Source organism: Mirounga leonina, unplaced genomic scaffold (assembly GCF_011800145.1).
Source record: "Mirounga leonina isolate KUSES-001 unplaced genomic scaffold, KU_Mleo_1.0 Mir_195, whole genome shotgun sequence".
NCBI classification, from domain to species: Eukaryota; Metazoa; Chordata; class Mammalia; order Carnivora; family Phocidae; genus Mirounga; species Mirounga leonina.
Genome location: NW_023270490.1, coordinates 11,383,654 through 11,448,024, shown reverse-complemented (window position 1 = coordinate 11,448,024; position 64,371 = coordinate 11,383,654). Strand labels below are relative to the sequence as shown.

Here is a 64,371-nt window from a genome sequence, read left to right as displayed (position 1 = left end):
GAGGGAGGGAGGGAGGAGGGAGGGAAGAGGAAGGGAGGGAAGGAAGGAGGGAGGGAGGAAAGGAAGAAAGGGAGGAAGGAGGGAGGGAGGAGGGAAGGAAGGGAGGGAGGGAGGGAGGGAGGGACGGAGGAGGGACGGAGGAGGGAGGGAGGAAGGAGGGAGGGAGGGAAAGAAGGAAGGAGGGAGGGAAGGAAGAAGAAAGGGAGGAAGGAGGAAGGAGGGAGAGAGGGAGGGAAGGAAGGGAGAGAGGGAAGGAAGGAAGGAGGGAAGGAGGGAGGGAGGGAAGGAGACTCAGTGCCGAGGCGGCTGGGGTGCGTGTGGAGAGGGCGGGGGACAGGCGCAGCTGTACCCCCAGCCTGTGTACACGGGTAATGAGAGCACTGGGTCCTCCCTGACAGGCACTGCAAGCTGGACTCAGGGGGTCGCACCCCAGCATCACCAGGGCACATGGCCGTGCACCCACACGTGACCCCCAAGAATGGAGCCCGGGGTGACCACAGGCTGGGCCCCTGCAGAGTAGGGGCAGCTGGGGTAGGCAGGGGTGCCCCCACATTTCACGGTGGCACAGCCCGGCCAGGGAGGGGAAAGATGTGCCCAAGGTCAACAGGCAGATGGATAACGGGTCCTGGGACACCCCACCTGAGGCCCCGTCCCCCGACTAGCCCCATAGCTGGGGAAGGAGAATGGGGTGGGAGGCTGGGCACAGGCCAGTTCTTTGCCCCCTCTCGCCAAGCCCCTCAGCTGGCTGCCACCACAGCCCCAGGGAGGGCCCAAGACCCAGCGTGGCCCTCGCCCGCTGGGGGCAGAGCCCGTGGTCACCGTTGTCCAGCAGAGCAGGCAAGGCTACACGTGTGCGCCCCTGTCCCCCCGCCTCTCCTCAGACAGCAATCCGGGGCCATGTGCACACAAGGACGCACCCCCTGCCGTGTGATCTGAGGCAGGGGACGGCCTACCAGGAGTGGCCACAGGAGCACCACTTTCTAGGGCAGGTGGAACCTTCTGGTGTGGCGCTATGCTGGGCTGACCGGACTGGGACTGGGCAGTGGCAGGGGCTGAGTGCCAAGGCACCTAGAGAGGGGGGCCGGGATCTAGGCTGGGGTGGAGCTGGAGACAAGTCACATGTCCAGTGTCCTTGTCACCAACCACCTGGCCGTCCTAAGAGGTCATCCTGTGCTCATAGCCCCAAACCTTGGGAGAAAGGGACTACACCCCACAAGTGCTCTGGGGAAACTGAGGAAATAGTCCAGGTTCTCTGGGTGGGGGCTCAGCAGGGTAAGGGGAGAGGGCAGGGATCCGGCCGTGAGCGCAGGGGGACCCGGCTAAGGCAGGAAATCTAGTCAGTGGTTTGCAGAGAAACATGTGGCTGGTGGGACCCCCCCCGACCCCTGCTCCCCCGGGCCTCACGACCTGCCCGAGGCCCTCAGATTAGCGCACAGCCCAGTGAGTCAGAGACGAGCCTGGGCACCTTTCCAGAAAGAGAAAATGGAAACACCAGCAGGGATGGAAATCCCGCTGGACTCCTTGGAAGAAGAAACTGAGGCATTTCCCAAAAGGCTGGTCCAGTAGAGGCTGGAAATTAGGAAGGAGGAGAGAGCCCAAGCCTCCCGAGGCACCAGCTGGGACCTGGGCCCCTGGGAGGGGCTGATTTATAGGCCCGGGGTCCCTGGAGTCAGAGGTCCAAGCTCCGCGGGGCCAGGAGAGGCCACAGCCTGACTCGCCCTGTGGCCAGCTCTGCTCTCAGCCCGGCCTCCCCGTTCTTCCCAGGCCCCCTCATAGCCTCCTTGCCAGGCCAGGACGAGGGAGGTACTTCCACCCTGGAGCACCTCACTGTCCCGACATGGCTCAGGGGACGCACGTGGGGTGACCTCCCCTGTGGCTTGCTGTCCGGCCGCGAGCAGGACTCGGGCTGCCTCTGAGGTCAGCGCTGGAGAGCAGGGACGGATGCGCGATGTCCGACGGGGGCCACGGGAGACCAGGGGGCCCCGGCGTTTGCCACCTCTGCCCTGGCAGGCGCTTCATCCCTGGACTGCTGTCCAGCTCGCAGCCGAGCAGGTGTCTGAGCACAGAGGACAGAGGCCCCCTCCCCAGACAGACAGCACCCTTGGCCTTCACTCCACGTGGGGACGCACGCTCCCGCTGGACTGTCTCCCGGCTTCTCCACGGAGAACCGGTCCCCCAGCTCAGCCCTCCCCACGCCATCCCTCTCCTACTGCCAGGACTCCGCCATTCCCAGGAGACCAGACGGCCCTGAAGGGCATGCCGTCCCGGCTGGAGCCAACACAGCGACCTGCTCGCACCCCAGCCCTGGGGCTCACCCTTGGCCGCCCACCCCCAGGGCTGGACATTTCTTCTATGGCCCAGGAGCCTTCTTCGGGGCCATAGAAACAAGCTCACAGACAAAAACCAATACAGTGAACCGTGAGCAGTGAAGGAGGGGACGACGGACCCCGGCCACGCGGTCTTAGCACCCTCATCTTCCCCGGGGCTCAGGGTGGCCCCAGAGCCGCTATGGGAAACCCCTTCCGAGGCCACCTGCCCCCACGGGGACGCCGTGCAGAACAGCTTCAGTCCCCGAGTGCAGCGCGGCTCTCAGGGGACGGTTCCGCAATGCAGAAGCCTGACAGCGGCCACCCCAGCCAGGGGTCACGGTCAGCATCCACGGCGATACGCTGTGCGGACAGCAGGGACCAGCATGGTGGGCTGAGAAGGGCGGCTCTCTTCTGTGGCCTCCCCCAAAGACCCATTACCCAGTCTGACGACAGGAGGGTCCTTCTCCCAAACGCCTGGCCAGTCCTCACAACCAGAGACAAAGACAGGCGGAGGCACTGTCCCAGCCACCGGATCCCAAGGAGAACCTGACGCTAGATGTCATGTGGGGTCCTGGATGGGGTCCTGGGACAGACACAGGCATGAGGAAGAACCGAGGAACCCGAATCAACTCTGGGCTTTTTCTGTAATAAGGTATCTATAGTGCTTCTTTTACTGCAACAAATGTTCGCACTAAGCACTAAGGTAAGATGTTAATTTAGAACCACCTGCTGAATCCCCTCTTCACATGCTCTGTTTAATGGACCTGGTATTCTAAAATTATTTTAATTAGTTGCCAATTTAAAAAATTAGGAGGTTGAGCCTGAAGACCTGAATTTCTGGCCTCTCCTGAAAGCCCAGGGGACTGTCAAGGATGAGGGCCAGCCACCTCTCAGCGGCTGCATTCCCAGGGTGTACTTCCCAAGCCACATGGCCCCTACCCCGTGGTTACGCTCCCGGTCAGTCACCCAGCTGCGGTCTGCCTGAGAGAGGGCAGGCTGGTGACAGAGCCAGGGTGGGAGCAAAGCGGCTGGGGGGTACACATCACACTCAGCACCAGCTCACCTCCCAGGGAACGCAACACCTGCTCATTCCAGAAGCCCCCCACTCAGAAGCAAGGATGCTCCCTCCTCTGCCCACTTTTAAAAATCACCACTCACAAATTTTCAGGTAGACTGCATTTCTTTAACAAAAAACATAATGTAGAGGGAGAAAAAAAAAAAAAGATGTACCGTGTAATTTCTCCTGATTTATTCCTCCTGTCCTGTGATCAGTGGGATCCTGTCTCCCAGTCTAAATCCAGGCTTGGCCTCTCCCGGCCGCTCCTCAGCCCCATAGGCACCCCCCCAGGCAATTGTCCCCCTGGCCGGCTGGCCCACAGGTCTCCTCGGGGGCAGAGCAAGGGCCAGCAGGCCGCTGGGGCCCCAGAGACAGGACTCACACCCAGGCTCGGCCCCCATCGCTCCGGTCCCAGAGGCAGCTGCAGACCTGACCTCGGGTGGGCAGGCAGAGGATGCCGGCCCGCAGACCCCACACTGAGACCCACGCGGCTCCAGCAGCTGGGAGTCCATGTGCTTGGGCCACCCGGGGCCACCCTGGACCCCCGTGAGTGCAGTTTAGGGAGCCTCTGAGATAGTGTCCCCAGTGAGTCTTACCTGAAGCCAAATCCACACAAACTGGGCAAACTGGAGGAAACCCCAGGGGTCCTGACCCACCAGACCAGGTCAGGTAAGGGGACAGGCAGGAGCCAGCACTGCCCACCCCCAGCCTCACATTAGCAGCAGGTCCTCTTGCCCTACGTCTGCCCCTGGGGTGCGTCCAGCTCTCATCGCCATGCCTGTCGACACACTGACCACTGCACAGATTGTCCCCTTAAAGCCCACTTCTTGCAGAGCCTGGGCAGTCCAGCCCCGGCTTGCAGGCAAGTCTAATAGCCCGGGGGCCGGCGGAAGGGACGCGCACTGCAGAGTTTGCTGAGGACCAGAGTTGTGCCCCGTGTGCGTGGGGCCACGGACATGGACGTGGGCTCGGCCTGGGGACGGCTGTCAAGAAGTTCTGGTGCGGCCTGGCGGGGCCGTGCCCAGAGCTGCTGCCAGCATGCTCTGCAGCCAGGCGTCCCCTCAAGATATAGTGGGGGACATGTGCTGGCCCAGTGCTCTGAGCGTCACCCGCTCCTTGGGGAGGCACGGGTGCTCGGGCCAAGCCCCCAGCATCAGAGGACCGGGAACCAGCTGCCGAGAGCAGCTGCTCAGCCTTTATTGGACTGCAGGCTTCACTGTCCCCCTGACCCCGGGGGCTGCCCAGCGCTGCTCTCGGGGTCACTCCGAGTGGTCTGCGACATCCACCCCACGAGCATGCTCTGGAGGTTGGAGAGCACGGGGCCCACCCCAAGCCCCCAGGCACTTGCCCACGTACCTCAGGCCCTGGAGCCAGGAGCATGAGCCTTAGCCGGTGACGGCACACACGTGCTGGTTAGAGCAGGGGGCCTGCCACACCCCACCCAAGACAGGGCAGGCCCAAGCCTAGCACCGACATGCCCTGAGGAGCGTGAGGGTAGAGGGCGCAGCCCCAGCAGGCACGGAGGAACAGGAAATGGCAGCCACCACCTGGCAGGAAAGACAGGGGCCCCAGCCCACACAGCTGCTGTCCAGCCACCAGGCAGGAAGGAATTACATGAGGGTGCCGCAGGGGGTCCAAACAGCAGGCAGGGGCAGGCAGGGAGGTTTCAGACAGAAACAGAAATCAAAGGGTAAAGAAGAGGATTTCATTCTTCATGGAGTTAACACTCAGGCTGTTATTTCTGACCTTTTGCTGTTGAGAAGACCAAGGGCCAGAGCCAGTGCAGGACAGAGAGGAGGCCAAGGCACTTTCTCCCTGAAGGGTACTAAGATGAAGATGGTGAGGGTGGTGATGGTGATGATGGTGGTGGTGATGGTGGTGGTGATGATGATGGTGATGATGGTGATGATTATGATAGTGATGATGATGATGGAGATGACGATGGTACTGGTTATGGTGGTGATGATGGTGGTGACAGTGGTGAGAGTGATGATGATGATGGTGATAAAGATGGTGAGGGTGGTGATGATGGTGAGGGTGGTGATGGTGATGGTGGTGGTGATGATGGTGGAGATGATGGTGATGATGGTGGAGATGATGGTGGTGGAGATGATGGTGATGGTGATGATGGTGATGGTGGTGATGATGGTGATGATGATGGTGATGATGGTGGAGATGATGGTGGTGGTGATGGTGGTGACGGTGGTGATGATGACGGTGGTGATGGTGATGGTGGTGATGATGATGGTGGTGGTGATGGTGATGGTGGTGATGATGGTGGTGGTGGTGATGGTGGTGGAGATGATGGTGATGGTGATGATGGTGATGGTGGTGATGATGGTGGTAATGGTGGTGATGGTGGTGATGGTGATAATGGTGATGATGATGGTGGTGGTGATGATGGTGATGATCATGGTGGTGGTGATGATGGTGATGATGGTGGTGATGATGGTGATGATGGTGGTGATGATGGTGATGATGATGGTGATGATGATGATGGTGATGATGGTGGAGATGATGGTGGTGGTGATGGTGGTGATGGTGATGATGGTAGTGATGGTGGTGATGGTGGTGATGATGACGGTGGTGACGGTGATGGTGCTGGACATGGTGTGGCACAGCAGCACTGTCTCATGGCTTCTCTCTCTGGTGGATTCTGAGTTTTACTCAGTCATGTACTGAGGCTTCACAACCATGCTTTCCATGGGGCACAATTGTGCCTCTATTTTACAGAAGACAAATGAGGCAACTGTCTCAGGCCTCACACTCAGGGAGTAGGCTTTGAAATCAGGGCCTGAAGACAAAGGGGGTCATCACCACACTGCCACTCAGTTGGGAAGGATACGTGTCTGATGAGGGAGCCATGACCCCACCTCTCTGCCCGAGACACAGGCCCCCTCTCTGGGTCTCAGGTACAGTCCCAGGAAGCTTAGTCTAACAGGGGGCCCACGGGGTCCCCTGACATTGCCTGTAACACCATCCTTAGACCTGATCATTACCTTTGGTGGATGGAGTGGACAGAGGTGATACCCAGCCACACATTAGAAAGAGGCCTTGAGGGGACAAGGCAGACCCCTTCTCTCCAGTCTGTATTGCGTTTGATACATAGGGACCTGGACTGGACCACTTTGGAGTCCTCCCAGTGCAGGGCCTTAAGACCAACCTGGATACCCCTAGGACAGAGAACATTCTCGGGCCATGGATGGGCAGGAGACCAGTCCTCCTGAAGGACAGGAGTGAAACGGCGACTGACTCAGAGGAGAGCAGGTGTCTCTTCTCCCCTTGGCACAAGGCCGTCAGCGAGTCTCAGAGGCAGGGGTGGGCGGCGGGGGGTAGGGAAGCGTCTCTCCAGCCCTGTGACACAAACCTGACGGGGAAGGAGGAACCTCTTTCCCAGACGTTCAGGGAGCTATGGCTCCCTGTAGCCATGCCCATGTTGGTACTGCCAGGACCCAGCTGGCATCTAGGAGTGTGCTGTGAGCCCGCATAGGTGGGCACAAGCTCAGTTCACCTGGAAGGGAGGGAGGGGACCACAGCCCCTTTCCTACAGGGTTGCCCACCTCCCCTGAGAGGACACTCAGCCCGTCAGGCTGCCTGGTGACTCCTCGTCTGTGTCTCCTTCCTGACACCTTTGTTATCAGGGGGTCAGAGGCCAATGGCCCCAAGGGCCCTGCTGATGAGGCCATGCTGCCCCACAGCTTTCTGAGGTCACAGCCCTATCCAGACCTTGGGAGGTCTCTGATAAGCTGACATGGAGGAGAAGAACCAGGCTGTGACGGGAGGGGGGGGGGCGGGGGTTGAGCTTTCCAGGCAGAGGGAACAGCAGGTGCAAAGGCCTTAGAGCAGGAACATGCTTGTCTTGTGGGGGCTTTCCCAAGGATGGTGCCAAGGATGTGGTTCTCCCACGTCTGGTGAAGAGGGGTCACCCAGCAAGACTAGGGGGCCCTTTGGGCTGTCAGAAGCTGGGGCAGGCAGCCAGAGCACCCCATCTACCCCAGCCAGGCAGCCTACAAAAGTCAGCTTCCCAGGAGGTGAATATGTGTCTCACTCCCACAGCCCAGAGAGCCTCATAAGTTTGAATATTTTTAGCTTGAAAATATTCCCATCAGAAGGTCCTCTAAGAGACATGCATCAGTGACAGATAGCCTTGTGCATCTCACCCACCCAGGAACTGTCCTGGGATCTGCCGATGGCTCCAGGGACACCCAGGGGGCATGCAGGGGGGATGGGCAGCTGCTGAGGCTGGGAAGGGTGGGCTAACCTCCGCTGGGATCAGAGGTAGGGACCTCAGAGATTCCTCCCCAAGCTATGGTCACCCCCACTTCACACACCGAAGTCTGGAAGCAATGGCCAGTGGCATGCAGGTGACACCAGGTCCAGCGATGCCCAGGTGATGTCCAGCGGCAGCCTGGTCCTGTGCCTTGGTCCCTAATCATCAGGCCACAAGGCCACAAGGCCTGGAGGGGGCCAACCGAGTGAGCCAGTGGGCCTTGACCCCGGTCATGCAGCCACACAAGAAGACATTTATTGAGCATGCGCCAGACTCTGAGCACACGGTCACCAACAGGAGGCAAGTCTCCACTCTCCTCCTGAGGCTTACATGGGGGCCAGGCCAGTCTCCCCTTGTGTGCCATCTCCAGAGAAGCAGGGGTGAGTACCCACCAAGGGACAGATTCTCTCAACGAGGCCCTTCTCAGCCTGCTGCACCACCACATTCGGACACTTTCCCTCCCCGACCCGTGCTTGACCTGGATGTGGGCTGGCCAGCCATGCACAGCCCACATGGCAACATTACAGATCCTTCCCATCTGCGAGCATCTTCCAAGCAGGAGGGGCAGAAGGGCAGCACAGCGAGTCCGGTACCCACGGCCTGCTCTGGGAGCGGGTAGCGTGCACCAGCAAAGCGCTCTGCAGGCTGGGAGGAGCGGGGGTTCCAGCCACAGCCTGGGGCAGCCCACAGCTGAGCCCCACTGTCCAGGGAGTGTGGGGGCTTCCACCCCAGCAGACCCTGCACTGTCTACCCACGGAGCCCCACAGGCTGACAGCCAGCCCGGGGTCCTGGAGCCCCCAGCCCAGGAGAGCAGATCCCGCTGGGCTGCTAGCCAGGACGCCCCTCCTATGCCCGGTCCAGTGCAATGCTCCCCCCAGCCCACCCTTTGCACCCAAGACATCCCCCAGGCCAGGGGATGGTGGCCCAACCCCCCACGCTCACCAGCCTTGGAGCTCTGACTTGGGGGTGCTTAGCCAGAGCCGGGACCCGGGGTTGCACTGATTGCCTCTCTGAGCCTCTCAGCGTGGACACAGCTGTCCTGAGAGCCCATGGATGCTGCCCCAGGGCCCAGCCCCTGCCACACAGCCCACCTACTGACGGCTCACAGACCCCGGGGGCGCATCCGAATGGTGCTGGGGCCACACAGGGTCCAAGAGAAGATTCCGGGCCTGGGGCCGGCAGCCGACGGGTAGGCGGCTCCCTCCACTGCTGCAGGCCATTCCCACCCAGACTTGGGGGTACCCCTGCTTCCCAGCGGAGGGCACCCAACGCCACGTAACCCACCAGCTGCTCGGCGAGTGGGGTCCCCGGGTTTGCATGGGTGTCGTGACGCTCCCCCACAGCTGTGCACGCACACACTCATACAGACACCCCTGCATACACACGGGCATGTACACACGGGCCCATACGCTCACGCCCGCACGAACAAGGCCTTGGGGCGCCCCCTGGTGGCAAAGCCCTACAGCAGACGCCAGCCCCACAGGGAAAGTTCCCACCACCACAGGGACGCCTACTCTCCGACAGTAGGTTTGGATGAGGTACTGGGGGGTGGGGGGGCTGAACTGACCTGCATCCAGACATCGTTTGCATGGATAAAACAGTATTTTCCCCCTAAAATACTCTTAAATCGTGTTAATATGTGATTCTGGAATGACTTTATTTTCCCAAGAATGTTTCTGCAGAGTGGGGACGCTTCACAAACCTCAGGGTCTGGGCCTCGATGCAGGAGGTGGGCTGGCGTCCACGCCAGGCCAGGACCATGCTCGTCGGCTGTCACCATGTCCCTGATGACACCCCTTCCTGCCTCCGCCTCCGAGGCCCAGACTGGCTGAGCACTCCTGCATCTCCTGCTTGCTGGGCGTTTTTCTCTAAACCAACGCACATTTTCACTCGGACGAGTGCATTTCTCACTATCAATGTTTGTGTGTTTCGTTTTTCATCTCTCTGCCTTTGGCCCAGGACGCTCACACACAGCACAAGCCCCCAGACACAGCCACCAATCTATCTCTTCCACACCCTTAAATAAATGTAATTTTTTTGTAAGATTTTATTTATTTATTTGACAGAGAGACACAGTAAGAGAGGGAACACAAGCAGGGGGAGGAGGAGAGGGAGAAGCAGGCTCCCCACTGAGCAGGGAGCCCGACGTGGGGCTCGATCCCAGGACCCTGGAATCATGACCTGAGCCTAAGGCAGACATTTAATGACTGAACCACCCAGGCGCCCCAAATAAATGTATTTTTAAAGGAAACTTGATATCACGGCTGCAAGAGATAGACCAGCATCACCTGCCTCCAATACAGGGGGACCCAAAACTAAATCCGTGGAACCCAGCAGGTCAGGGAGCCTTCCCTGAATCTGGCCACCTGGCCCGTGGCCCCAGGGTGGAGCCATAGGGTGGCATGGGGTCCAGCACCAGCAAGGGACGCTAAGCCCCCTGCCCCGCTCCTGCCGCCGTCCCCCAGGGCAGACCTCGAAGCTGAGAGACCCCAGCCTACCTTTGCCAGCCCTGTCTGGGCCTCGCTGGGTTGTCCCAGTAACTTCATCCTCCTGAAGGTCCGGAGGCAGCCACCCCGCTCTGTGCCCCACCTGCAGACAACACCAGGGGCCCCTGCCTGCCAAGCCCACCTGTCTGGGTCTCTGCGGGGGGCTGTGCTCTGGGCCGCATGTACACCAGCAGCTCTGGGGTGCCCAGGCCTGGGCCCTGCTCCCCCCCATGAGCACAGACATTCAGAGCTGCTCCCTGGTTCCCAGAAAACTCCTAGGGACAGTCCAGAGGTCTCTTCCTGGGGTGGGGCACCCGAGGCTCACATCCTCTCCCCTCTGTGTCTGGCTCGGGGGCCTGGAGTCACTGCCCACCAGGAGAGCGATCCTCCCTGCCTGTGTCTCCAAGGGACGGGGGTCACCCTGGCCTGCGGATGGGTCTCCCTGGTTCTTGGGGGCCCCTCAGTGGGAAGATGGGGGCAGAGGACTCATGGCCGGGGTCAAGGTGGCGGTCTCACACGGGGCTGCACCCATACACTCAGAGCTTGAAGGAGCAGATTCCTGCCCCGGCTCTGCCCCAACGACCTGACACTTGGCAGCGGGGACGTCTGCCGCTTCCCGGGTGTCAGCGCTCTGATGGAGGTCCCCGATCGCACTTTGAGAAGACACAAGGTTGGGGGAGACCCACCCAGCTCTGTGTGTCCAGGATCCCCACCCCATCCTAGCAGCCCCCAGGGGCCTTGCTGCTCCCCTCACCCAGGCCCGCACCCCTGCAGAGCCTGCTGCCAGAGCAGTGACCCAGGTGGCAGGGCCTGGGGCTGGGGCAGCTTGCAGATCCTTCCTGGATATCAGGGAGAAGAGGGGGTCAGGACGATGGAGGGGAGGGGAGGGAAGGAGGGAGGGAAGGAAGGGAGGCGGAGGGAGGCGGGGAAAGGCGAGGGAGGGGCTACGGAGACTGTCGTTGTCCCAGGAGGCAGCAGAGTTGAGGTTGTCCCCAGTCGGGGGGCAGGGCACCCGCAAGGTCCCGCAAGGTCCACTGTAGCGGCTCCTGAGGACGAGGACCAAGGACATGCCAGAGCCGCACCCCCCCCCCCGTCCCTCCTTCCGGGGCCTCTGCCGGGGCTGGTCCTGGCCGGGACCCTCCTCCTGCAAGCCTGGCACTCAGGCTCTGCAGGCCTTCCCACCGAAATCTGCACTGGGGCCGCACTGGGGCCGTCTGTCTGTCTCCAGCCCACCCCAGCATTGTGACAGCAGGTGTTGGCTGACAGACACCACGTCACCTGCACACAGAGAGGTGGGGGGGGTGTTCCAAGACGCCCTCGCTGCCGGCTGCTGGGCCTGAACTACACAGCGGGGTGCGTATGGGCGACAGGGTCCCGGCCCCAGAACTTCCTGCAGAGATGAAGGAAGTTCCAGCCCAGCAACTCCCACTCTGGGGGAGGGACGGCCACAGCACTGAGAACACGCAGCCCCTCTCAGGGGGCCTGGCTCCTCTCCCTCGGCGACCCCCCCAGCCCCGCGGTGTCCCCGGGGCCAGCCCCAGCCCACAGTCACTGATAATCCATAATTGCCGTCTTGCTGCCTTAAACAAAGATAAATGTGCTACAAAGCTAACTTGGGCTTCCAGACAGTGGCCGAGAGGTGAACTGCTCCCCGAAAAACGTCCCATCTCTCCCCCCACATCCTGGTTTAGAGCGTGAGGCCACCGCCTCCCCACTTGCTGGTTATGGCTTTTATTCATCCTTGGGCTGGGCTGAGGCCATCACCCGACAGGATCTGACCCGTGTTGTCCCTTCACTCTCGCCCTGAGCTCAGTCTCGGGGGTCTGCTCGGAGGCCCAGCGCACCCGGTGCAGAGGAGGAGAGCCGCTCAGGATGGCCCGGGGGGACGGTGGGGAGGGGCCCAGCACGGTGACACAGAGCCACACGTGTGACAATGGCGTGTCCGTGTGGTCCCTGGTGGAGATTCTGCACCCCAGCTATGGAGGGAGGCTGGGTGAGAGGGGCCCCGGGACCAGGGACCCTCTGTGTTACCCCCACCTCTTCCTTTGGTCTGCTATCATTTCAAACTAAAAAACTAAACTGTCTATTACATCTTTATGTACACAATTCTGTATAACATTTTGATAATCACATGTATGTGGGGGCCTGGCCATCGCAGGCTCCATGGCCTCCAGGGAGGGGGTCAGCAAGTGCCGGGGCAGGGGAGCGCGGCAGGCCCACGGCAGGGAAGCCAGGACAGTGACACAGAGGAGGTTCCCAGCCTAGGAGCCCAGGAGGAGGCTGGCACACCGGGTGTGCACTCAGCATGGCCTGGCTGCCCACTGTCCTCACACACTCAGGCCCCGGCTGGGGCGGGTGGGGGGCTGGGGGCTTCTCCTCTGCTCTGTTGAGCCCCCTAATTTTTTTTTTTAAGATTTTATTTATTTATTTGAGAGAGAGAGAATGAGAGAGAGCAAGCACATGAGAGGGGGGAGGGTCAGAGGGAGAAGCAGACTGCCTGCCTGCCGAGCAGGGAGCCCGATGCGGGGCTCGATCCCGGGACTCCAGGATCATGACCTGAGCCGAAGGCAGTCGCTTAACCAGCTGAGCCACCCAGGCGCCCGAGCCCCCTAATTTTATACAAAACTGTTTCGATGACCGGGACACTAGCTTGCAGTCTCTAGCAGGCCCAGTCCCCGGTATTAAATCCTACAAGATCTTCCCCCTTGCCCCCCAACACACAGGGGGCAGCAGGCCACTCAGGGCGCTGGCTCGTCCCCAGGGGCCTGACATGGTGGCCACCTCGGGGGTGGTGCGGAGTCCGCGGTGGCCTCGGGGAACCGGGTGCTGAGCTGGTGGGCCCCACAGTGAACCCCGAGTGCTCTTGCACTGGGGTGAGACCCAGGACCCGAGCCCCCACCTGTACCCCCAAGGCAGCAGAAGATGGCAGGACGGGAGAGCCCCAAGGTGGGCGAGGCAGGAGGGGGCAGCCCACTCCCACCCCTGCCACCACAGCAGGCCGCATCCTGTCCCCCCTCCTCTGTGTGAGATAAATGCACGTTTGTGTCTAGGCATGCTGTGGTTTGCCAGGATTTAATTTGGCATCCAGAGATGAGAATCCTGGGCCCCATCCGTTTTCTGAGCACACTTGTAAAAGAAACTGCCTCTTGGCAGGCTCTGGTCCCCGTGCCCAGCTGGGTGAGGAGGTTCTGCCCCGTATCTGCCCACGGAGTCCCATCCAGCCCTGGGACCGGGAGCACCGGGCTGGCCTGAGCGCTAGCCTCCCCATTGACTCCCGGGGATGCCCTGCCCTGTGCGGCCACCAGGGGGTGCCCACCGCCCGCCCGCCTGCCCACCGAACCCTCCGGGTGGACACCACCCCAGCCCCGACAGACCTGGGGCCACCACCGGAATGGGGACACTGGCAGGATCTGTGGGATCAGGGGTGGAGTCTCCTTGGCTCTGAACCTGAGGGGGCTGGAAGGAGTCCACGCAGCCCAGGTCTTCCCCCAGAGACTCCCCTGCCTCCTTCCAGCCTGGCAACGCCGTGGTCATGGTGAGAGCCCAGAGCCCAGGTGTGGCAAGGGACTCGCCCGCCACTCCAGAGGGAGGCCAGCTCCCAGAGGTGGGCACCAACCTGGGGTGGAGGACAGCCCTCCAAATGTGCTGGGTGCCGCCGTGGGCCCCAAGCTGGGTCCACTCAGCTTCTGTGCACAGAAATCATCCAGGCTGACCCAAGTCATGCTCACAGCACAAGGGCTGGGCCTTTGGAGACACCTGTCACCAAGCCCTCCCACAGGGGGCAGGGATGAGGAGAGGAGGGGCAGCACCGGGACCCAGGCAGCCCACCCTCCCTGGACCAGGAGACGTGGGAGCTGCCTCGCCCGCCTGGGAGAGAGGACTGGGTAGGATAAATGACCTTCCTGGGCCCGGTGGTAAGCATTTCCCCACAGGGCCTCGCTGGTGCGCTGTCAGTGGCCCCCACACCGGCCCCCCTCCTCCAGAGGCACCTGTCTGTCTGTCCTCCATCAGGTAGTTGGCACAGCACCTCTCCAGGGCAGGCAACAAGGGGGACAGAATGGGGCGGTTCATGGTCTGTTCCAGAAATGGGAAAGGCCCTTCAGCAGAGAGAGCGGTCAGGGCCGGCCAGGGGGCTGTCGGGGCCAACGCACACAAGGGGGACTCCGTGGCGGACGCAACCCCTGCAGACGGCCCCACCAGCACAAAGCGGCCCTGGCACGCCTCCCTGCACTCGCAGCAGGGGCCTCGGAAGACCCTGGAGGACGGGGGTCCTTCCACCCAGCCCACCCTCAGCCACGGTCTGGCCACCCCAGGGGCTGAAGACATGCTCGTCAGCATCTGTCCGCTCACATGCCCATCAGGGACCTGGCTGCGCACCCCACAAGCCCCCGGGCTTGTCTCGGAGCCCTCGGCGGCCGGCAAGTGACCCTCCGGCCCTCCCCGCGGGCCATGCGGGGTGGGCTCAGCTTTCTAGGCAGACACTGCACATTACTTATTGGACACTTGGAATAATGAGTTCCGGGAAGTTCCACAGCTATATTTAGCCCTGTGGTTTTCTTGCCAGCCTCATCTCCCTGAACCTGCTCTGAAGGAGAAGAACCGGGCCCACCCTGACTCCCTATCCACACTGGGAGGCCGGAATCAGGGCCCCAGGGCAGGGCCCTCCCACGGGAGACCTGGTGTGTCCTCGGTCTTCCTGTCTGTGAAGGGGACGCAGGCAGCTGCAGCCCAACAGCTCCCACCCACCAGCTCCCAATTTATTTGCACCAGGTGGCTGGTGCCGGAGTCCCTGCAGCCTCCTCATTACCAGGTCGAGGGGTGCTGTGTGTTTGGGGGAACCCCAGTGGCATCTCCAGGGGCATCCTGCCATCTGAACTGTGCCCCAGGGGCCCTCAGGAAGCTCCCGCTGCCTGCCTGTAAGCCTGGTCCTAATACCGAAGTCTAGGGAGGGGTTGCGGGTAGCGTAGGCTGGGGTGACCCATCTCACACACTGAGGGCGCTGGGGGCGTGGGCCTAGACTCCCACCCACACGGATGCTCGCCCACAGACCCTGCCGGCAAAGGCACGGGGAACCCAGAACCGGGGGGGTGTGCGAGCAAGTGGCTGCCAGAAGCGAGCGGGTGTTGGTGGCTGGGGTCTCCGGGTCCACGGAGCCTGGCAAGGGGCTGGCCCTCTAGTCCCCCCTCCAGGCCCCAGGGGCAGTGGCTTCAGGAGTCACATCAGGCCGGTGCCTCAGACTCTCTACTGGGCCCCCGGCCCCAGGCCACAGCACCCCAGCATTGTTCAGGCCTCCACACCCGGCAAGCTCTGTCTCTGTTCTATAGCCTCGAGATCTCACCAGTTCCCCTCAGGAAGCTGTGCTGTGGCCTGGTGGGCCCACTCACCCCTGTAATCAGTGGCTCCTGGAGGAGCCCCAGCCTCCAGCACCTGCTATAAATCAGCTAGACCTCAGCTCCTCCAGCAGATGGAGCTGGGTGGGCACTGCGGGGTGGCGGGAGGGACTCAGATCTGTCGGCCCCCCGCAGCTCCAGGACGAAGCTGAGCCTTCAAAGGTGCCAGGGAGGAGCTCCTACGGTGGGCAGGCATCTCAGGGGAAGGCAGCCAGAAGCTCCTCACTCCTGCTGGGGTCTGTAGAGCCATGCGGGGTCCCACCCTGCCCTCCTGCACCGCCCCCCCAGTGTCTTCTCCGCACATGGCCTTTGCCTCCTTGGTCTCTTTCTCTTCTTTAGCTCTTTCCCACCCCAGGGCCTTTGCACGTGCTGTTCCTGCTGCCTAAAAGACGCCCCAGGCCTTCCCATTGCCAGCCCTTCTTGTCCTGGTTCTCAGCACCAAGGTCCCCTCCTCAGAGAGGCCCCCTGCAAAGAGAAAAGGAGGAGACAAGCCTGAGGTCACCTAGCAAAGATTAGGGGTGACACACAAGGGAGGGGGTAGGGAGGAAAAGAAAGAGGGAGAGAGAGCGGGGTGGCCTCACCCCAAATTGCCCCTCGGGAAGCCGAGCAGAGCCGGAGTTGGTGCCGGAGTTGGAAGTGGCCGGCGGGGGGCGCTGCCTGCCGCGGTGGGGGCGGGCCTGGCAGGCAGGGGGGCAGGTGGGCGCTTCCATGGCTCCTGAGAGGCCAGGCCCACCTGGGAACCTAGAGGGCATCCAGCCCTCAGCCCAGTGCTTGGTGGCCAGACCCTGGGGAGGGCTCTGTGGGGCGGGCAGCTCACACCGCCCTCTCGGCCCAGCCTGGGACTGGGTCCCAAAGGGCATTGCCATCTTCGGGAGACAGTCAGGGACCAGATAACTAACGATCCGATCACTCACCCACCCATCCCCCAACAGCCCAGTGAGGGGGGCACTACCACAAACCTCTCTTTGCGGATGGGGAAACCGAGGCATGGAGAGGCTCAGCGCATGGCCCGAGCCCAGCAGGAAGGAAGGACAGTTAAAGCAGTCTCTTGCTCCCAAGTCCATGTTCCTAGATCTGTCCCTTCAGCCCCCCAGGAGCTCAGGGGCTCTGGGGTGGGACCCCGGGTCCCGGCAGGAGCAGAGAGAGACTGCGGACTCCAGAAGCACCTGACAGGCTGGATGTCTGTGGCCCTGAGCTTGGCACCCCACACTGGGCTCCCTTCCTCCCCGCCCCCCACGCTGTAAAGTGGGGCACAAATGACCAAAGAACCAAGGGACCCTGCAACCCTGTCAGTCCCCATGCTACACTGCTCCCCACCCTGGGACTCGGTTTCCCCAGTGGTAACAAACAGGAATGGGTGGGTCTGTGTGATGGCAGAGTGTGCCCGGGCCGCCCTGTGGGGAAGCACTTCTGCTCAGCTTGGGCTGCAGGGAGCAGGGGGGTGCGGCTGGGGCAAGGACTCCAGGGAGCACAGCTGGGCCGCTAAGCCCGTCACCCCAACTTTATGGCTGGGTGAGCCAAAAGTCACCATGGTCACAGGTCATGCCATGGACACTTCCTGGGCACCCCAGCTGCCAAGGCGAGCCCTCCACCCACCCACCCCCGTCGCAGTTAGGGTGCTGCCAAAGGTCAGGGCGGTCTCTGCTGGAAACGCCCTCTCCCAGGCGCCGTGGGCTCAAAGTCCAGAGCTGCCTTCTCACGGGGCCAGGACATCTGCCATGGAGGCGCCGGCAGGGGCAGCGCCCAGGCCTCGGCCACTTCATGACATTGAGGGCTAGGGTTACGGTTAGGGAGAGCAGGTCCCAGGTGCTCATCTTAACCCATCCGATGGCCGCAGTTCCCACTGAAAGCTCGGGTGGAAGAGGCAGGCCTTCTGGAGCAGGGTCTGGAGGCATCCATGCTGATAACACCGCTCAGAGCTGTGGTTAGCCGGGTGGGGGGGCAGTGGGGGGGCGGTGAGGGGGTGGTTTATCAACATTCCCAGTTCTCACAGCCCGGTTGATGTGGTCGAGAGAAACACACCACCCAAGCCTCCATCTTCAGTGACCGGCCGAACCCGGCGTCGCGCACCCCACCGCAAAATACCGTGCAGCTGTTAAAAATCAGTGCTCAAGGGGCACCTGGCGGCTCAGCCAGTCGAGCCTCTGACTCTCGGTTTCGGCTCAGGTCGTGATCTCAGGGTCGTGAGATCGAGCCCCGCGTCGCGCTCTTCGCTCAGCAGGGAATCTGCCTGAGATGCTGTCTCTCCTTCGGGTCCTCCCCCATCCCCACAGGTGTGTGCCCTCTCTCACTCTCACTCTAAAATAAATTTTAAAATCTTTTAAAAAATATATGTGCTCGCGTGGAAGGACAGCCACGTATTGTTCAGGGAGAGAACTAACACTAATGGTGTGGGGGTCAGATTTGCTCCAACCAACAGTGCGCCCTTTCCGCAGAGGACGTGACTATTTGTACAAAGGGGCAGGTGCGTCGGGAGCAAGAGATCCCTGGGGTTTCTGGGAGCCTGTGGGGAGGAGGAAGGTACAAGACCATCAGTTTTCTTTCAGAAACGCAGTATTGTCTCAACTGTTAATGTGAACACGGGTTCCTTTAGTAATTCAAAGAAAGGCCAAAAGGAGATCCTGTGGACAGCTGTGCTTTGACCAGAAAAAAAAAATAAATCAATAACAACTGATTCTTCCCACCTCGGCTCCCGGCATCTTTCAGATGGAATTCCAGCTTCTCTGCCTGGTTTCTCCCCAACCACATGCACGAAGCAGGCACCGGCAGACCACCCCATCTCCTCCCTCTGCCCTGAAAGCCCTTTCTGCCTACCTCGTTCAGCAAACTTCTACTCATATCTCAAAGCCCTGCCCAGGATGTGAGGGCGCTCTGGCTGCGACATCTGAAACCCCGCTGATCACTGGGGTTGATCAGGCTGATCTGCTGGCCGGGCGGGCGTCCCCTTCCTCCCTCACCGCTCCATGTGCGTCCCTCCTGAAGCTGCGCGCTCAGTTGAAGAGGACGACCTTCCCCGATAGAGGACAACCGTTCTTCGGTCAAGGGTATACGAGTAGCTGCACTCCCCTGCTGGAACCTCCAAACGAGCTCTCAAAGCCCTGCCCAGATGCCCTTTCCTCTGCGAGGCCAACAGATACACTTCTGGAGTGGGTGAGCCCTTCCCTGAGGGTCTGACTGCCCAGGGGGCTCTTGGCTCTTCCTTGCTGAGCCCTGTACTGGCCTCCAGCTGTAAAATGGGGCAATAGGGCCTCTGGCAGAGGGGTTTCCAGGATTGATGGAGAGAGCTGTCCCCATCGGGCTCTCCGTGTTTGACGATGATGATGAGTGTAAGAAGCAGGAGCTAGGGCATGCTGAGCTCGTTCTAATCCCAGCCTCCCTGGGAGCTTGGGCTCATCACCCCCACTCCTTAGATGAGGAAGCCAAGGCTCACAGGGTGCCCTGACTTGCCCTAGACAAACAAAATGAAGGGCGTGCTGGGCTGTGCTCCAGGTGGCCTGTTTTTGAGGCTGGAAACAACACACATATGCTCAAAACCAATGGGCTGAGGTCCCATGCTCACTTCCCAATGACCCCCAAGTCTCGTGGTCAACCAGTCAGTGGCCACAGGGGCAGTGCAGATCAGGGCCACAGCTGGGGTGTGGGCAGTGAAAGGATGTCCCCCTGTCCCACCTGGGGCAGGAGGAAGGTGTGGTGGAGCTGTGCCAGGTGGCCAAAGGTTGTGTTTTGCTTCTTCCAAGTCTGCAACTTTGACCTGAAATGCTCAGTTCTAGGAAGGGAGGGCCAGGCTGGCACCGACCCTGGGATGCCCCCTGGCAAGGCCTCAGTTGTGTGGAGGACAGAGTTTGGAGCTGGGGTCAGGAGGCTGGAGACGGTTATACTTCCATGTGTGAACTTAGGCTAGTTCATCTCCTCTCTGGGCTAGGTTCCCTACCTGTAACACAAGTGGCTGTGTCAGCTTATCTTTCTGTGGATCCAGGTAGACTGATGTCTTCCCAGAGTCAAAATAGTTCCAGGTCCAAGTCTGGAGCCTGAGGACACTGGAGATGAGGTTCCTCAACCAGAGGGGTATCCCCAGCAGTGAGATTGTAGTGTGTGGGCATCCGGGAGCTAGAAGACCACCACAGACAGGACCTTAGCCCCCAGGTGAGATGTTCCTGTCCAGAGGGGCCTCCTCACTGCCCCCCCATCGTGGCCCCAAGTCCGGGGTAAGAAAGTGACAGAAGGACGAGGGGAATTTACCCCCAACCCCTCCATCTCCATCCCCACGTTCCTACAGGGGCCAGGCTGCGGGCAAGAAAGAGGTATGGGTGTTCTCTGGCCAAGCCAGAGGATTAAACGTCCAGATAAGCCCCCAAAAAGGCTCTGGCTGGAGCAGCCACGTTTATCAGGCAAAACCAACAGAGGAAAATGCCACCGCAGGGCTGGACAAACAGGCTCAGCTGCCCTCCACTCTGTGCAATCCCAGTCCTCTGCATCACCCCTGCTGCTCTGTGTCCCAGCAGGGAACCAGCCTGGCTTATCTCCATGAGAAACACTCACTTCCCCGAATCAATGGAGTGTCAGCTGCTGCATGACCTACCAACCCCATAAGTGGGGAAAGTATGAACAGCCTTAGTGGAGAAACCAGAAGGAACTCAAGGGAGGCTGCTCTGTGGACAGACTCGAGAGGCCCAGCACATCCTTCTACTTGCAGCCCATGGATGGGACCTGCCCTGCCCAGAAAGGGCACCAGGGGTGGGCACACCACTCCTTCCACCCTCCTGCTGAGACACAACCTCCTTGGCCAGGAAAGTTCCTGTGGGGCTGCTCCTTACTCCATAAGCTGTAAATGTGTACCCCTTACCTGCCAGGCCCATGGAGAAAACAAGATACAGCCCTCCTCACAGCGGGGAGTGGGGCACAGGGGGTGACAGACACGCACGTGATGGATGCATAACCGAAGTGTCGTGCATGTCATAGTACTTAGTCCAGCATCGCTCAGAGTGTTCGGGGAACGTCTGTTCCATGGAACACTCCTCCAAAGAGGATTCCCTGGTCAGGCTCTGGAAAGTGTGTCTTCTCCCTGCCACAGTGCTCATTAGCATGTGAAACGTTAGGTGGAAAGTCCTCCCAAATGTCATCTTTTTATTTCACTGTGTTTCACCCTTGCTCCTTTCACCCCAGAGCCCCTTCCAAGGAATGCCTATGAAGTCCCATGATCTTGCTTTGAGAGACCTGCTCCATGCCTTCCATTCACCCAAACCTCTTACAACTCATAGAGGGGACCCTCAGGTCTGTCCCCACAAAGGAACTAGAGACAGCACTCATGTCTGAGGGCTCTCTGGGTCATCCCTAAACCTGCCAGCCTGAATACTGCCTTGATGTCAAAGCTATCAAGAAGCCCCCCACCACCACCAAGAGGTGGGCTAACTTTCAGCAGGTGCTTGTGGGACTCACAGGCAGCAGGTGCTGGCTCTGCTCGCCCCCCTCCAGTTATGAGCCATCCCTTTAAAACAGGCATTACCCCTTTCACGGACGAAGACAGCTCGGGAGATAGAGGGCCTTGCTCAGATCGATCAGCCAGTCAGTGATGAGTGCCCAGGTTCCTAGGCCCAGGTGGAGTGACCTTCCCAGAAACAATATCTGAACCAGGAGTCAGACACAAAGGGACTGTGCAGGGAAGTAACGAGACAGTAGAGAGAGGTGGAGTCTGTGGCAACAGGCAGTGCCCCTGCCTGTTCAAGGGTAAATGTGCCTTGTGGGGTTTTTTTCCCTAAGACAAAATAAATCTGGATTTTTACATAGATTTTTCCCATTTTTAAAACATAGTGGGGCAAGCCCACACAGTTGCCTGTTTGCAGCCCCTAGTCTCAATGCTCAGACAGGAAGGACTAGTGTGTGGTGCACACAGCTGGGCCCGGACCTGCCAGCCTCCTTCAGAACTCCCTGGACCTCTCTGCGTGGCTAATCCCGGTGTGAGCTCGGGCTTACGGGGGCGGGCCATGCCTGCTTGCTCACCCCTGTGTCCCCGGGGCCTGGTGCGTCACCAACTTGGCGAGGGAGTCAGGAGAGAACACATTTGCTCCTCTCGGCCAGGTCTGGCTCCAGCAGACAGACCAGGAAATGGTGGCCCCCCAGGAATGGGTGCGGCTATGTGCCAGGCACCCTTCCGAGCACTTCACCCCTGGGCTGACTGAAGTGGGTCTCCCGGTATAGATGTGGTCTTTGAGCTGGCGGGGGGCGGGGGTCTTCTTGCTGCAGCCCCAGAGGGCAAAGCAGGGGAGGGGGTTGCCCCTGGGGTCTGCAGCCGCCTCTGGCGCCTCCCTGTCAGTGTGCTAGGCGGGTTCTCCACTCCACAAGACGCCAGCAGCCCCTTATCTGTTCTCCAAAGGAAGTCAAGCCAGGGCAGGGGGGTTCTGGGGCCCGGGACGCCAGCCCACGTCTGCATCATCAGGAGACGGGAGACGCTGGTTTTCTTCGGAATGATCCATCTGCAGAAACGTTCCAGCTGCAGCAGTGGCCGCTACACGGGAAATTCTTTGCACATGAGGAATGGGGCTGGCGAACCCGGGGCGGTGCCGCGGAGGCAGGCGCAGCCTGGGACGGGTTAGAGTCAGGGCTGGAGCAAGGCGGCCGCCCTGGGGTCAGGCTGGAGGGGTGTCCACCACCCTGCCCACCTGCTCTCCCAACGGAGGGGTCATCGGCTGAGGCCGGACAGCTCAGTACAACTGGGCACCTCCCTGGTGAGCTTAGGCAGCATCGGACCCATGAACTGGCGGCCACCGGGGCACCACTGACCCATGAGGCTTCACGGCTTTGGTGGCCAGAACAGTGGTAGCAGAGAGAAGTCTTTCCATCCCACCGTCCAGAGCCGGGACTTTTCAGACGGTGGTGCCAGGGCCCCCTGTGGGCATCTGCTCCTTTCCTGACCAAACCCCCACTGCAGGTGAGGGACACAAGGCTCAGAAACCACACAACCTGACAAAGGGGATGCAGCCTTCAAGCGACAGACCAGCCCCCAGGTCCCAGAGCTGGCCCAGGAGATCATCCACTGACCCAGCCTTCAGGAGGGGGCAAGCCTGGGACCCTCACCCTGAGTTGCAACTTCCTCCCTTCCCAGGAACAGGACCCAAGGCACAGAGTCCAAGGGGTGGGACTGGACCTGACGGCCCCTCCAGGTGACACTCAACTCCTAGCTCGGAACTGTGGCCTGCAGCAGCCCCCAAAGGTGGCCACACCCAGGCAAGCCTCCTGGGGCGCCGGCAGGCAGCAGCTCCCCCACAGGCCCCAGCTGCCCTCCCAGAGGGCCTGGGCCCCCAACAGAGCCCCCAGCTGGGAAGACTAGGCTCCCTGCTGCCCACAGCCTCTGGGACACCGGGAGGCTGCTTGAAGCTCCTCGACCAGGGGACATGGTTGAGGTGCCACACGAGGCCCCTCAACACTGAGGTGCCAGTGGGGCTGGCCCAGCTCCTGGTCACTAGGGAACACAGAGCTTCTGCCTCCCAGGAAGGAGGCTTCCGCTACAGCCAGACTTGCCTACAGCAGTAAGTCCTTTTGTGGGCCCAGGGGTCTCTCCAGGCACCGAGTCAGGGAGCGCAAGGAACCAGGTGGCCCATTTGGAGGTGAGTGTCCCAGCCAGCTGCCCGCGTAGGAGTGACCATGGCTGCCTGAGAAATGCCCAGCCAGACAGGAACAGAGGACTCAGGACCAAGTCAGGGTGGGTGGCCAGCCAGAAAGGAAGAAATCCCCTCACCTTCAAGGCATCTGTGTGCACCGCACACACGGGCAAGTATGTGCGCAGGTGTGCCCCCGGCGTGCGTGACCCAGGCCTGGGTGCTCAGACAGGAGACCCCGGGACACGTTGGTGCCCCTTCTCCTCCTGGAGGAGGTTCCCTCTCAGCTCCGGTGGAGCAAATTTGCCCTCTTCCTGTGAACTGAGAGGCTAGAGCCATGCCCGGGTCAAGGCCCCCTTCCCTCACTCGCCCTGACAGGGTTCCTGTGACCACTGGAGCATCTTCAGCCAAGCCATACAAATGTTAGCTATTTCCCATTGCATTTAAATGTATTTATCTCCGTACTATTTGTTCATTGTGGAAAATATGGAAAGGGCAAAAAAAAAAAAAAAAATGTAAAAGAGAAATAAAAGGCACGTGAGGTCCCAGCTCTCTAATCATCCTCTTGCTTCCTTTACCACCCCTGGATTCTCACCGGGTCCTCTGCCACCCACCACAGGGCTGATGATGGCGTTTGACCCCCCCCCCCAAAATCTGTACATTGCGCAGACACAGTTGGAACTCGACAAACTTCTGCTCTTATTCAGGAAACCCAGCGTCCTGCCCACAGAGGCCGGGGCGGGGGGGTGCCCCTGGGCTGTGCCCCCACTGCCGCAGACCTTGGTGGGACAGTCCAGAAGCTCCCAGGAGACCCCCAGCCCAGTTGACATGTGATGGGGCTAGGGAGCCCCTCACTGGGAGCCCCCTCAGGAAGTCGGGGCAGAAAAGAGAGTGGGGTGTACTGCGTGAGGCTCAGCAGCAGAAATGAAGGAGGGAGGGAGGAGGGGAGGGCGGACTGGGAAGAAGGGAAGAAAAGGAAGGAAATTCCTTTGAAGATGAAAGCAAGAGAGCATTAAAGAAAGACCAAGGCTCTGCCTGCAGTTTGGTTGGGGTGGGGGAGCTGCACCAGCAGGATGAGCGCCCCCCACCCACTGCCCAGCTGCCTCCAGACTGAGCCTGCCCCAGATCCTGAGGACGCGCCCTGGGTGCCTCCCTCCGGAGCACGGGTCGGATCATGCCAGGCCAGGCCAGGCGACCCCCCCAGCCCCCAGCCCCCGCCGTTGATAGTGAGAAGTAATTCCTGACTCCCTAAGAAATCAGCAGCTGGTTACAGGGCCGGGGGCATCACCCAGACCAGCCCTGTCTGCATCCCCACCGAGCCCGCCGTCTGGGAAACCCCAGTGAGTGCCAAGGGGGTGCCGCATGCATGTTGCTGACTTTGGGGGATGGGGGGTCCAGGCAGCTCACCAAGAGAACCTGCAGACCCTTTGGCTCAAGGTCCTAGTAGCCCTAAACCTGCTCTTATCTGGTTAAAAGGGAATATTCTGGAAGCTTCACTCAAATGGACAGTTACAACTAGCAAAATAGACCATGTGCCCAATGGTGAGTAAGATCTCTCACCTGCCCACCCAGGCACCATCTGAAGTCAGCCATCGGACTGGCCTCTGAGGGGCGTCTGGGAAGCCCTGGGAGTCCCCTTATGGGGCACAGACCCATCCTGCAGTGCTGGGCCCATCCTCAGAGCCTGAGCTGCTCTGAGCGTCATGAGGGGTTACTTCATGGGACATAGGTCTGACCCGGACTTGGCACCCGCACCCATCCATCTCGCAGCCCATGGGTAGCCAGACACCCCCAACCCATCCACGCCCACCTCTCAAGGCCTGACCAGTGGGGAGGGAGCCCACATTTCCACCCTGCAGGCTGAGGGGCAGGTGGCCCAAGGGCCCCCCAGCCACCATTCTTAGAGGGGCAGCCCCTGCCTGAACTCCTTCAGCCGACTGTGCGGGGGCCACGCTTTTCTCGGGGTTGCCAGATAAAACACAAGCCCTCCCGTCAAACACGAGCTTCAGCTAACCCACCAGCACGTTCTTGGTATAAGGGTGTCCTGGACGCTGCAGGACGCGTCCTAATCTGAAACACTGTCTCCTGCTCGTCCCAAACTCAAGTTTAACTGGGGGCCTCTATTTCTGTCTGCTGACTCTCCCCACCTCCTCTCTGTTTCTCACTTGGGGCCTCTCCACCGACCTGCACAAGGCCTCCTTCCTGGGTCCAGTGGCCGGGGAGGGGGATGGGAGGGGCTGGACCTGGCTGACCTGTTGCTTCCTTTCTACCTGCCAGCTCTGAGCTGTCCCTCCAGCTGTGGATCCATCGAGCAGAAGTTCCTGTGCCTTTGCGCTGACAGAGGCAGGACTAGGAGGGGCGGGCATGGGCTGGACACCTTACCCCATGGGGACCAGGAGGGGACTGGGCCAAGGCCTGGAGGTAGCCCCTCCCAGCCCCCAAGTGGGTCACTCCCCAGAGAAGGGGCAGGAAGAGCTGGGTGTCCCCTTGGGAGGGCCCTCGGGTTGTGCCTCTTCCTGGCCATTGAGGCCTCCCCCTCAATGCCCCTGTGTTGCGGTGACACACAGAGTCCTCTCCCTGGAGGAAAGTTCCGGCATCAGACCCACATCACCCTCTCACAGGGTCGAGGTGAGAGTGGATCGGGATGATATGGGGAGAGCTCAACCCCCAGCGTGACACCCAGGGATGCTCTGTCCCGCCTCTGGGAAAGGGTGGCCCCCTCCCCTTTTCCCTGGGAGCCATCCTGGCCCCTCCCAGGGGGTCCTTCCACCCATGAGGCTGGCGGCAGGCAGGGAGGGGCCCGGGACTTCGGTCACTCTCATTCACAAGCTTTTGGGCCAAATAGCAGCAAGAAAGTCCCACCGGCCCACTAGTGGGGCATAAAGGAGCACATTTGGATTTTCCCAGGACCCCCAGCTGACATCATTTTGGAAATGGGAAGAGGGCATAGGGGAGGAAAGCAGGAAGATGGGGTGGTTTCTGAGCCATCCTACTTCTTGGAGCTTGTTTCTCTCCTGGATTTCCCCCCATCGAGCTGGACATGTGCAGGTAGATTGTCCTTGTGTATGTAAGTGTGCATGTGTGTGCAAGCATGTTTATGATTGGGGTTTATTGAGAGCGTCACCACCCAGCGCCCAGGGCAGGAGCTCCGCACCCCAGGCCTCCCTCTGAGGCCTTAAGCAGACCGGCCAGCCACAGCGCCTCCCCCCCGCCCCAGGAACACAAACCATGCACAGACTCTTACAACGGCCATAAGAACCCCAACCCTCCCCACTGGGCCTCAGTGACACTCTGCACACAGAACAGAGGGGCTTTCCCCAGAGCCGAAGGGCAGGGCATGGTGAGGCCCTGACCCCGGCACCTCCCACCCACGTGGCCCAAGTGAGGGCAGTCTGTCCCCTGCTCCGAGCCTCTGAGACAGAGAGGAGGGAAGCAGGTGCAGCTGGTGCAGCTGAGCTCCAGGTGGGCGCCTGAGCTGCCAGCAAGCGGCGCTGGGATTGTGCTCGCTGGCGCGTGGCTCCCGCTGCCACACGGGACCTCGTGTGCATGCCGGAGCACGGGATGTGAGTCTCCTGATGTCCTGAGGGAGCCCCATCTACAGCCCAATAAATCGACTGTGCCATCCTCCTGTCGATGCTGACCGGCCAGGGCTGCCCAGGTCACCCATGTGAGTCCCACGCAGCCCGGCTCATCACGGCGCTGGGAGCTGCACGGGCAGGGGCGCGGGCCGAGGCAGGGATGGGACGTGCCCGCCCCCGAGGTGAGGATGGTGGGCAGTAGGCCCACACCAGCATTAGAGCCAGCTGATGAAGCATGGCACGGATCACCAGACGGTTCCAGGGTTAATTTTTACAAACAGAATTCCCAAGACCCCCACCACCTTGGCCACTTCTTACGTCTAAGTGTGTGGGTTGCTAGGCGTTTCCAACTCCAGATAAGGCAGCGAGCTGAAGGGGAGTGTTTGCAGAGGGGAAGGGCCCTTGGGGGGTGGGTCAAGACTTCATGCACAAAAATGGGGGAGGGGGGCGATCAACAAGGATCCTGCATCCTGACCTGCTTGGGGCAAAACCGCGGTCTAGGGAAGGACTGGCCAGGAATGCCGCCTTCCCTGCCAGGGAAGCCCCTCTGGCCGGGAGCCCTGGGGCGTCACTTTCAAGTCAGGAGCTTAATTCCACAGGGTAGCATATGGTTTTGTTTTCATCTGCTCTGGCAAAGTCAGGGACACAGAGCCTCAGGGGTCCCAGGAACCACACGATTTTGTTCAAGGTCAGGCTGGCAGCTGATCTGACGGGCAGCCGTCCGTCCGTCCGTCCGTCCTGAGGCTGGCCTGGGAGTCGGGCTGTTTTATTACCCGCGGCCCAGCTGGGTTTCCAGGCACCGCGTGTGATGTCACTCATGCTGAAGTAATTTACACCTCCGAGATGCGAGGGGCTGCGAGCCGGCCAGCCGTCCCCCTGCCCATCCTCCGCGGCCTCGGGCCCAGAGGAACCAGACACCCTTGCCCGATGGCCAGCTCCGGGGCACCCTTGGCCCTGCCCAACCCCCTGTCCCTGCTCCTGCCCCGTGGCTCCAGAACGCCCTCCCTGGGGGCACGCCTATCGGGGGAGCTCCGCGGCCTGGAAGCCGGTCGTAAATATCTCATCATGTGACAGGACATTTGCCAAAGCTGCAGTCACACCGCCCGCTCCCACCGAACAGAGATAAGCCCCTCAGAGGGTGATTACATCTCCCCGAAAATAAACTAGCCTCAAGTACCTCCCCAGAGGACCCCTCTCTAAGTAGGCTGTCTGGTGACCTGGCCTGCCGGGTTTAATGCTGAGGGACGTCAGGAAGGGGCTTTGAAACCAGATTAGGTTACATAAATGATACGGCGGCCCGCGAACTGCTTTCCTCTCCCGCTCCCCTTTTCCCGGCAGCCGGCCCGAGGCCCCTCTGGGTCATCCACAGTGCAGGCTGTTTATAAGGCCCGGAGCCTCCTGCTGGCCGAGGCCTGGAGGGCGGGGCGGGCCCAAGGGTCCTGGAACGGGAGGAGCCCCGAAGTGGGCCGGTGGGGCGGCAGCCCATGGAGCCCAGAGTCTCCAGGAGCCAGGCTCCAATCCCGCCTCCGCCTCTGCTCAGCCCTGGCCTTGGACAAGTCCTTCCGTGGAGGCCTCAGTTCTCCCATCTATGAAATGGGAGTGAGAACCCCCCACCCACCAGATGGCTGAGAGCCCTAGAGGAGTTAAAACACAGGACACTCCAGGCCCAGGCTGCACCAGGGTGCTGTCAACAGCAGTAGCAAGCCTAGCCCCAGCTCGGGGCGCAGGGGGCACAAGCCAGGGGTCCGCGCGGGCCTGGGGCCACCTCGGGCTCTGGAGCTCCAGCGCGTGCTGGAGAGAACACGGCTGTCCCCTTACCTGTCCTCACTGAATCCGCCCCCGGCTGCCCCCACCCCTCCCAGCCCTGCCCCCGAGGTCCCCATCCTCCCTGACCCCCCTCCCTAGGGCTGAGTTGTGTGGTTCAGAGTTGTGCGTGGTGGGGAAACCCTGGAATCTTCCAGGTGGATTCCACCCCATTCCTCCAAGCGGCAGCTCTGGGGCTCCGGGGACAGTCCGGGTCACAGTCTTTCGCGGGTGCAGCCTGGGCAGAAGGGCCTACTCGGAGGGCAGGGAAAGGCCTTTGGATTTTGTTGTTGTTGTTTTTCTAGTGCATTACTTTATTTTTTAATTTAAATTCAATTAATTAACATACAGTGTATTACTAGTTTCAGAGGTAGAGTTCCGTGAAAGGGCTTTGAACTGGCTGTTCACCACCCTGGGGACAGGGGACATGGGGCTTCTCTGAATAACTGGGGAGGACCTCTGAGCTCCTGGCCCCTCCCGACCCCCCCACGTCCCCCCAGGCCTCCTTTCCTTAACGCCCCCCACAACACTCGCAGGAGGGGCAAGCCCCTGGGGGTTGCGGTGCAGGCCAAGCTCCACCCCACTCCTGTGGGTGACGGGCACAGCCCCTCCCCCCAGGGCCTATTTCCTGGGCACTGCACCCCTCCCCTGCGCGGACAGACAGCCGCCTGGACCACAAGTCAGTGTGAGCACAGCAGGAACCCCGCCTGAGGCCATCCCTGGAAGGGGGCCACGCCCCTCAGTCTTAAGGCAAGGCAAGGCCTGGGTCCCTCTTGGGAGCAGGTTCAGAGGCCCTAACCCTCCCTTCTCCCCGCAAACAATGGGGACTGTTTTCTTTTCTGTCCCTAGATGTGTTGGAGTTAGTAATTCCTGAGCTCCAGGGTTGGGAGGAGGCAGCCACCCCTCCTGCCATCCTGGCTCTGGCGATCTTTTCCCCCAAGGCCCCTGAGCACAGCTCCTCACAGCCCTCCTCTCCGCCTGGTCACCAGGGCCTTAATGGTCAAACCTCTTATTGCACGGGGGTGGGGTCCCACAGCAGAGATGGGTCCCCCCCGCCAGCCACCCTGGTCAGGTCTCCAGAGAGGGAAGCCTGGCGGCCGGCAGGGACAGTCACAGCTGACCTCTAGGGCTGAAATTCCTTCCTGCCCCTCCCCGGGCCTGCTCTCAGGGACCCCGCAGCACAGACTGACTGCAGCTGAGATCCTGGGCCCCGGGGCTCTGCTCCCCTCACCTGGCTTCCCTCAGCCCAGTGCCCACAGAGTACCCTCCTGGGAACCTCATCCCACTGGTACCATCATCCCCACATTACAGAGCAGAAGGGGTACAGAGAGAAAAGTAATTCACCTAAGGTCACACAGCCTTGAGATGGCAAAGCAGAGCCCTGAAGATCTGATGGCTTCTCATTCATGCTCTGACCTGCTGGTTCCAAAGTTTTCCTAGAGGCTCAGTGTCTGCTAAGGAGGCAAAGCAGGAACACGGCCAATGGACCACAAAACATGATGAGGCACAAGGGAGGAGAGAGGGCAATTCATCAGGGAAAGCCACAGACAAAGGGATTTGCAAGCTGGGTCTTGAGGGATGTGTAGGAGTTCAGCAAGTAAAGAAGAGGGCAAAGGAAGGGCCTTCCAAGTTGGGGAGCAGTGTGGGCAAAGGCTTAAGGGAGAGGCAGGCTTGTGGCTGGGTGGGCTAGCAAAGGGACTGAGGTCCTAGCGGACTGGGACACCTGGCTCCCTTCGGAGGAGGGGCAGCGGCACAGAAGGGTGAACAGGTCCTTTACTATCAGAAAGTCATCTTGGGAGGTGGGGGGGGGGCTGGGCAAGGCAGAGGTGGGGGTGGGGAAGGACCTGGGCTTTGCAGTTTGGACTGAGATGCCTTTCTTTTTGGTTCAAGTAGAAGAGATCTGTGAAGATGTCCAGACGCTGTCACAGACAACCAGCGCCCCCTCCCACCCTGTGGCCACCCGCCCCCCAGGCCGGTGAGGGTTGGCAGGGTGTGCAGCCTGGCGGGGTGGGGGATACCACCACAGCCTCTGCTTCCACTGCTCGGGGTGGTGAGCGCACATCCCAGCTCTCGGGGAGGGGGGTGCTGTGGTCCCAGGCGCACCGCAGCTCAGCCCCAGATGCCCACAGACCACCCTGTGTGGTGTCCCCAGCACGGAGGAGGCTTTGAGCAGCAAACTTCCTCCTTGGAGACCAGGGTTTAGAGGTAGCTCCTGCAGCCCTCACCACCCCCCCCCCCCCACACACACATATTCTCCTGGGAGAAGAGTCTCAGCCTTTTAATTGTAAAACTAATACATGTCCATTTTAGAGATTTGTGAATACAGAAAAAGCGACCAGAGATCGCCTCCCTTTTGAATAGTTTGCGTCCTTCCTTTGTTTTAATTACCTGGCTTAATTATTAGCTGTGTGACCTTGGGCATGTGAGCTAACCTCTCTGGGACTCGGAATAATAATGTCATCTACATCCCAAGATTGACGGGAGGATTAAGAGGAAACATCAGAGGACAAAGCCGATTGCCCACTGATGCTGGGATTCACGTTCAAGGACAGGACTGGAGTTTATTCCTGGTACAAAATACAAGCTCCGCCCCCACAGCCCGGCCGGATTCCAGGCTTGCTGTTTTTGGGGGTGGGGGTGAGGTCTCCCTAGTCTCCCCTGTCTTCACCCCCAGTGGTGAGGCAGCTTCCTTTTTCACATCCACTGTCTCAGTAAACGGGGCTCTGAGTGCAGGAAGAGTTGTGCGGGTTCAACCGCTTCGGGGTCCTCTAGCGCTGCCAAGGTCCCCCGGTACAGAGAGTCTCCAGGGCCCTGAGTATTATGGGGTCACCTGTTGGGGGCCCACTTTGAAAGAGAGAAAGACATCCAGTGGCGAAGTCTAGAGAGGGGTGGGGGCAAGGAGGGGCCCCTCGGTTCAGATCCCAGAAGGTAGTGTGCCACAGGAGTCCATCTGGCAGGTGGTTGGAGGGGGGGAGTGTGGGGGAGGGGCTGGGAACTGCGGTGGGGGGCAGTATCGAAGGCCACTTGCTCCCCTTCCCACTGGCATCCCGACAAGGCTTGTGCAGAGTCCGGGGCCTGCCCTGGAAACTTCTGTGGCATCTCCAACCAAGGTGTGAGCGGGAGCCTTTCCTGCCACCCTTCCAAAACCGTCCTTCCTGGGCAGCCCAGCCAGGTTCACCCCATATGCCTCAACATGCACCCCAAATCCCTGCCTGCTTTCAGCCGGGAGAGTGTGGGAGAGGGGTACAAGGACCACTGCACCCTCCACAGGCTGACAGTCCCTGGGGTCTAGCCCACCATGGAGGGGCTAAGGGCCTGTTGCTATAAACAGGAACATTCACAGCCCTGAGCACCGCAGCCAAGGGCCGCCTGGTAAGCCCTGTTCCTGCCCAGCCAGCGTCACCCCGCGTCCACTGTGGCTGTCCCCTCAGAGGGCTGGGGGCCTGTTGAGGCCCCAGGAGGCCCCCTCTGCGGCAGTGCTACCACCACGGGGTCCACCCAGGGAGTGCCAGAGGGCACTTCCATGACGTTGGTGGCCTCCCACCCATCCCACATTTCTGGCTTCTGGAGGAGATCTTCCTGTGACCCCACTCTGCTCCCCATCGCCAGGGTCAGGCGAAAGGTCCCACCTAAGGGTGGCGGCGGGGAGCAGGGAGCAGAACTGGGGCAAAGGGAGTGCATCCAGGTATCCGGGTAGCTCCCACCAACGCGCCAAGCCCCTGCCCCCCCCACCCCCACGCTGGGATCGAGCCTGAAATTGCCCTGCTTGGTCAGAAACTGAGGAAACTGTGGGACTCCGGCTGCACTTCGCGCATGGGGTGGCCCTTGTCGACCCGGGTGGAGCCCGGGGACACTGAGCTGGGCGTCCCCATGGCAGCCGGATCCTGGCGCCGGCCCCGCGTCCAACGACGGGGCCCCACCGCCGCGTGTGCGGGAGCGCGGCTGACCGGCTCTCTGGCTCGTCCGCAGGAGCCCAACCGGACACCGGGCCAGCCTCGGTGGAGCCGGGCTGGCGAGGAGGGAGGGGTGCGGATCCGCGAAGCCCCGGAACAAATTTAGGGACGTCTCCACGTCCCAGCTAGCCCCGGGCCCCACCGAGCACCGGCAGCTCCCTCCCGCCCGCTTCAGCCAGGACGGAGCGCTGGGTGTCCCGCGCCCCGCGCCCCGCGTCGCGACCCCTTTCCCCCCGAGCCCGGGAGCCGGGCCTGCTCGGGTCACGTGGCGCAGCGGCCGCAGCCCCAGCGCTGACCCCGCGGGAGGAGAGGGGAGGGGAGGAGAGGGGGGGAGGAGAGGGGGGGGAGGGAGGGGCAGCGGGGCCGGCCGGGGCGGCGCGCAGCGGCGGCGGGGCGCCCGGGATTCCCTGCGGCACGGCGCGGCCCCGGGCTCCCAGTCTCCAGCCCTCTGGTCGCCGGCCCGCGAGCCCGCCGCGCCCTCCGCGGGACAGCCCCGGCCCGGCCTGGCTCCCGCTCCCAGCGCGGCGGGGCCCCCGCGCCCAGGCCCCGAGGACGTGCGGCCGCTCCCTCTCGGCCCCTGCCGAGCCCACCCCGGGAAGCTCGGAGGCCCGGCAGTGCAGGAGGTGAGCTCGGCGCCGCGGCTGCGCCGGGGCTGTCCCGCGCCAGCTCGGGGCCACCCGCGCCCCGCCGTTCTGACCCCGCGGCCGGCGGCGGAGCGGGGCGCGCGGCACGAGCGCGGGCGCCGCCCGGGGCGCGCAGCAGCCGCGGACTCGACGCCCGTCCCTCTCCCCTGCAGGTCAAGGCCGCGCGGGGGAAGATGTACCAGAGCCTGGCGCTGGCCCCGAGCCCCGGCCAGGCCGCCTACGCGGACTCGGGCGCGTTTCTGCACGCGCCAAGCGCCGGCTCCGCGGTGTTCGTGCCGCCCGCGCGCGTCCCCTCCATGCTGCCCTACCTGCCGGCGTGTGAGCCGGGACCGCAGGCCCCGGGGCTGGCCGCGCACCCCGGCTGGGCGCAGGCGGCGGCAGCAGACTCGTCGGCCTTCGGCTCGGGCAGCCCGCACCCGCCGGCCGCTCAGCCGGCCGCACCCACCGCCTTCCCCTTCCCGCACAGCCCCCCAGGGCCGGGCGGCGGTGGCGGCGCAGGGACCCCGGACGCTGGCGCCTACCAGGGCGCGCTGCTGGCCCGCGAGCAGTACCCGGCCCCGCTCCGCCGGCCAGTGAGCGCGCCGTACCCCACCGCCTACCCGGCCTACGTGAGCACCGACGTGGCCCCGTCCTGGACCTCCGGACCCTTCGACGGCAGCGTCCTGCACGGCCTACAGAGCCACCCGGCTGGCTTCCCCGGCCGCAGAACCACCTTCGGTGAGTGCGAGACTGGGGTGCTGGTGCTACCAGGGTGCAAGCCCGCACCCTACGAACGCTTCCCGGCCAAGTAAACCCCGGGCAGAATAGATGTCTGCCACTAGCTCACCCTCCTTGGGATGAAAAACGCGGGTTCTGAACTTTTTTACAGTTAGTAAGAAAGCGTTCTTACCTTTCACTCATCTGAGCCCCACATTCTGGATGTGCCGATTTAGAGCCGACCTCATAAATGCTCTTACGGAAAGTTTTGGAAGTGATTTTTATAAAATTCAAAATACTGGATTATTTAGGTAAGCCGCCACATTCATCTCTGTTCTAGAATGTTTACGTATTCTAATTTGTGACCTGGTTTCAATTGCTCCCCCTGGGGTATAAATTTGGATAATCGGATTCTGGGTCTGGAAGGCAGAGATTTGTGAGGAGCCCGCACCCAGACACTTTCTCACCCCTGCGGCCATGCCTGGCCTGCGTTTGCTGCCCGTGGGGACCAGGTCCTACGCCGCTGGAGCAGGCCTCGCTGGCCCGCTCTCCAGCAGCCTCTGGGCCCTGCTGGCTCCCCCGCGCAGGAAGCGGGGTCCCCTCCGCGGGAGCCCAGGGCAGCCCCACAATGATCGATTCCCACCCCGCCCCCATAGGGTGCCTGGCCCAGTGTCTCTGCCATCCCCCCCGCGTGGGTCCCCAAGTGGGCGGTGAGGCCCCACCGCGCTGTTGTTCTGGCGATGATCGTGGTCACCCCCACAGCGCAGCTGACAACACCTGTGGGACGTCCCCATCCACTCGGCCCCTTGTCAATGTCCCGTGTTGCCGAGAACAAGGCCCTTCGGCCGCCTCCCTCTGCCAATGCTGAGGATCCTGCCTCCCCAGGGGAGGGAAGTTCCACCCGGTTCCCTGCTGTGCACCCGGAGGTTTGATTTATTAACCTTCCCCCACCCTACAAAGGCAACCGTAACCAGTTTTTTTTTAATCTGCCACCAACTTTGTTGTGTGTAAAGTTAAGATTTAAAATAAAATAAAGTCAAGGTGCACACAAAACAAGGCAAATGCAGCGGACGCTGTGGGTTCGGGGGAAGCGGGAGCCTCGGCCCACGAGCTGCCCGTCCCCGCAGTGTCGGACTTCTTGGAAGAGCTCCCCGGCGAGGGTCGCGAGTGCGTCAACTGTGGGGCCCTGTCCACTCCCCTGTGGCGTCGCGACGGGACCGGCCACTACCTGTGCAACGCTTGTGGCCTCTACCACAAGATGAATGGCGTCAACCGGCCACTCGTGCGCCCGCAGAAGCGCCTGGTGAGTGCGCGGCCCGGCCGAGTCGCCGTGCAGGCAGCCCAGGGCGGGGCGGCAGGGCCGGGCCGGGAGGTGAGGAACAGGGGGCAGCCGGCTGCTCCGACAGCGGGGAGCGGGGAAGCCCAGGCCCCAGGGCAGGACCTGCCCCGCTGCTCCACAGAAAGGAACCGAGGGGCCCCTGAACTTAAGGTTGCACGCCCCGGGTCGCAGCCAGCCTGCTGAGGCTCAGCCCTGGGGCTCCCGGGGTGGCAGGGGCACAGGGTGGCTTGGCCCAGGCATGGGGCTGGCGGGGAGGGTGGCTGCTGGGTGGGGCTGGCTCTGTTGGAGGACTTTGAAATCCTACACAGAAGGGGGCTTTGGGGCCCTGCCTCTTGGGGAGCACTTTCCACCCGACACCAGGCGGCTGGGACTGAGACCGGGTCTATGGTTGCTCAAGGCACAAAACTTGTTTTCACTTTTGGTTTTTTCTGGTGTGTGGCTGGTGCAGAGTGGAGGACTGGGAACTCGACTTTTGCCCTGAGCAGGGCAGAGTCCCCAGAAGCTCCTACACCATCCCACAGGCAAACTTGGATGTTCACGGAGTTTAAGTGGAGGGGGCTGCCTTTGTTTGCAAGCTGTCTAAAGTTAAGGAGGCCCTAGTGGCTCCAGGGTCCACGGTCTGGGCATCGCTGTGTCTGGGGGTGCCTCCCTTCTGGTTTAATGCTGGCAGGAGCCCTGTCGGGGCCAGTCAGCTGGTTCTGGCCGGTTCTGGTGCCTGGGACCAGTGGGGGTGGGGTGGAGGGCTGGTTCCCCCCGCCCCCAGTCCCGGGCTGCATGGTTCTCAGGAGCCCACCTTTACTGGGCTGTGGGAGCCCCCGACCTTCCAAGGCCCCAGACCAGGCAGGCAGGAAGCAGGACTGACTCAGGCAGTTTGGGGGAAACCACTGTTCTTCTCCCCTGATCTAGCCTGGTGTTTGGGGCTCTGCAGGCCCCCCAGTTTCCCTCCACCCACGCTGTGCCTCCTGGAAGGGGGGATACCTCAGAATCCATATCACCCCCCCACTTTCATCTCTGTCCCTGTGATCACACCCCCCACCCCAACATGTGCCACAGCGGCTTGGCGTCTGATGTGGCCCTCACTGAGAGGGAAACTGAGGCTAGCAGCAGGAGGGTCCTGGGGGACGGCAGCCCCTCCCTGCTCCAACCACTCTTCCCCATGCGGACACACTGGTAAACAAGAAAAGGTGAGGGGCCTCCCTGCCTTTGCCCCCCACCTTGCACAGGGCTCACCTCCCAGCAGAAATCCCTGAGCTGGGGGCAAGCAGACAGGCCACCATCGAGGCATTGAGGCATTTACCTTCACAACAGCCAGATGATGACCCCCAGGGCTCAGAGACGCTCGGAGGGCACACAGTGGGCCCTGGGTTCTGAGCAGGACTGTGCCTCGTGCTCACCAGGAGCCTGCTGGCCCTGTCCTGGGTCTCCTGGCCCCGTGGCCCCTGCACACACTGTCCCCCTGCTGTGTTGTAAAGATTAAATGAGGCAGGACACTTAGGTAGGCCTTGGCCAGCTCTGTGGACTGGCTGAGGACATGGCATCTGGCCTGGTGAGGTCTGCGCTTCCTGGTCTGGGGGACATAGAATATTGAGCTTTAAGGAAGCTTCCTGGGGTGAAGAATCCCTTTGTGCCTGCCTATCTCCCCCAAGGCGGCAGGCCTCAGAGGGTGCACAGCCCGGTCACCCCTGTGTCCAGGCCCAGGCAGATCTGAGTGCGGAACATGCCTAGGAAGTATATGCCAAGCAGGGCTGGGATCCAGGGGGGTGTTCACGTAGCCGTCCTTCTCCCGTCTGTCCTTGAGCTGTCCTGTGAGGGTTTCCTCTGACTTTTTCTGGGTTCCTGCCTGGCACTCAGGGAGGGTGGCCCCACCGCTTCCCCGTGGCTGGTCCCGGCAGGGCCAGGCTCATGCGGAAACTCGGAGGTTCTCAGAGAGTGCTGGGACCAGAGCCCGGCCCACAGGGCTCCCAGCCATGGGGGGACTGGCCAGTGGCCCCAGACCTGCCCCCAGCAGTGCCTCACTCTCCCTCACGTGTGGCCGGAACTGATGCCCTGGGAGACAACTGTCCTAACGTCCTTTTAAATGACTAAGAAAGTTCTAGAAGCTCATCAGTAATAGGCACGCGTCCCCCTCCCAGCAGGAGCTCATATCCGTTCTGCCCTTTGCATCCCACGTGCATCCTTCGTCCCAGGCTAGAGCCGTTGACCTGAGGCTTCTGTCAGTGTGGACGAGTAGGTTAGTGGTGGTTCTGCAGACTGCTGCGTCCGTGCATGCGTAACCAGGTGCTCTAGAGCCCCTCACACCCACCCCCCGCACGTCCGAGCCCCACGGCCAAGGCCAGGGGATGCTCGGGAAGTGGCCAGTGCCGCGGGGGGCCCGGCAGCCTTCACCAAGCGAATCCGGACCTTGACGAGGACGCTGGGTTTTCCTTCCTGCACGGCCCGCCTCGCAGACTCGCCCTGGCAGGTTCGCCCTTGAACAGCAGGGGACACGCGCGGTATCAGGTTAAGTGTCCACCACGTATCCTTTTCCAAGAGCCTGGGAGGACCTGCTCAAATCAGGCCATTTTCTGGTGCTTTTTGGGAGCCGAGGTACTTACTTTCCAAAGTGTTTGTCCCTGTGCGCGCTCGCCTCAGCCCTGCAAGCCGCGCAGCGCCAGCCCCCTGCTCCTCTGCTCTTGGCCAGCCCCGCCCCTGGCTCCGCACTGCCCACCGCCCTGAATTCTTCACTCGGATCCGGGTGCTTGCAGGGCCTAGAGCTCAGGGCAGCTCTGCTGCAGGGGCAGGCTTTGAAGCTTAACTTCTTTTGAAAAGAACAGACCAAAAAGGAAAAACAAAACTCAGCCAGAAGAGGCCTGGCCGTGAGGAGGCCCTGAGAGTGGCCAGGCCGGGCTGCTTGTCCAGGCGGCGGGGAAGGACAGGCGGGGAGGGACAGCACCGGGGACACGTCCCTGACATGTGCTCAGCTGAGGGAGGCGGCTCTGCCCGCCCGGCGCCTCTGGCCTCGTGTCCCATCTGTCCCGCTCAGCCTGATGAGAGAAGAGGAAAATATGAATGAGCAAAGACTTTGAAATTGTTTTCCATTTTCTTAATTTTTATTTATGTCCACTGAAAAGCAATTCACTCCTAATCCGGGTTCCCGATTTTTCCCTCACGCTCGCAGGGTACAGAGTGACGTCCACGAGCTCCTGGGGCTGCTTTCCACACGCACACACGGCGCGGGCCCCACCTTTGCCTCCACGCCTGTGTCTCGGGCGCTGCGTGCCCGTGGGTCCCTGTCTGAGACGCACGGGAATTGTGGGGGACGTTTGTGGGGGGCGAGCCTGAGTGTGCGCTCGCGAGTGCCACCGAAAACGAGCCTGGGTTCAAGGCTCGCGCGGGCATGTTTGCGCCCCAGCCACTCGAGTTTCCCGCGGGAAGGACTTAGTGAGAAGGGGCTGATGGCCCAAGGAGGCGAGAGGCGTGGCAGTCCCATCTTTCAACAGTGGTAGGGTTTTTCTGGAAGGTGGGATGGTAGTATGAGCTCTAAGGGAGCTGAGATTGGTAGAAGTGCCTGAGGGTCCCAGCTGGAAGGGGAGAGTGAAGGCGCAGCAGGAGGTGCCAGATAAAATACCGCTCAATTAAATGGGAATTTCAGATAAACAGCAACTAGCATTTGACTGTAACTATGTCCCAAATACTGCCTGGAGGCACACTTGTTCAGAGTACCTGTTGCTTGTCCGAAGTTCACATCTAGCGGCGCATCCTGGGGCCTAGGGCAGGTCCCCGGGCCTCCTCCCGCTTTAGGAAGGTGGATGGATTGTGGGCGGCAGGGACCCCACCTCACGAGGACAGGGGGCACCACCCCCCGTGGGCATAGCTCCTGGCACCCCAGAGACAGATGGGAGAGAGGGACAGCGCAGGGAGGGGGACGGGACAGGGAGAGGACACTCAAATCGTGTTCGGTAAAAGCAGCTGCTTTCTAGGCAGGGTCAGGCTGGGGACCCTGGTTGACTCCGGGTCCAGGCTCCTGCCTCTAAGCACACTCCACCGTCTGGCCGGGGCTGCAGCCACCTTTCCCTTCCGGTTCTGCAGGGGCCTCAGCTGGGAGCCAGCTTCGTCCACTCTAGCTCGCGCATGAGTCCAGCCCCAGGTGCCCCCAGGAAGACCGCCAGAGATCCCTGGGAGGCTGGACATCAGGATGAGGTTTCCCCCACCCGGGCCGGAGACTTGGCCCAGTCTTCCTCTGGAGTCTCAAAGGCCTGTCCCTTCCTTGCCTTTTGGCCCTTTTGTCCCAGAGCCTGGGGCAGAGTCTTGGCTGGAGTCTGGAGGCCAAGCCTTTCATTAAATAGCGCAGAATTCTCTGTAGCCTATGGCAGCCTCCACACCTTCCAGGTGGGGAGGGCAAGGAGGTATTTTCATGTCTTGAGTTTTCTTGGGGATGGCTGGGCAGAGGGCTTGAGACCAGCTCCCGCTCTCCCTCCCGGGCCATTCCCAGGGGCAGGCCTGTACCCTCGACCAGCTGACCACAGCCTGGGGGAGAGGGGTGTGCAGGAGATGGTTGGCAAGGCCTGCCATGCTCAGCCACTGCAGAAGGAAGGGTCCTAGAGACGGTTGAAAGATGGGAAAGCTGAGCCCGGTCCCTTGTCTGCCACTCGTAACCGAGGACACACTCCTTTTGTGGTTGTATTCGGCCCCCTCACTTTTGATTGCCCCCCGGCTCCATCCTGCAGAACACATCCAGTGGATGATTTTGATACGGGGTTCTCATGGGCTTCTGGCCTGGTGCCCCAGGGTGCCACTGAAACACCGGATCGGATGTGGCCCGGTCTGACGCCGGTGCCATGGGGAGAACGGGTCAGAGACCCTGCATCACATCGCTGTGGTCCGGTGGGCAGCCAGGGACTTGGACCGGGGGCTCAGAGCAAGTGGGGGGAAGGGTTGAGCAGGTTCACGGGCACCTGAGGGCCAGGACGGGGGGTGGGCTGGGCTCTGGCAGCTCACGGAATCCTGAGCAGGTAGGAGATCCCCTGTGTCAGGCCCACCCCAGCCCACCAGCTTGGCAGAGCCCCTTCCCAGGCCTTGTTAGGTTCAGATTCCTGAGCCCCAAATGACCCACTCTCTCAGGATCCCTGGGGTTGGTGCTGTCTGGGCCTTGCCTGCAGAATTGGGGGTCAGTCCTGCAGGGAGATGTGGGAAGGAGGTAGGCCTCTGGAATGTCAGGGCCTCACGAAGGTTCTGGATGGGTCCAGTCTTGCTCTGACATGCGACACAGTGAGCAGTACGAGGGAGGTGCGGGTGGGTCAGCCCGCCGCCCGCCCGAGAGTGGTTGAGCTGAGCACGTGCGCTAGATCCTGTCTTGGAAGGCAGGTGCCCTGCATGCTTACCCTGGGGCCCAAGCTCCAGGGGGGGACCCTGTGGCCCCACGGGGTTCTGCTCCATCTTAGCAGCCTGGGGTGAAGGCCCAGCATTGGCCGTGAAAGAGAGAGCAACAGAAAAGCAGTTGCCTTTTTGTGTTAGGTTCTTCATGGGGTCCTGACCCCACGACAGGTGGGTCTGTTCTCACCCGCTCTTTACTGGGGGGGAAACTGAGGCCCAGATAGGTGAAGTGACCCGTCCCAGGGTTCGAGGTGCGTGGAGTCACAGCTCCAGGGAATGCAGGCGGTCCCTGTCAGGGGCAGACCTCGCGACCTCAGTGCCCCGAACACCTTCTCGCCGGCCTCGCGTGGTCCCGGGCCTGGCTGCCGGTCAGTCCTGAGTCCCGCTCGCAGCCCCTCCGGGTGGTGGAGCCCAGGGCACCCCCCGCCCCGCTCACGCCGGCCTCCCCGCCCCCATCCACAGTCCTCGTCCCGCCGCGCCGGTCTCTGCTGCACCAACTGCCACACGACCACCACCACGCTGTGGCGGCGCAACGCGGACGGCGAGCCAGTGTGCAACGCCTGTGGGCTCTACATGAAGCTGCACGGGGTGAGCGGGCGTGGGCGGGGCGCGGGGCGGGGCGCAGGGCGGGGCGGGAGGGGCGGGGGGCAGGGGGGGCGGTGTGTTTCCCGCGTGGCCCCCACGGACTGCCAGGTACTGGCGGGCCCACTGAGGCTCAGCCTGGGACAGGGGCTAGGCCCCCTGGTGTGCTGTCTGCCCCCGACGACCTCCCGGCCCCTACAGCTTCCTGGAGGAAGGGGCCATGCCAGGGCCAGCAGCTCCCCAAACGGGGCTCTGAGGACACGCTGGGCTCCTGGAGGGGCCGGCTCCGCGGGGCTGACATTAGGGCACGTGGCCATGCAAGGGGCCCAGGGGTGAGCAGGGACGGGACCAGCCACCCGCCCCTGCCCACCCCTGCCTGCCCCTGCCAGGTGCCACGGCCCCTGGCAATGAAGAAGGAAAGTATCCAGACACGGAAACGGAAACCCAAGAACATTGTGAAGACCAAGAGCTCCTCAGGTGCGTGGGGCCAGGGCCCGTCGGGATTCCGGGAGGGAGCCCAATGCCCAGCCCTTGCCCCGCGGAGTCACTTCGAGTGTCTCAAATTCCACCATTAGACAGTTACATGTTTGGCTCAAGCATTGTCCTCCTGAAGTGCAAATACCCCTGATTCTGCCCTGGTCTTGTCTGGTCTCGGGGGGGGGGGCGGCGGGTGGTGAGGGGCAGGAGGGCAGGCTGAGGATGCCACACCCAGGCCCTCCCATTAAGTGACCGGTGCAGCTCGATCTGACGGCTTCAGTAAATGCCCCACCTTCCAGGATGTTCAGGGAACAGCACAGCCTCGCCGCCCTCCGTCCCGGACCCTGAGAGCCCAGCGGCTACTTTGAAACCCAAACCAAGCCTGGCATCACCTTCATGCCCCGGGTCCAGCGTCACCTCCCAGGTAAGGGAGGTAGGGCGGAGTGGGGTGCCCAGAGCTGGCTCCCGGGTGCCTCCTCAGGGAACCCCGACTCCCCGACCAGGTCAGACCCCCATCACGGCCCCCAAGGGCCTCTCCCAGGAGCTCAGAGCTGGGCACACAGGTGGTCATTGGTACCAGCAGCTGACCTGTGGCAGACGCCGGGCTTTGAGTCCCACATGTGTCATCCTGCCGATCTCAAGGAGTCCCCCACAGTTCCAGGGCCTGAGGAAGCCCCTTAAGGCAAACGGCCTGGTCCTGAGGTCTCCTTACCCCAAGCGAGGCCAACTGGCCATTCTTGCATTCCAATGCATCCCAATGCTCTCCCTGCAGACCTCCGGCCAGGCGGATGACCCCCTGGCCCCCAGCCACGTGGAGTTCAAATTCGAGCCCGAGGACTTTGCCTTCCCCTCCGCAGCCCTGGGCCCCCAGGCTGGCCTCGGCAGGACCCTGCGCCAGGAGGCCTGGTGTGCACTGGCCTTGGCCTAGGTCCTCAGGCACCCACCAGACCCCTCTCACTGCCTGTTCGGCTCCAGCCCAGCAGAGAGAGACCACCAGGCCCACCCACCAGAAGAGACCAGCCAGTGGGACTTCGAGGGACCTCGAGGCACTGGGCATCCCTCTCCATGGGCAGGAGGAGGCCTCTGTACACACAGCGGTCAGGCCCCAGAGCAGGAAGAAGGCTAATGAGAAGAGCCTGAGCCCCCACCGCAGACAGCAGGAGACTCCCCCAAATGCTGTGCCAGGCTCTGACCAGGCCACTCCAGCCAAGGCTGACCTGGAGCACCCACCGCCAACTTGAGTTCTCTTGTCAACATTTGCCATTGCCATGTTTACATGTTGCAGAAGCTGGAAAAAAAAACCCTAACTTCCTGTCATAAAACCAGGATCACAAACGAAATGGCCGAGGCAGGCCAGCAACATGAATGAGGGGAGTAGCCGGACGTGGGACCTCCTCAAGCCTCAGGATCTGTCCCTTTCTCGCATCTGATGGATAGAGCCAAGGCACGGAGAACTTCCCCTCCCATGAGTGAGGGACTGCCAGGGACAGATGTGCAGGTTGTGCACTGTACCAGGATGCCACCCCAAGGGCAAGCCGCTCACACCCTAGTCATCATCTACTTGTATATTTATTTGGATGGTTTTCCCAGAGAGGGCAGTAAGAGTCCTCATTCTGACTGAATCTGTGTATTGTGACCGTTTCTGACAGGCAGAGTAAAGGACCTGGGGCCCCGTGCTGACCCCAGAGGCACTGTCAGGGCCAGGGGCGGGGTGACCACATGTCCTGGCTCACCTGGGGTCAGCCCAGCTTAGTTTGTTGCCCCCGTGGAAGCCCTCCCCTCACGGAGTGGGGTGATAAGTTAGCGGGTCGCGCTGGCTAGAGACAGCGCTGCCCAAGGGAGCAGGATGACTACCACTAGCTTGGTGGCGGGGAGGCGGTAAGGAAGGGAGGGAGCGGGGCGCACCGTGCCCAAGGGCCACAGCCTGGCTTCTGTTCAGTGGCTGCCTCTCACCAGTGAGCCAGCTGTGGGCGCCCGTGTGTGCCACCCTGGCTACGGCTCGTCTTTCACACTGAAGAACCGTGGTCCCCCGGCGCCAGCTTCCGGACCGTCCGCCCATCCTGAGCTGGCACCTCGAGTTCAAGCTGCGCAGCTTACACCTGATCTTGTCTATTTCTTCTTTTTATCAAAGACAAATGATGCCGTAAGAAAAATGTAAAATAAAGACGTTGATTTTGCATTTCCTTTTCCCAAATGCCTGTGGAGTTTTCCAGCCTGGTCCCTGCCCGCCAGGTCAACTCCAGGTCTGGTGCTCACTCAGGCTGTCTGTCCGTTCAGAAACTTGTCTCCACGCGTTGGTCTGCTGGACCTCGCTGGCCACTCCAAGTTGGCCAGGAGACCCTTAAGCACAGTGCCTTCGAGGTCGCCTGTCCGCATGGGGGAGGGACACGGGGTCAGCCTGGGGGGCCACATGTGGAGAAGTCCTCGCTCCCGGGTCAGGTGGACTGGAGTTTGAGGCGCTGCCCTGCCTCATATGGCCGCGCTGGCTGGCGAGGAGGGGACAGGGACCAAGATGAGGTTTGGGGCACTGGGAGCCCGTGTCCCCATGTAGGTCTCGTGCTCCTCCCTGCAGGTCAGCAGGCAGACAGGCAGTGTTGGGATGAGCCCGGGGGACACAGGGACACGCATGAGTCAGGCACCCAGGCAGGCCGGGTGCTGCCACCTCTCATCTTCCGAATGTCCACAGAAAGTCAGTAGCCTTGGTGCCTCGGCCCCCATCTGTGAGTCAGGATACCCACCCCGCTACACGGAGGGCTTCAGCAGGGCCGCCCAGATCTGGTGACCCGATGGGCCCGTTAAACGCAGACTCTCAGGGCCCGGGAGCCTGCATGGAGCCCAGCGCCCAGGGTCCCTGCAGAGCCACGTTGGGAGCCCTGTGGCCAGGGCCAGGCTACAGAGGAAGACCCCCGGGGTGCAGTCTGTCTAACGAGTCACAGCACTTTCAGGAAACAGGCTGGGCAGGAGAAGTGGGAACGGAGTCACACCTGCAGGGTTGTGCCCGTGGGCGGACATGCCGGGGGGATGAGGCTCAGCCGGGACATCACACCCCTGTCACGGGGCACGGGGAGCTTGCTGCCATCTCGTCTCCGTGCCCACAGGCCCCGGGCTGCCGTTCCCGGGAGACCGCTCTCAGGGAGCAGGTGAGCAGCCATCCGGCGGGGCAGGGCAATGACCCTTCCCACCTGCTTGTGGATCTGTCTCCCACCCTGCCAGGGTGCGGGGTCCCCGAGTGGGAGACCCAGATCATTACTTTGAGGGAACCAAGTGGCAGTGCCCTCCTCTGCCTGCCCAGCCCTGAGCAGCTGTTGGGGGGGGACACGTCTGTCCTCCTGCCCTGTCGGGCCCAGCCCGTCCTCGGGCACCCCAGGCTCTGGGAGAGGGTAACGGGCCCCAGAGTGAAGGAGACGAGAGGCAGGAGACAGTGGGAGGCCACAGAGCACCCTCGAGGACCACATGGCAGCATGACAGGGCCTGGGCATGGAGGGACAGCACAGCATCCTCATACAGCTGCGCTACCGCTTGGGAGCCCAGGGCTTCTGTTGGAGCCTCGGTTTCCCCATCCGTAGGTCGAGGAGGTTGCCACGTGCCTAGGGCCAGGTCTGGGATCCACACGAGTGCGCAGCTGGTCCGGGCCTGGAGGTCCCTGGGGATGGAAGCAGCGTTCTGCACTACCTGATGCAAGGAGGCTTTCTGGAGGTGTCCACTGTAGGACAGGTAGGGTCCCCACAGAGAGGAGGAGGGACTGGATGCCCCGGCCCCAGGCACCCGGCCCGTGAAGAGGGGTCCTCGACAGGAAGGGGGGAGGGTTGACAAAGAGGGAAGGAAGCAGTGACCTCCTCCCTGTTTTTGTCATTTTTAAATGTGTCGTGCCCAGGATGAGGGAGGCTGGGCACCCTACCTCTGGGCATGGGTGTTGCTGCTAATTTAAGCCTTTTCCCCAGTGCCCCTTCAGGGCCGGAAGCTGTCAGGACCCAGAGCCTTAATATAGCCGCCGGCAGCCCCCTTCCTGCAGCTCTTCCTCCCGCGAGCTCACCCCTCAGCCCCACCCAGCTGGTCATAAACAACCGGATGAGCTGGGGAGCCTGGCGGCGTGGGCAGCCCGGCCGCTATCGCAAGGACAGGACGCATGGAAGGGCCGCTCAGTGTGCACTGCCTGACCGCGCAGTCCATTCCCATCACCTCCCAGCTGAAGCAGGGACCCTGGACCCTGCCACTGTCCCGGCCACGGAACGTGTCCCCTGAACCCCCGTGGGTCCGTCCTGGGTGCCTTGAGGCAGGAGAGGACCCTGTCACTGAAGCCGAGAAACTGAGCGTCCAGGGCGCAGAAGAAAGGGAGACACCCGGGTCCCTTCAGTCGGTTTCCCTCCCCCCCACCCACTGAGAGCCCTAACACTTCTCTGCAGGTGCAGAGCCAGGGGTCCGAAGCACCCAGCGACCTCTGGCGGGGCTCCTCCGAGGGGACCCCACCCCCAGGTCATCAGGCACCCAGCCAGGGTCGGTGACAGCCGCGGCCGCGGCTCACCCTGCTTTTCCGAGTCTTGTTGCATTTAGCCAAGAGTGTATTCGGTGCCCACCCCAGGGTGCGTTTGTGCCCTCGGGCCCTGGTGCCGCCTCACCCGAGCCTCCGCCGCTCGCCTGCCCCAGCGTCACCCCGGCAGCGCAGCCCGGGGCACCACGTGCAGCTGGGCGGGACCTGAGGGCTTCCGGGGGCACCGGGGCCACCACCAAAGACCGCTCACTGAGAACCGGGTGCAGATTCCCTAAGGTGCTCGGCGGAAAACCAGAACGTGCTTCTCAAGAAGGGAAAATGGTTCTTTGGCGTAAGCAGTGCAGGGACCAACGTTTTGTTTGACCAAACAAGGACAGTTCTTAGAAGGGAACACTTGCTGTTTTTACCACCATCAGACACAGGCCATTCTGCCACCAGACGCAGCCGCCGCTGTCTCTGGGGACGGGATGACGCCTTTATAGCTTCTCGCTGTTTCCTCTGCCTCAAACCGCGGCCGGCTTGTGGCGGCACCGGCTGCCATCCTCAGGCCATGTGGACAGACAGAGGACGGCCAGACCTCGGGGTCCCAGCCCCCAAGTGGATCCCCGTTCGGCTAACGGAGGCTGAGAGGCCAGGTGCCCCCGAGGCTGCGCAGCTGAGGCGCCAGGGGTCCCCGTCCTTCTTCCCACGTGCACTTAGGCAGAGGCTGAACTGGCCCCAAAGGGGAGGGGGCTGGCCGAGCCCCACAGTCCTGCTGGAGCCGGGGTGGGGGTGGCCGGCCCTCGACGACCACTCGGAGGCCATGGCAGGCAGCCCCCCCCTACAATGCCCTGCGACGCCCGCCAAGATGTTGACACGGACGGCTCCAGCCGCCTTATTTATTATCTGATAAAGGGCTCTCGGCACCGCTGGTGGACGGCGTCTGGCCGTGCTGGGGCCTGGGGGAGGGAGGCGGGTGGGTGGGAGGCCAGGAGGCCAGAGCAGGCCTCCACACTGGACTCTGGGGCAGGACGCACTGAGGAATCTGGACTTTTCCTGGCGAGCGGCTTTCCTTCTTCACTGCCCCCGAGCCAGCAGGCCAAGGAGAGCCCAGCGCCAGCACAGAAGGACCCTGGGCCTCTCTGTCTGGGAGTCGCACTCCGCAAGACCTGAGCCCCCATGGTCTCTGGAGAATCCTAGCCAGGGTCCTCCTCACCGTCGGCCCCTCCCGTCCAGCTGCCTATCCCCCACCCCTCCACACTTGGCCCAAAGCTCAGATTTTCCATGATGCAAATCTGGGCCTGTTTCTTCTTTGTTTCCAAACACTCACCCCAGGTACCAGCCCAGCAACTGCACAGCTGGCCAAAACCCTGACCACCCCATGACCTCAGGGCTCCCCTTTCCCACACCTGTGTCAACTCTTACGGACAGGGGACACCTGTCAGCATCCAAATGTGCCATGCCTCTGGGCCTTTGCACGTGCTCTTCCCTTGGGCGGCAATGCTCTTTCTCCTGTGTGCCTAACTGGTGACATGCACTCAGGGGCAAGACCCTCTGATGCTACCTCTTCCAGGAAGTCTTCCTCAGGCCATGCCAGGAGGTGTCTCCAAGCAGAGCCATCCCCCCTGCTGGAGCTGCCCTTGCACAGGGAGACACCGTGTGCCCGAGACGTGGGGTGGGGGATGCGACTGAGGGATTGTGTAGACTGAGCCTTCAAGATCAGAGATCCTGAGAGCACTGACCGGTTACAGTTTATTCTAAAACTTGTCTCCCCAAGCCTTGTCCAAGGCTTTTATGACCAGGAAGGAGGCCACAAAGTGATGAGCCCAGGGCTTGGCCAACACTCGGTAATGGTAGAATCCATGCGTGAATGGACCCGGTGCCCCTGCCGGCTCAGCGGGGGGGGCAGGGGGAAACAGGCTGCCCAGCCCCTCCCGGGACCACCCGCCGTGGCGACGGGGGGCTTCTGTCTGTCCTCGGTCACCCTGCAGGGCTCAGTCCTGCTGAGGACAGCCAAAGACGGGGACAGGAGGGGTGTGCTGGGGTCCCCAGGAAGGCAGATGTGAGGTGAGGGGTCCTGGGTGAGGCAGGATCCCCGGAAGCACGCTCCCAGGGGGCATCTGTGTGGCGGTGATCCAGACACGTGGAAGGGGGTGGGGAGAGGAGCGCCCGCCCATGCCGCTCCAGGCCTCGCAGCCCCAGCCTGATCCCACAGGTGCTCGAGCGAGGGCACGGCCCCGGGTGTGGACATCAGCGTCCGCCCTCCACTGGGACGGCCCTCTGCACTCAGCAAAGGGCTTCAGGAACCCCAGTCTGGCTCCGTGGGCCCTCGGGTGGGCGCTGCTCCACGCACGGGGCGGGAAAGCACACGCGGCCAGGGCCAGTTCCAATAGCAGGGCCCATGAGCCTGGCCAGGGTCAAGGACTCGGCGGGGCTGGTTCCCATGCCCGGGTCACCAGGGGTGGGAATGGGGGCCCACACCAGGGGCCTTGGGAACACACTCAGGTTGGCCACGGGGTGGGGCAGGCCTCCCGCCAGAAGGCTGAGCCCGAGGGATTCCGGTTCCCAGAGATTTGGAAATGACTCCAGGGGGGTGGGGTGGCTGGAGGGCCTCACGTCTGACCTTCGAATCCATCTTTTCTAAGTCATGTCTCCTGAGTGTAAAATGTGCCAAGTTGTGCAACGTACACATTTTAGAGATTACACAACTTTCAAACCCTGTTCTGGCATTTCTTCGTTTTTTAATAATATGCGGAAGACCTCAGAACAAGGCAGGCAGGGCCCTTGACCTTGACCTTGACCTCTGAGAGGTTCTGGTGGCCAGGAATGGGGCAGATCAAGTCAGACCCAGAGCAGTCGTGTCCTTGCATGGGGATGATGAAGCCACTGTTTGTTCAGACGAGGAGGGGTAAGGCCGGGAGAGGGCAGCAGGGGATGGAGAGACAGACACACACAGAGAGATGGAGAGACAGACATAGAGAGAAGCAGAGAGACAAAGAGACAGACAAAACACAACTCTGACCCCCTGACCCTACCCCCCCTTTTCCCAGTGGCCCATCCTGGGGCTTGCCTGGGGCTTGTGTCCCTTCCCACTGTGTGATGCCTGCGGGACAAACCCTGGGGGGGACACTGGGGGCAGGAAGGACTCGGGAGGGCCTGGCCCCTCCCACCTGCACTCAGCCGGACACGAGAGCCACTGGGTTAGCACCTCCCCAAGGAAGACAAGGCAGGCAGGTGGCTGGAGAGGACAACGGATTGCAGCTTCGAGAGGCAGAGCCCACCAGGCCACAGGGACAGCGGGTGAGGAGCTTTTCTGAAGATTTTGACAGAAATACGAAAAGCCCTTCATGCCCAGTCAGTCAGCATGGCCGATCCCGGGCCAGGACCCAGCCACATCCCTCCTACGGGAATCTCTCTCCAGCAGTTCCGAAACAGGGGATGGGGGGATGCGCAGAGAGTCAGGAGGGGCCCCACACCACTGCAGCCCTCCAGGGAGCGCTCCCTGGTCATCCCAGGGCACTGGCCAGCTTGAGACTGACAGAACATGTCCTGGGGACCTGAGCCTCCTAAGAAAACGCAGGGCCCGGGTTTGGACGGTTTGGACATGGTGTCCCCAAGGAGAATGGGCCGCGGTCATCTGCTCGAACGTGGCAGCCACTGGCCCATCTCCCACCCTCGGGGGTGAGGGACCAGGGGAGGGGGAGAAGGGGTTCTGGCTGCGGGCCGGCAGCCTGACCCTGGACTGTGGTCATTTCTTCAGTGGGGCCGGGAAGTCCATCCCAGACACATGGAATAGGATGAACCAAGTGTAAGGGGTTTGGGGGTCCCTTCCCTCCATGACACTCCAGTGGCTTCCGGAAGGATGGGGGTAGGCAATAGTCACCCCCACCGGAAGCCCCTCTGAGTACCTCAGTGCAGAGCCTGGAGCCCAGTTTAGGGAGAGCGTACGGAGTTTTTCTGGAGCTTGTAAACCGAACACGGAAAACCCTAGCGCCACGGCCTCCTCCAGTCGAGGGTTCTGTGAGCAGGCGTGTGCCGTTCACGGAGCTGACGGATGGCTGTCCCTCCGGAGCTCCTCCAGGGTCTTCTGGTGGAAGAGTTAAGACCCCGCAGCCCAGCCCCATTAACCTTCCTCGGTAAAATATTAGGTCTGTCGGCTTCCGGCCTGCGCCTCCTCTCGGTCAAGTTCTGAAGGCTTCCTGGCCCCGGCTCTGCGGGGTGTCCGCCGGAGTTCACAGCCACTTGCAGATAAACCTCCCTTGTTTATTTTATGAATGAGAGAGGACATTAAATACTCAAATAAAGTACATCAACGCACCCGAGGCCAAGAGACACTCACCGCACCAGCCCTTTTTGGGGGGCTCAGAGAACCCACGGCCAGGCCGGAGGGGTTGCTCCAGCGAGGAGAGCTGGCTGGTCCAGGACACGAACGGGCTGGGGGGTCTGGGGATGGAGGGGTGGGGAGCTCTGTGCAGGGAGCATGGAGCCCCACACCGGGGGGCCTGTCGCGGTCATCAGGCTAGCACAGCTCCGTCCTGGGCCAGCTCTGGAGTGGAGAAGGAGCCCCTTTCTGGGTCCTCCCTGTGACCCCCAGAAGGAGGTTCAGCCCCTGGGGATCCAGGAGAAGAGGAGGTGCTAACAGATCCTCGGGACCCCCCGGCCCTCTCCACGGCCCCCTCTATGCCACTCTCCACCACTCCCACCCCACCCTGACTGCGGGGGTTCCCCCCACTCTCAGCCTCGGCCCTGCTCAGCCCCTCCTGAGACTCGGCTACCCCACCGGCCTCCCCAGAGTCCTCACATGTGTTCTTGCTACCCCGAGGGGCTCCTCCCCGCTGCCATCGCCCCCCAGCCCCCAGCTCAGGGCCGGGCACACAGCAGGTGCTCAGTAAAGACCAGTACTGGATGGAATTGTTGGCAGACTCCAGATGGATGGAAGTGCAACCTGCCCAGGGGCCCAGGGCCCACCCCTGTCCTGCAGCGAGAGGGCTGGGCACCACTGGGCCTCCCCTGAGACCCGGAGGACTCTCACACTCCCTCCTCAGCCGAGACAGCTCTAGGAGAACCTGGTCAGGACAGACAATGGGCACTAAAAATACACCAGGGGCAGGCAGGATTTCCCAGGAACATCTGTAAGTCCTGTCCGGCGGAAGTTATAAATACTAAGTGATGTTAATTCAGAGTCATTAGTCATCTGGGGACAGCCACGTCCTTTGTGGGGACAAGGGATGTTTTTCCTGATTCATAATTTATTGCTCTTTACAGTTAAATCTAGCTATAGACAAAAAAAAAAAAAGGAAAATGAACAAAGCAGGGTCTTCCCTGGAGCCACTGAGAGCCAGGGCCCCGGGGAAGGTCAGGAGCAGGGCTGGGCAGGCCTGGGCCACCGCTGTCCCGGGGGTCCAACCTGCTTATCTTTTCCCGCCCCACCTGCTCGCAGGGCCCCTCTCATGGGATCGCTGGAACAGGCACTGCTTCCAGGGAAGCCAACCTCATGGGTCCCGAGGGAAGCAGGGGCGCAGAGTCTGTTCAGCGCTAGGTGTCCCGGCACAGATCCCTCCTGACCTTGGGGCTGCTGGCCCCACTCTTTACCAGTGTCAGGCACAAGTCAGGTTTGGGGCCCCCTGCACAGAGTCCAGAGCTGGGGGCTGCGAATTCCTCTCCCCACGTGGGTGGCTGGACTCGTGCCCCGCATGATCCACACTGAGAGCCTAAGCCCTGCATCTCAGAGCGTGACCTCATCTGGAAACAGAGTTGCTGCAGATGCACTCAGTTAGGCAAGGTCATTAGGATGGGCCCTCATCCAAGGTGACGGGGGTCCTTATAGGAAGGGGACATCGGGACACAGACACGCACACAGAGAAAAGCCCGTGTGACAATGAAGGCAGAGACCGTGACACTTCCACAAGCCCAGGAACCCGGCGACCACCAGAAGCTCGAGAGAAGCCCGGGACATTCCCCCCCAGAAGGAACCAGCCCCCCACCTTCTGCTGTTGAAGCCGTTGTCCATGGGCTTTGTTCCAGTGGCCCCAGGACACTCACATCCCAGGCCAGCCCACCACCTTTCCGCTCCTCCACCCGGAGGGCCCCCCAGGAGAGAGGGCCTCCCCCTGCTGCTGGCAGCCGCAAAACCCACAGCCCATATGCCCACATGGGCCCGGATCCTTCTACCCCAAAGGGCATGAACCTCACAACCGCAGCTCTCCTGAGCTGCCCGGTGTGCTGGTGAAGTGACCTGGCCCATCCCCGCCCCCCACACACGGGAAGGCAGGGTGCCCTCATCCAGGCCACAGTGGGCCGGTCACGGGCCCATGGCGGCAGAGGAGGGTGCACAGGGTTTGAGAGAGGAGCTGACCCTGACCCCGCTCTCAGTGAGCCACCCTGCTTTCTTCTGTGGGGCCATCACCGGGATCCGGAATGTCCTTATCACACGTGTCTGTGCGCCGCCCAGCCCGGCGCTGTCTTGTACAGCCATGCCTCGAGCCACGAGCGTGACTGTGAAATGCCAGGCCGCAGGAAGACAGGGGCAAGAGACAGGCGGGATGTATGTAATAACTTATTTTAACCCCGTGTACCCAAACTGTTACCCTTTCAGCACATTAGTGCCACAGAAAGTCTGATGTGACCCTCCGGTTCTCGTGTTTGAGCTGGGTCTCTGCAATCCCGCGTGTGTTCCACGCGGACCGGGCGGCTCCGCTGGGACCGGCTGGTCCTCAGCAGCCCCGAGTGATGAGTGACGTGTGACGCAGGGCCTCCGTGCGGACAGCACGGGGAGAGACAGCTCCACGGGGCTTTATCCCCAAACCGAGGCAAGGGTGAGGCGCTGTAGACACCGGTGCGCATTTGCTACTAAATGAAAGAGTCAGCGCGTGGACGGACGTGCAGTGACCCAAGCGGGCCTCGAAGCCGTAGTCTGCACCTGTGCGGGAGGGCGGGGAGGGCGGGGCGGGCAGGCAGAGGGGCGGGCAGGAGGCGGGGCGCAGTTTGGGGCGTGTGGGTGTACCTGGCTCCAAGGTGCAGGTGGCACACGCTCTGTGGGCAGGGGGCCGGGGGGGGGGGGGGGGGGGAGCCAGGCTGCTCCCCCTCCTGCCCCCTTCCCCGAGGTATGGCAGAGGAAGGCAGAGCCTAGGCCCCCCCCGGGCCCCTCCGTGACACCCGGGCCAGCTGGACTCCCGTGGTTACTTTCCACCCCAAAAAGGAAGGTCGAGCCAGCGCTTGGGGACGAGGCCTCCGCAGACTGAACCCCCAGGTCCATGGACACAGCCTCTGCCAGTGACAGATGGGGTGGGCTCTCCACGTAGCCTGCTGGCCAACACCCCAGAGCAGTCGGGCCACCCAGGCAGGGTGGGGGTCGTGCCAGGCTCTGCTGCCAGGCAGACGTGTCTGCTGATGGCCGGGGGAGGAAGGGGCCTGGTGGGGTGACAGCCAGGAGGAGGGGAGACCGCGTTCTCCAGTGAGAACACCGTGATGGGCTGCTGGGTGCCCGGCTGAAAGGACAGGGCCCGATCACCCCGGGGCTGCAGCCACAGGTCAGCGGGGCCCAGGTGGGCCTGGGGGCGAGGAGGACGTGCCAGGCCCGTCTGCCGGGTCTCCCAGTTCTTCTGAGAGGATGACGGCCTCCCTCAGGGCCCCAGCCAGCCCAGGCACCAGGAGGTAGTCCGTGCGCTCTCCACGCTGGGCCACACAGGAAGGGCCACACGGAGGGTGGACAAGTGCAACCACACGGCATCCTCCGGAACCCACCTGCCCCACCCCCGTAAGTAGTGCTGCCAGGGCCCTGCACACACCTTGGCAGCGGGGCCAGCAACTGGACATGGTGAGCACAGACGGCCGGCCCTGGCCCCGCAGGTCCTCCACACAAGCACGTGAGCCTCGATGGACGTCACATGCCATCAGGGAGGGACAGGTGCAAGCTGGGTAGGAGCCGGGATCCAGGCCACACCCCAGCTCTGCACATCCTAGCTGTGTGGCCTTGGGCAAGTCACTTAACCTCTCTGTGCCTCTGATTATCACAGCTCTGCCTATTACTGCAGAGACTGGCAGCCCCCCAAGGCTATGGGCGGAGGGGCTGGACAGCGAGCACAGCCGTGGGCTCTCTGCACGAGGAAGTCCTCGGGACGGTCCACTTCATGCAAAAAACCAAACTGCCGAATGAGGCCCTCCTCCGACGGCCGTTCCCAGGGTCTGCATTTTGGGGCCGACGCACAGGGGAGGTTCTAGAGGGATGGAGTGGAGAGTGGTGGCCAGGCCACGCTGCCCACTTGCCTTCCCAGCAGCCGCATCCCACACACCAGGGCTTGGAGTGATGCACGCCCCCACTACACCCTCTACTCGGCTCCAGCCGGCGTGGGTGCAATGCTCGTGAGTGGGATCTCCTGTGCTACTGTCCCCAGGGGGGCCCAGGCAGAATCCAGGGTGCCACAGAGAGAAGGGTGATCCCTGGGGCACCCCGCTCCCGCCGGCAGCCCCACGCCTCCCTCCGAGGCCCCTCCCAGATGAGCCCTCAGGTGCATGGGGCCACCAGACAGCGGCGGGACTGGCAGGTGAGGCCAGCAGTGACCAGCAGGGTCCTCCCTACAGCGACAGAAGGTGAAGCAGGTGCTACACTTACCAGGACATTCTCTCTGAATTACCCAGCCAGGCTATGGTTTGTCACTCTCCTGGGTAATCGTGGGCTCCACATGTGAAGATCAACTCGTCCCAGCCCTGGGACCCTGGAAATGGGCTGGGCTGGCTCCTCCCCTCCACCTTGACCCCACCCACCCCAGGTTCAAGGGGAGAGTCAGAGAGAAGGAGGGTGGAGGGTGCTAGGCTGGGTGGGGAGCGGGGGTGGCGAGACCCAGCCAGGCCACGGAGGGCACACAGCCTGTCCCCGAGGGAGCACCACTTGGGAAGCCCTCGGCCCCGAGGTTAACTGGGACCGTCCGTGGCAGAGGCGACTGCACAGTAAGGAATTCTGCATTTCCTCAACTATTAGTTCACTCTGAAATATTTACTCATTGTCGAGGATGTGCTGTTAGTCTCCTGGGGAGACAGCAACAGAAATCTATGCCCTTCCAGTTCTGGAGGCGGGAAGTCTGAATCGGGGTGCATCCAGAGGGAGCCTCCAGGGGGAGGGTCCTTTCTGCCCACCCCCCAGCTCCCGGAGGCCCCAGGCATCCCTGGGCTTGTGGCCGCGTCCCTCCCATCCCTGCCTCCGTCCTCCCGTGGCCCTGGGATGTGACCTTAGGAGGGCACTGGCCGTCGGATCAGGGCCCACCTTAGTGACCTCATCTTAATGTGGCCACATCTGCAAAGAACCTATTTCCAAATGAGGCCACACTCATATGTTCTGGGAGTTAGGACTTCAACACATCTTTTGGGGGACACAGTTCACCCCACAACAGATGCCAGTCCCATTGAGGTTCTTCAGAGGCATCTGCGAAGGTGACCAGCCCCTCCCCTCCTGGAGTGGATATTTGGGTGAGGGTAGGACAGAAAATGCGTGAAGAAGAAAATGAGAAAAGCAGACAACTGGTGCAAAGGCCCTGAGGCAGGGGCAGGGAAGGGGGAGCAAGGAGGCTAGAGGAGAGCACAGAGGGCGCGGCCCAGGTCACAGGGCCTCACCAGCCTCTGGGAAGACTGCTGCTCTGAGTAAAGGCTATGCAGAATTCGGGGGAGAGAGGGACACAGTCTTCGGTGTTGGGACAGATTCAGGGGGACATGCTGTGCCTCTGGGAAGTGGTCACGGACTGCCTGTGAAACCCTCTCATTGGCCTCTGGGAAGTAGGACAGAAAACATACATGCTGGGAGGACACAGCCTTAGGGACCACTTCAGTTGCGAATGGGACCCCGAACCCACAAGTCACTGCAGCTGGGGCAGGGTCCCTGGGGCCAGCAGCTCTCAGGGAAGTGGCTGAGAGCCAGGAACCAGGCAGGTGGAGCCTCCTTCCCTCCTTCGTGCATGCATTCATTCAGCCCAGCCCCGACTGTGTAGACATGGAGGGTGAGAGGGGTCTGTCCACTCCTCCCCGGGGCTCACAGGAAAACAGGTGATGCATCTGTCCCTATTGTGTTGCCCCCATAAGTGTGGGGTCTTAGTGTTTCTGGGCAACCCACACGCACCTGTTCCTGCACGGTCACCTGGGGTCCCCTGTGCTCCCTGGGCTTTGAGCATCCCTGCCCTGAAAGGGCAGCTGCCTCGCTCTGGCCCAGGGTCCTCTGAGCATCACCGACATGTCCTGAGCAGCACGCAGCCCCAGCAGTGACAAATGACACCCACATGACATGGGAAGACCAGAGCAGGCAGCCCTCAGGCCGACTGGGCCGGTGGCGACTGGGACGTGCACTCAGGTGGCAGGTGTGCTGACTCCCGGGGCTGCCCTGGGCCGCACACAGATGGAGCACATCTTTGAGGCCCGTGGCACGGCCCGCTGGGACAGTGGCTTGGCCTCTGCAGGCCAGCACTCTGGCGCCCCTTGGGCTCTGAGGCCGGGCAGCTTGCTGGCACACACCGACCAAGGCAGACCCCACCCCAGAAAGCCCTCGCTGGGACCGGCACGGACGTCAGTGTGGCGAGCTGTTGGAGGCACCTCTGAGCAGAGGACCTGGTCGGCTGAGCCCGAGGGAGCCGGCGCCTCGGGAGGCCCAGCACCTCTGGACTCCGAGGGCCCCTGCCCGCCGGCCCCGGCCCCAGGATCCCGCCAACTGCCCAGAGCCACAGAGCCCCTGCCTTCTGGACCAGGGCGGGCTTCCCTCCCATCCTCTTTTTCTTTAAAAGACGAGATCTTTGCTCGCGCCTTTGATCTTCCATAAAGCACTGTGGCCTCTGCTCCGTGTCGACCGTGACATTGACAATTGTTTATTAGTTCTAAAATAGCTGAAATTCATGTCAAACATTCCGCATGTTAGAAAAATGTTTATGAAGTGTTATCATCGTTTATGTAACTGTGCGTGTTTGGGAAAGCAACATGGGACGTAACGGACCACACAGGCCTCAGCCCCGGGGCCACACCTCCCTGGGCAAGGGAGGGTCCAGGGCCCAGCCCCAGCCTCCGCTCTGGGGCTCTCACCACTGCTCACGGTCAGGGAGCCGTCCCCAGGGCCACCTAGCGACCCACCAGTGTCAGGTACGGAGGAAGGAATCCACCCGCCGCCCTAAAGCAAAAGGCCAGGGAGGAGCTCTTTTTCCCTGTGGGGGGCATTACTGAAGCTTTAGAGGGGCATCTCCACAGACTGGCGTCCAGCCCCAGTCGTGGGGTGGGGACGCTGTCCTGCTTGTCCCCTCAGATCCGGAAGTGTCCACTCACAATCCCACTGGGTGGGGCTTTCTTTGGAGGTAGACACCTGGCCGCCTCCCTGGTGCCCTACACGGTGCTGAGGCCGGGCGGGGTGTCCCCAGGGCGGTGGGCTCAAATCCGGGCACAGAGAGTCCAGCGGGCAGCCCCAGCAAGGCCCCCAGCTCACTCCTGCCCCCCTGCCACCAGGTCAGCGAGACAGCCACGGTTTCTGCCCTCCGTCATCCTTTTCAGCAGGACAGAAAGGTGTGAATGGCTACTTGCTGTCATTTCAAATGTGTTATTCATTGCATGTCACGTGGGGTGCAGAGGCCAAGACATGCTGCTCCCAGAGGACGTGGAGGGCACAGCGCGGGGAGTGGTTGTGCGAGAGGACTGGGCTCAGCCAGGAGGAGGGACCACCGCTGGGAAAGCGACAGTGTGGACGGCCCTCGCGGGATGTACATCACTCCGGCCGGAGGCTCACACAGTGGGCTCAAGGGCGCTGCAGGAGACCACGGTCACCGGAGTGGGGCTGCGGGGCGGGAGGGGAGGGAGCGGCGAGGACTGGGAAGGAGACGTGTCTCCCTCCGGAGCAAAATGCCCAGAAGAGCTGAGAGCAGGCTCTGGGCTCCACGCGTCCGAGCCCTACAGCAGCCCCGGCCGGAATCGCAGGGCCACCCACACCCTGGAGTGCGCCTCGGCCGCGAGAGGGGACGCAGCATGGTCACTCCGCGGACGAGCCTCAGACACGTGCTGCCCAGGGCGAGAAGCAGAGCCAAGGCCGCACGTGGGACTCCGTCTACCGGCGGCGTCCAGAGCAGGCCAGTCGGGGCCGCAGGACGGGCAGCGGCTGCTCACGGGGCGCGGGGCTCCTCCTGGCTGATGACGGTGTGTAAGCGCGACACGCCACGGCGGGGACACCACTGTGAAGGCCATCAGTTGTTCACTCCACCAGGGTTCATTTTAAATCATGGGAACCTCACCTTTAAAAAAAAGTAAACCTCAGCAAAATTTTGGAAGGTCCTAACCTGGGGGTGCGGGGTCCCAGGGCACACATGGGGGCAGCCTTCCCACCAGGGCCCGGAGAGCCGTGCACAGAGCTCAGGACTCTGTCCCTGGCAGACCCTGAGGGGGGTGGGGGGGACTTCAGCCACAGCCAGGCACACCCATCACTGGTCCTCCTCACGCACGGGGACAACTCCGGAGCCGGGGGGCTAGGGGACTGCCAGGAACCCACCTGGTCCTCCACCCATCCTCAGTACCTTCCCTGGCCCCTTGATTTGCTCCTTTCATCGGGTTGTCCAAGCTGGTCCATAAAATAAAGACTTAAATCCTGCCCCACAGTGCGTTACCACCCAACAAGGAGCCCGTGGTAGCCAGAAGCATTTCCTTCTGGAAAGACCTGGAGTGAAAGCAAGCCGTCGGGACATCCCTGCCCTTGTCCAGAGCCAGGAGGACCCTGTGCTCGCTGGAGGCCAGATTGGTGCCATCGTGCCCCTGCCCAGGGCACGCTCAGCCCCTCTCCTGGGCCTGCGACTCTCTGGCCTCTCTGGGCGTCTTCGGGCCCTTCCCAAGGAGGAGGAGGCAGCTCCTCGCCGGCCCGCAGGTCCACCCAGGTGGCCTCCCACCCTCCCGCCTCCAGGACGCTGGGACCGGCGACAAGAGATATTTGGATCTCCCTTCCCACATCCTCATCATTTAACTTCCTTTTTGGCCATAAAATTCTGACTTTTAATATTTTCAACTCTTGCTTCCCATAAAACAACAATATTAGTATTTCTCTAAAGACATGCGTACCATTACTATATCTTTATGATGTGTGCGGGATGCGTGGTGCATGGGCCTCGGCTTTCTGACAGGACGCTCCTGGCCACGAGGCATCAGCTGCAGCATCTCGGGTTGACACACTCTGCCCGTGCCCTGCAGGAAGATGCAGTTTTATTATCTGTGATGTGCCGATAGACAGCCCAGCTCAAGGCCGGGATCACTCCCGTCACGGACACCTCCTCACCCCCTCCTCTCCTAGAATCATGGATGGAGTTCTCCCGACCTGCGGAGATTTATAATCCCCATTACGCGCTTGCATAAATCCCTGCAGCTTGGGAAGCCGGAGGCCGTTCCGTGCACACACACAGGGCCCGGGAGAGCTGCCATTGGCTGTCGATGCTGTTTATATCCTGGGACGAGTAAGCAGAAAAACAAGTTTTCAGCTTCCTGGAGTCCGGCGATGAGGCCCAGAACTGCTGGCCCTGCTCTGGGCGGGGTCTTGAGGTGAGCGTCACGGCCCAAGTGACCAGGACACTGTGCTCAGGGGCAAGATGGCCTTTGCTGACAAACCCCCTCCCTAAGCCCATGTCCCGCCTGGCCGACAGGCTGAGGGGTCTGGGCCCTTTTTAGCCACAAAATGGCAACAAATACAACAGTCTTAGGAGGGCACGTGGTGGGCTGGGAGCCCCTATTGTCCCAGAAAGGAAGCTGGGGCTACAGAGGTGGGGGGATGGCCCCCGGCCCCTCTGTCCCCTCCCCAGGGTCCTCGCCCTGCCGCCAGGGAAGTCTGTTTTGGGACGGTGGGAGATTCACTGCGGTCCCACTCAAACTCCCAGCAAGTTATTTTATGGATATTGACAAACGGCTCCGAAAGTTCAAGCAGAGAGAAGACAAAAGACCCAGGGCGGCCAAAGCAGCACAGGAACAGAGCTGGAGGGTGACTACCCGACGCCGAGACTTCCTGCAAAGCCAGAGCAATCACGCCTATGTGTCCCACAGAAGAAGAGACAGACAGACCAGTGGGGCAGAGCAGAGCTCCAAAACAGGCCCCAGGAATACAGTCAACTGATGTTTGACAAAGGAGAGAAGGCAACACAATAGAGCAGAGACCGGCTCTTCCATAATCAGTGCCGAGCCCACCGGGCGTCCACCTGCAAAAAAACAAATCTAGACGCAGTCTCACACCCTTCACGAAAATTCAAAGTGGGTCACAGACTTAAATGTAAAGTGCAAACTATCAATTCCTAGGTGATAACCCAGGAGGAAATCTGAGTGACCTTGGGGATGGCAATGACCACAACACCAAGTCAGGATCCGTGAAAGAGAAAGCTGACAAGCTGGAGCGCGTGAGAATTAACGTCTGCTCTCCAAAAGACAACACCACGAGAGTGAGAAGACAAGCCACAGACTGGGAGAAAACATTTGCCAAAGAAACATCCGATAAAGGACCGTCAACTAAAATACAGAAAGAACTCTCAAGACATAGCAACAAAAACACAAACAACCCAATTAAAACATGGGCCCAAGACCCAAACGGGCCCCTCGCCACAGAAGACACGCAGACAAGCATCTGAACACACGCTCCTCGTCCCGTGTCATCAGCGAAATGAAATGCCCATGACAATGGCAGCGAGACGTCTGCATGCCCATCAGAAGGACCCAAACCTACAACGCCGACGACACCAAACACGGGCCAGGACGTGGGGCAGCAGGGTTCTCGTGCGTTGCCGGCGGGAAGGCAACATGGCGTAGCCTCTTCGGAAGGCAGTTTGGAAGGCAATGTTTGCAAAACTAAACATACTCTCACCCTACGATCCAGCAATCATGCGCCGTGGTGTTTATCTAGAAGAGTTGAAAGCTCACGTCCACACAAAACCTGCACACGGGTGTTTAAAGCAGCTTTATTCACAGTTGATAAAACCTGGAAGCGACCAAGGCGTCCTTCAGCAGGCGATGGACAAATACACCGTGGTCCATCCAGACGGTGGGAGAGGATCCAGGGCGGACAAGACATGAGCTCTCAAGCCCTGAGAAGACAGGGAGGAAACCAGACGCGTGTCACTCGGTGAAGGAAGCCCATCTGAGAGGGCCACACGCCGTGGGAATCCAACCCTGTGACCTTCCGGAAAAGGCACCAGGATGGAGACGTAAAGAGACCAGTGGTCGTTGGGGTGGCGGGAGGTGGGGTGAGGGCAGTGGGGGTTTCAGGGCAGGGAGACTACTCTGTATGACACTCTAAAGCTGGACGCACGTCACGATGCGTCTGTCCACGCCCGCAGAGCGCACGGCACCCAGGGTGACCCGAGGGTGAGCCACGAACTTTGGGTGACGACGGCGGTCCGTGTAGGCTCATCCTTGTGCGACATACACCCTTCCGGTGAGTGATGTGGACGACGGGGAGGCCGTGCGTGTGTGGGGGCAGTGGGCATGGGGGAAACCTCTGTACTTTCACTCAGTTTTGCTGTGAACCTAAAACATAGTCTATAAAACAAGAAAACCAACAACACTATTCAGAGGTGAGCTTTGGAATGTGCTAAGATTTTTTTCCCCTTTTTGCACAACTTTTGAACACCCGGAAACAAATGATTGTCTTTTGTCTTCATTCTGTCTTCCTATCAGCAAATACTGCCCAAACCTGCCTGCAATTGTCTACACCCCTTCTCAATCCACTGGAGTGCACCTCCGAGACCGGCCCCTGCAGCTGGTGGCTCCCACCCCTGGCATCACCTCCCTACACCCTCACTTCCGTCCTAGGTGGGGACCCCTGTCCTGGAGCCCAGCCTTCTGCTCCTGGCTGACGCCCCGTATGCTGGAGCACAGACGCCGCCGCTTGCCCAGGAAGCCGCCTCCTACCTCGGAAGTGCGTTCCAGTCCTAAAGCCGAGCTGACGAGCAGCTGGGGAGACACTCCCGGGTTGGAAACCATGGTCTCGAGAATGCGAGACTTTGCTCCAGAACCCTTGGGGAGAAGTCGTGATCCCCCACCTAGGACCTCTTCCTTTCTTTTTGGAAGCTTCCCAGGATTGCCTCCTGATTCCAGGTGCTTGGAAACGTTGCCCCAAGATGTCCAGACGTGGGGCTTTGCTCATGTCACTGCTCTGGCCCTCGAGGGCCTTCCTCTGTGGACACATGCGTCCTTCCATCTGGGGACTGTTTCTCACGTTCTTTCTTCAATAACAGACAAAATCTGCCCGGGGGGGATGTCCTCGGGAGCACCCACCATGTGCCAGGTGGTGGGGCTGGGTGACTGCGTCCTGAAGTTACCCTGCTAACCAAGAGGCAGTCGCCATGCGAGCCTGAGAAAGGGCCTGACCTCTCTGCAGCCAAGAAGGGCTGCTCTAAGGAGGTTCGCACGACGCAGGGGGAGGACTGGCCACAGAGGGGCCGTCCAGGGAGATCAGACCCAAGGCTCTGAGGAGGCCCCCAGCTGCCGGACTGGAAAAGCAGCGGGCTCTCCCTGGGAGGTGGCAGGTGGAAAACAGGGAAGGTCCCATGAAGGGACCTCCCCCAGCTGGCTTGGGCCTGGGCCACGTGTCTGACACCCTCTCTTCCCAGCAATATGACGGTGGACACGCGGTCAGCCCCTCCTACAGGAGAAAAAGCAGAGGCACAAGGCCGGTGGCTCGGGTCGGCTCAGGGCTCCACAGCAGGAGGCGACCCTGCCCTCACACAGCTCTGAGCCAGAGCACCTCGCTCCCTCACCCCAGCCCTGTCTCTGTTTAAAACTGCATACCCTGGTCACTGTGGAATATTCCTATTAATTTTGATCTTCTAAAACCTTGCATTGCAATAGGATTGGCAACTTCTTTAAAAACTCAGCAGGCGACTACCGAGCGACCCAGCAAGTGCTCTCCCGAAGACTTATTCACACAACACCTGCGTCCGAGTGCCCACAGCCGCTGGAGGCCTGGGCCCCGCTGCCCTCCCTTCCCCGTGGGGTACACACGCTGGTCCGTCCACACCGCGCCGTGCTGCTCAGCAGCCAACAGCAGGAAGCTCTGGGACGCACACCCGCCAACTGGGGGACCCTCAGCCCGTCGTGCTGAAGGGAAGAGCGGGTCCTGAACGGTCACCTCCTGCATGATCCCATTTATACAATATTTTTGGAATGACAGATTTTAGAAACGGAGAACACATTAGCGGCTGCCAGGGTTCCAGGAGGGAGGCGGTGGGTGATAAAGGGACAAGAGGAAAGTCACAAAAGGGTGTTGGGAACATTCTGTCTCAACGTGGGTGCTGGGTGCAGAAACCTACAAAGAAGATAAAGCTGTAGAATTTCACACTGCAGACACGAATGCACACGCATGCACACACATTTGCTTGCACACATGGGCAATGCTTTTTGTGTCAAAGGCACACTGCTCAATCCCTCGATTATTTCCTACAGCTGCGGTGACTCCACACTTGTCTCAATAAAAAGTTTAATTAAAGCGGGGCAGCTGAGTGGCTCAGTTGGTTAAGGGCCTACTTTCGGCTCAGGTCATGATCTCAGGGTCCTGGGATCCGTCCCCGCATCAGGCTCCCTTGGCAGGGAGTCTGCTTCTCCCTCTCACTCTCCCTCTGTCCTCTCTCTCAAATGAATAAATAAAATCTTAAAAAAAATTTTTTTTTAATTAAAGCAAAATGCAACAATGTATGTTATTTCTCTTGATCACTGAGTTTTTGGTGCCTCCCTCAATTTTGCACACATTCTCCTCATCTTGATCCCGGCCCTGGTAGAGAACCTGCAGCGCACCGAGCGCCGAGCCATCCCCCCACCCCAGCCCTCACTGTCGCTCTCCCGCACCTGCGTCTCCTCCACGGCCCAGCTCAGAGCCCGGCACTGGTCCTGGGAGCCTCCACCGGCAGGGAGCCCCCTCGCAATTCCACGTCTCCGCTCTCTGCAGGAATCCGCTGTACCCGCGCTCAAGGAAGAAGCCATGCGGCACATTGCCATGGGGGAAACGAAACAAAGCTCAGAAACGGAAGCAGCGTGAATGTCTATGGGTGGGAAACGGCTAAATACAGTGAGGACGTTCATCTTGAGGGACGCCATGGAGCTGTTGAAGAGGAACGGGGGACATCGTGCTCCCAGGACCGACCCGATTATACAAACTGCCTGAGAGCTTCACCTCTGACCTGCTGACCCCCGGTCTGCAGGGCAGGGCCTGGGCATCTAACATCTCTCTATCCGTCTGTCTGTCTGTCTATCCATCCGTCCATCTGTCCATAGACCAATCTGTGTGTCCATCCGTCCGTCTACCCATCTCTCCGTCTACCTACCACCCGTCCGTCTACCCGTCTCTCCCTCTACCTACCACCCACCGTCTACCCGTCTCCCCTCTACCTACCACCCGTCCGTCTACCCGTC

The 64,371-nt window shown here is 61.3% G+C and overlaps 1 protein-coding gene across 1 annotated transcript; it reads left to right on the top strand.

Moving 5' to 3' along the window:
* The first annotated feature begins 33,255 nt into the window (after nucleotides 1-33,255).
* Nucleotides 33,256-42,456, top strand: GATA5 (GATA binding protein 5). Its single transcript, XM_035025676.1, has 6 exons — nucleotides 33,256-33,799; nucleotides 34,906-35,081; nucleotides 40,932-41,057; nucleotides 41,441-41,528; nucleotides 41,828-41,952; nucleotides 42,301-42,456. The coding sequence occupies exons 1-6, from the start codon at nucleotides 33,256-33,258 to the stop codon at nucleotides 42,454-42,456; spliced, it is 1,215 nt and encodes a 404-aa protein (XP_034881567.1).
* Nucleotides 42,457-64,371: the final 21,915 nt, after the last annotated feature.

Coding starts and splice junctions, on each gene's coding strand:
- GATA5 (XM_035025676.1), top strand. CDS start 33,256: ATGTACCAGAGCCTGGCGCTGGCCCCGAGCCCCGGCCAGGCCGCCTAC. Junction 41,529..41,827: donor GAAGACCAAGAGCTCCTCAG/GTGCGTGGGGCC, acceptor CCCACCTTCCAG/GATGTTCAGGGAACAGCACA. Junction 41,953..42,300: donor GGTCCAGCGTCACCTCCCAG/GTAAGGGAGGTA, acceptor CTCTCCCTGCAG/ACCTCCGGCCAGGCGGATGA.